This window comes from Haliotis rubra, unplaced genomic scaffold (genome assembly GCF_003918875.1).
Source record: "Haliotis rubra isolate DU_JTF1 unplaced genomic scaffold, ASM391887v1 Scf518, whole genome shotgun sequence".
Taxonomy (NCBI): domain Eukaryota; kingdom Metazoa; phylum Mollusca; class Gastropoda; order Lepetellida; family Haliotidae; genus Haliotis; species Haliotis rubra.
The window spans coordinates 173,792-234,739 of NW_025767211.1; the positions used below are offsets into that span (position 1 = coordinate 173,792).

At 40.5% G+C, this 60,948-nt stretch overlaps 1 protein-coding gene across 1 annotated transcript; it reads right to left on the minus strand.

Annotated features, from left to right (window-relative positions):
- Positions 1 to 10,507: 10,507 nt before the first annotated feature.
- LOC124292440 (nephrocystin-3-like) lies at positions 10,508 to 38,336 on the minus strand. Its single transcript, XM_046729519.1, is given in 32 exon segments — positions 10,508 to 10,579; positions 11,434 to 11,559; positions 12,602 to 12,727; positions 13,664 to 13,732; positions 14,697 to 14,868; positions 15,495 to 15,631; positions 16,173 to 16,248; positions 17,195 to 17,436; positions 18,041 to 18,138; positions 18,872 to 18,932; positions 18,934 to 18,973; positions 19,181 to 19,303; positions 20,367 to 20,470; positions 21,077 to 21,241; positions 22,883 to 23,024; positions 26,217 to 26,402; positions 27,086 to 27,183; positions 27,430 to 27,573; positions 28,552 to 28,666; positions 29,432 to 29,535; positions 30,815 to 30,976; positions 31,618 to 31,753; positions 32,108 to 32,197; positions 32,313 to 32,399; positions 32,610 to 32,617; positions 32,619 to 32,708; positions 33,093 to 33,226; positions 33,644 to 33,796; positions 34,541 to 34,682; positions 35,223 to 35,690; positions 36,216 to 36,330; positions 38,241 to 38,336. Coding segments are annotated over 30 exon segments (3,861 nt in total). The 5' UTR covers positions 35,682 to 35,690; positions 36,216 to 36,330; positions 38,241 to 38,336.
- Between the last annotated feature and the right edge of the window lie 22,612 nt (positions 38,337 to 60,948).

Below are 60,948 nucleotides of genomic sequence, written 5' to 3' on the forward strand. Positions count from 1 at the left end.
CTCTTTTATGGGGAAATATATCAAGCGGTGCTTATTCTTTTTCAGGCGTATAATGGAAAGTTGCAAAATAAACCGCTTACCTAAAGGTTAGGGCATGTTGTTATTTTAAATACCAAAAATACAACATTATTATGATGCAGATAACACACATGTAGATCACAAGTGTGGACACGTCGCTTGTCAGCATGATACTTGGGGATCTCCCACATTGTCACCTTCACGGGAGGTTCTAACACCTCGTACTTGTTAACGAAAATTATATGTGACGGAAGTACAGAGACAGCAAGACATGCATACCCTTCTTGTTAACACCTGGTGTCAATGCTCATTTCAGTAATACTTCATCAAAGTTTCAGCACTATTTTGACTTTTGCCCTGTATGGAAGCTCTTTCGTCAGATATTTCACACTGATAAGCCTCTGATGTTGACGTTAGGGATGTATCCATCATTCCAGATTAAAAGAACGCCCTAGTCATCTGACTGGTAACATTTAGACACATGCAATTCATGTTCTTACGAGAATTCTCACAAAGAACGAATGAACATTACGACCTTGTCACAGGGATGTGATATATATACATGACGATAGCTGTACAGCTACATGGTGTTTGAACGTGATTTACGCTGATATCTTTCTTTCCCCTTTACATCAATATGAATTTGTTTTTGAGTTAAAACTGGATGTTCTTTGTCACTGGCGATTTTCAGTTTAATATTAAAGGCCAAGAAACTCACGGGTTTCATCGGAAAGGAAGGTAAGCGGCGGAATGTCTGAGATAAGATCGATGAGAATACCAGCCATAGTCCAGCCCGCTACATATTATATACTTCTTAGTCGAATACTTCTCATTTTCTTATTCGTATATTACCACTTAACATGTTGTTTAAACATACATTCATAGCTCTAAAACATCAATGATAATATTGCTTAGAGTCAAGGACCACATTAAATCACTAACATCATTTGAGAATCAAGTAAAGGATAATAGTAATGTTTGCAGTACTTATTGTTCGAATCAGATTAAATATCATTTTATGCCCGACAGCTAAAGGCATATATATGACACATAAACGTTCAAGAAGTGTGTGAACTTTGAATGAAATGGAAATATTAGTTTCTAAATGTACAAAGAATTTGAAAGACAAACATGCGAGTTGATCATCATGAAGCATTTCTCACAGTAAAAGGTAATCTTCAAAATCTTTTCTCATCATTCTATTGTGTTGGACTATATATTGTACGTCAATTACTACTTATTGCAGCGTCATGTTTAAAATACTATTTCCTCAACAGCCATTACGAAATTTGTTCACATTAAAAATCCACCAGTATCTTGACATTGCGTGATGGCAGGTGTCACTTCGGTTTACAACCAATTTCAGTTGTAAACTCGTGTTATACATATCGCGCGTGACTCGGGGCCACCTCTGTTGAAGTCTATGTCCATATTGTTGCAACTCAGAATCTGGATCCGTCAAGTCACAGTGCAAAGCTATTACAACTCTCGCACCCCCAGTGTCAAAACGGAGCCCATAAATCATCATTGGGACATGGGGTCTTAGAAAGGGCGCGGGTGGGTCCCTGTAGAGGCGCCCCTACAATACTAATAGTCCTATTACTCCAGAAGCAATGTTCGGGTTCATCATATTCCAAGGTTCTATCAAAAACAAGCAGGCTGGGCAACAATGGAAGTTCGCTACCCACTGCGCTCTATTTGAACAGACTCTGGGCTCTGAACTCCGAGCAGGGCTGGAACTCAGTGTATCGCGTAGCCTCGAGTCACTAGCTTTGTGGTCAAGCTGCGGGGAGTCTACGCTTGTGCTCAGACAATAATGCCCAAAGAAAGTCAGAAATAGTCACCAGTGTTGGAAATTTGTCCTTCACGGTTAAGCATTGTCACCGTCAACAAAAAGCATGATTTAGTAGTTCCTCTCCTTGGCCGCCATCATTGTCGTCTGCTGAGGTGGGTGTCGTCTGCTTTCAAAATGTATCCGTACGTATTTTAGCGGGATATTTTCATTGCATATGTATACAAACATACATAAAATAAACTTTTTACTGAATTATACAAAATATCTATCTATTTTCATAATAATTATTGTTATTCCCCAACAACCTAATGAATTGGTTCAACTATAATAACACTCAGCCAACAAATCTTCGACCAAAAATATCAATTAAATCGCACAATGTAGAATTATGAATATGAATTTTCAAACATTACTCATTTTCAAAGGACGTCTGTCAATATCTGTTCGTGATTAATAAATTATTGTCATTATCATAATTTGTATTGATGCAAAAAATAATCAAAAGACAGTGGAAGCTAAAGTTAAATGTCTTTATAATATCGTCTGTATGTAAAACCAAAATACTCCTCTAAAATATCAGTCTCAATTATTTTAATCATGAACTTTGACGTTATTATATCACTGCCTCCTAATTATGAAGCGAGCATATTAAATAACACATATCGCATTTCACGTGATATGGTGTTGTCTGAAATACACGTGACCATATCAGAGATTATAGGAATTAGGAATCGGGTTTAATCTCGAAGACCTGGCTACAGTCTGCGAGCCAAATGTTCAAATTTTCCCTGCATCAATTACACTATTAACACTGCTTCGTCGCCCCAGGCAATAATGAAGATATTGTGTAATCGCGGGAAGGTTCATAATAGAAATTTACGGTACTGAAATTTTAACGTGATATGTTCAGCAGACCTTCATGAAACCATTCTTTGCGAACGTTATATCACCATCTTTAACACAATCATTACAGAAAAAATATATAATAATTAACCTTGTAAACATATCAATCTCGTAAACAAACAAAATATATTCATGCGATAATGTTTATATTTATACTTGAAACATTTCCTTGCAACTCGTCATGTTATATATTTGATTAAAATTAATTTCCAATCATGTTATGACATTTTATGTGTCTACATATTATTTATACTTTATAATATTAAAAATAAAAAATATTCTCGTGAAAAAATACTTACAATGCAAAACGAAAGGGTTAAAACTGTAAATATTCAATATTTAGTTAATACGACAAAACGTTTTACAAATGTTTAACTACCACAAAACATTATACCATTTTTACATGTAAACTCGTTTTCCATATCGCAAGTTATGTTAATAACCGACAAATCTGGTTTCTCAATCGTCTATCGCCTGACACCTCGTCATATTGGCAACATATAATGGTAATAGATGCCAGTCTTCATTAATCCCGGGTCAATCTGTTTAGCGGCGCAATCTGTTACAAGTAACAAGCAATCTAGATTGGAGACTGATTAGGTATCTATATTCTCTCCCTCCTAGCCCCAGGCATCAGTGTCCATACCTTCACACTTTCCGGAGATCGCAAACATACCGACAAGTGCGGCGATTTAGATCCGGGCAGATAGCCGTTGAAGATCGCACCGTACAAACACACCGCCAGTGTCCTACCAGGAAAGCGTAATTAGTCTTGACGAGTATAAAGAGCGTAATGATCAACCTGGGCCAAGCCATCGCCTCTTTAGGTTAATTTGGAGGAATTATGCCGCTCTAACAATCATCGTGAAAAACTCGGCGGGGGAGAAGATGGGTTGCGAGGAAGGGGCTACCCAAAAGAATCCACGACTGCACAAAAAGTTCCAACAATGGTAGGGACCAACTTCAGACAATTTCGAGCGGCGAGTCGGCCACCGCTGTGCTCTCAGAACTGCTTAAAAATGTGTGTTTGCCTTGTAAAATTGGCGAGAGGTTTCAACGATGCTTGTGCGCCCTCGACGATGCTTGACACAAATTAGAAGGCAAATGAAAACCTCAGTTGAATGTCTACGGTCTGTTAAACATACCAATCGGCTTTCTCAAGCATATATCTTTGAACTGTTCCGAAACAGCCAAAATTTCCGCATTTGTGGACGATAATTCGAAATGCTTAACTGCCTGGCTTGGCATTATGACAAAACAATGTGGGGCAGGAAGGAGAAGGGTCGGGGTTGTTTAAACTTCATTTACCATTTTGATTAATGACCTTTAAAGGTTCGATGTTCTGTCGGAAATTAGAACGGAGCATTGTTCGAAGTTGTAAGGATGAAATAATATGATAGTTAAGCTAATAAAGAAGCTTCTGTGATAATTAATCATTTTTTGTACTGTGATATTTTTTGTTTAGTGCAAAAAAGATGGGCATTTTTTGTAGAATTGTTTGATTTAGTTTGTTTATATTTGGCACTTTGTCAAATCCTGACGCATGATCAGCATGTAATAATGTCTTAGAGCATTTTGAAACCTGCGTTGATCTTTTTAGTTTTGTTTTTTTGTTTAAGGCCACACCCAGCAATATTCCAGCATGATAACCACAGATTATTAATAATCCTACATGGACCTGACAATCCAGTGATTAACATAAGGAGCTGGGGATTTATGACATGCATTCAACTAAGTCATCGAGCTCCACCACTCGAGTAAAAGGTGGCCTCTTCCGGCCTATGTTAGGTTGATACAGCAGGTCAACATTCACAGGAAGCTATGTAGTAAATATCGTCTCCTTGTCCCGTCATTCTTTCTATAGTCGTGAAAAGAATTTTAAAATATCCTATTTAAAAATAGGTCTGCAAACCTTACATGTGTTGACCTCTTGATCAAGGGATGTGTGTTCATAGGTTAATCAAAAAAATTATTTACACTTCCACTAATCACATGAAAGATTATCCACATTATATACTGATTGGATACCATGGCTAGTATGATAAACTTATATGTGTTGGTATCTTCAAACAAGGGATATATGTACCCAGTTTCATCAAAGAGAAATATTTACACTTCCACATATAACCTAAGAGAATATTCAAATTATATACTGCATTGATATCACGTCCTTTGTTGTAAAATTATCGCGATACGGGTATCATCGTACTGGATGCTGAAGTAGTATGATGCAGGACGTGGTATGCGCTAGTCTGTCTCACAGTCCCTGAACCACATTATTTGCCCTAAAGCGCTAAATAAAGCAAGTCTAGATTTCCTCAGGTTCTGAATCTCTGGTCTCCCTCTCCTTTTCAATTTAAATGGGCTTGTTTGTTACTATCAAAATTATATATATTCAGAGACTAAGCGTTAGTCTAGGTATGCGCGTGAAAACTTCAAACTCTTCGCTGAGACCATTTGTAAGATTTAGTGATTGTTTTATGCAATTTTGTAGTTTTCACGTGAAACGAACAGCATTTTAAAACGTTTTAAACTAAAACTGTACTAGCCCATTATACACTTGCAGCTTCGTTAGGAACTCCCGATTCTTTCATATTACTAATATGTTAATCTGTCCTGTATAAATACTACTGAAAAGAATTTAAGAACACCCTATTTCTTCGTATTGTTATAATTAACATCATGCTATCAGGTGTTCTTTACTTCCTTCGAGTAGTATACATCATAACATAAGATTTCTTGATAACGATGCTAGAATTTACATAGGGGCATCTCGATACTTGTAGTGAGTGAGTGAGTTTAATTTTACGGCACACTCAGCAATGGTCCAGCTATATGGCGGCGGTCTGTAAATAATCGAGTCTGGACCAGACAATGCAGTGATCAACAGCATGGGCATCGATCTGCGCAATTGGAGACCAATGACATGTGTCAACCAAGCCAGCGAACCTGACCACCCGATCCCGTTAGTCGCCTCATACGACAAGCATCGGTTACTGAAGGTTCATTCTAACCCGGACCTTCACGTGTCGATAATTGTAAGGAATGATATAATCATAAATTGTTTTTTTTTATATTTACATATTCAAATTCAAATTCAACACAAAAGTTATGAACACTGTTACCGTTATATAGTGGTTGACATGGCGGATGTCTTGAGGATTGGGTCACTCGATGTTGTCGACCCACCATGTAATTTTGACCAATGAGTCCAACAGACTCGTAAGTCTTGAATGTAATACAAAATAGCACACGGAGAACTTTTCTTGACTTACCACGATTCTAAGTAAGTTAATCCCATCAATATGGAACAAAGTACAAAACAGCAAACATATATTGACTCCTGTTTATTTTCTGTGGTGTCATATATTTTATGACAATGTATAATCATGATCACAATGAGTCCTTCAACATCTCAACAATCATAAACCCTTTCGTATGAAATGAATTGATAAACAAATATACATTGTATATAAAATTGGTGTAAAATTGGGACCAGCAGTTGCTCGGGGGTCATCTCAAAAGCTGTATATTTTTTCACAAATATTACCTAATCACAAATGAGATAGGGATGCATCATCTTATACAATATAATTATGTCCCAGACTCACAGCCAACGGACAATTAATGTGAACCTGTATGCAAACGATATTACTCCCAAACTAGTCTTTGTTAATACGGTGAATTAAACCACCATGCAACGGTACTGTAATAAAGCTGATTTCAGTGGAAAGACGTAGTCCTAATTAACAGACAGTTTGTATTTAACTCTTTCCACAAAACAAAACAACATAAATCTTTTCAGTTTAAAATGTTCTAATTTTAAACATACTGACTTTGGACATGACCCCTTGGTGGACGGACGTTATGGTAATATGTATATACTAGTAAATCTCAAATACAATATGGCCGGATATGTGATTTCATTTTTAGATCAACAAACCAATAACAACGCGATAGATCTACCTATCTCCTACCTGCAATGTTTGACAAAAATACCAACCGGATCATAAAAGCAAAATTATAACAATCATTACATACAAATATGAACTTTGACAACAATATGTGATATCATATATGACAAAAATATACATTTTGTGGTAAAATAGATGTCCTTTAGTAGACGTGATGCTTGTCGGTTTCATTTTAGTGGTAAATATCCGAACTGCATTACTTCGGGATTTCCTCCCACATCAAGCAGACACGACATGGTATAACCGGAATATTGTTCAAAGCGGCGTTAAAACCCAACTCACTCATTCACCCTAGGGACATCTGTACTTCTTGGGATTAATATTTGACTATGTTCCGCCATGTTTTAATGCAACACGAACTATATCACTGAGGTATATTGTGGACAGGAATCTTAGTATCTTACTCACAATCTTACAAATGAACAACAAAACTTGGTTCGTGCAGTTACGACTAGTCCCGTGGCAACTACCGACTATATTAACTACAATATCTTATCTATGAACTGCTCAGTATATACTGTCCGACATCTACTGGTCGCAAATGTGTATCGGTAGATGACTTTATTGTATTTTAAATATGTAGATACACACTATATACGTGACATATTAAACCCATTATTTCTTACTCTCTGAGTAAACTATAAGGACTTGCTTGTTTTCAACTTAGTAATTCCAAGGCATTCTGCATTTATTAACACATAGGTATCGATTATTTTCCGCATCCATTGTTTTCCATTGCAGAAGTAAACACATCTATAGTTACCGGACTTCGAGATGAAACATCCACGGTGTAAGGGAGATAACTCTGTATTGACTACAAGGAGGCTTGAGTGGCCAGTCAGTCAAATGGAACGTGGAGAATAATATATATACTTTCAGTTGATAGCGGATAAGGACTGTTGTCATCAAATAAATATATCTGGCAATGGAAATTGCAGCATAAATACTGGGCCCGTATTTTACATGTGAACCATAGAGGTCCAGGCATTATCCACCCAACCCACACAATCAATACTTTTGGAAAATATGACCTCCGAAACACGATATCTCTAACCCTTTCTAATTCTCGAACAGTAAAACATAAATGATAAGCTGAGAAATATCTCCAACTGTCATGGAAGTTTATCAAGTGAGCATGTCTTTTACAAATGTGGGGCAGGAAAAATATACATGTCCAACTATAAAAACTATTACACTTCTACAGGTTTTCCCTAGTATAATATTTTGGCACACACATACTAAAACAATTTGAATATGTACATTAACAGTCTTGCATTAACTATGTTGCTGTAACGTAATGTCTTTCCATGTCCCTGGTGTCATGGGAAATATGGTTGTTAGATCGTCAATAGATTTTGAGGAGTTGGATGAGGGCAGGATCACTGGCGATCATTTGGATATATACACAGCAGTTGAAACATGGGATAATTTGTAATTTCATTATAGTAATAATAATAGTCCACCATCATAGGTACTCCCTGGAAGTAACGCTCATATCCAGGCACTTTACCTGCTCACGACATTACTATCCCTGGTCATAGGACACCATCGTACTCCTGGGAGTAACATATAATATATGGCGCTCTCATACAGGCACTTTACCTGCTCACGACATTACTATCCCCGATCATAGGACACCATCGTACTCCCTGGGAAGTATACACAATATACCTGATGTATCACATATATATTTAATACAATAATGCTTGTATTCAGTACTAGAGATCACTAAGTGCAGATTTTCAAAACAGACATTACGGGACAGTTATTGATGCACTGCAAGTCAGATGCCCAATAGCAAATATCGCGTTAGACTATCAATAGTAATGATGGGCAATATTCTCCATTCCTTTTTCCATTAGTTTTCCTTCCAATACACCCTGATTTATGAAGCAGTGGAGCATCCATTCCAGGATGGACGTATTGGAAATTCAGCAATTCCATTCCTCCGCACCATCAAACCTTTCTAAGCCTGAGGAATTTTGGACTTTAATTCTTTGTTACCTTTTTGGAGTGATCAAGTACAAATCTGTACTCTGTACATGTATATTGTAAAGGTGCCGATTTCAACACTATAGCTAAATTACCCTGATAGTGTGATGAAGTACATAGTATTGCAGTGGGCAATACAGCCTCGCTTGTCACCCCACAGATGATCTAAACAAATCATCTCCTCAACTTGCATTTTGTCCCTCATTCATTTTATTCAGTAACTACACTATACTAGTCAAGTTACCCTTTTATTCCTTGAATCTTCGGAGACAGTAATTGTCCATGTACATTGTATACTCCCAGAATATATTAAATGAGGAGCCAAACTCAAGTATAGAATGATTGGTCAAGTCTAGATTGTATCAACTCTAGGCTAAAATTAAGAACTGTTCCTGTCTCCTTTTGGATAATATATATTCTTTGTTTGTAAATACATGAACCTTTTTGGGAATAAATGTCAGCCTATTACTGAAAAAGCCAACAATGCTTGTATCCTGAACAGTGTGACACAAATCCTTCAACATGTGCACACAGATGACATACTATGAAGTATTATTAATGTATTGTATCCATCTTACTACAAATATCAATACAGGAGGTTGTGATCGATCATGTGGATGATGATGATGATGATGGTCAAAGGTTTAGATTATAAATGCCAGTCAAAGGGGGGACAATTTGGGTTCACGCCATCCAAAGAGCAACATCATAACTTTGTCAAAATAAGACAACGCTATTCCAGTCAAAGGGAGACAACTATGTTTCACTCCATCAAAGGGAGGCAATGACCGGATCTTTAGTCAAAGGGGCATAAATATGTTTATATTGCTCCCAAATTAGCCATTGGGAGCTAAAATGGTTCTGGAACAAAAGGGAGACAATTATGTTACATTTTTGAATTGCTATTCATATATTTTGTATTTTGTATGGAACTTAGATCTAACTGGCACCGGCACCAGACTCAGTATGGTAAATTAAATAGACCTGAAAGAGACCATCATAATGTCAAGATTCAATGCTATGCTTGTGTGTTTGGTGTTTAACAATCTACACAGAAATAATGAAGGTCTGATTATGGCCTGTCAATAATAGAGTCAAACTAGACTATCAAGTGATCGATACCATGAGCAAGCCATGTGGATATGATGATGTGCAACTGACCTTGTCAAACACCCTGACCACCAGATCCATTTGGTCATGCCTTACGTTTGTTTGTTGTTAAATGCCTCATCCTTATGACCAGGGGGGTGAATGTGTATCCCCCCCCTTAAATTTTTGTACAAAGTAAGTGATACCCCCCACCCCCCTGCATGTCATGTACAAAATCAATATGACACCCACCCTAGTTCATGGGTACAAATTGATGACCCCCTACCTCCCAGAACAAAATGGGTGGGCACGACGCATGCATTCGCACCAAAAAAAAAATTGTTTTTAAAATCATCATCATCCCCCCAGGCATAAATTATGAACGGTCCCTAATTCAAACACAGAATCCTCACAGGGATGATTTTATGACAAGAGTGATGCATCTTTCCTCAGACTGCAAGAAAATATGGCATGTGCACAAGATGTGAGATGTAGTGGTAAATGCACCTCGTGACGATGTTTGAAGATGACAATGTTGGTTCTGCTGTAGTTGTGTATGGTGGCTCATGAAACTATAGCTGAAGAATGAACACTGCTATAGCTAGTTGTGTAGGATATTTTTGATGGAATGGAGTTTGTAGGATATTTTTGATGGTGGAGCCACCAGAACTCCTCCTCAGAACGAGATAGAACCTTGAACACCCTGTAGGATATTTTTGATGGTGGAGTTTTAGTCTCACTCTCCTTCATCTCTCTCCTTCATCTCAGTTGCCTTCTTGTACAGCTTTGCTGCTGTCTCAAAGTCTTTCTGTGAACCAGAACAATATCCATTTAGCAAAGTATATACAGTTTAACACCAATGTAGAATTTGAAGGGACATTAGTAATTTATTTGAGTTTTCTGAGGTTTGAAACAACAAAAACATAAATAAGGAAGGAATATGCTGGAAACAAGTTTTTACTTTGAGGCAGCTGTATGTTCGACACATCAAAGTTTAAAACTACAGAGGAAACATGAAACTACAGACATTCTCAGAGGGTTTAATTGTCACTGGTGAAGAGTACTTCTATTATTTTGCAGCCTGACAACACAACGTGGGGGTAAGCTTCACATGATTGGTTGGTTGGTTGTTGTTTAATGCCACACTCAGCAATATTCCAGCTATATGGCGGTCTGTAAATAATCGAGTCTGGACCAGACAATGCAGTGATCAACAAAGCTTCATATGATGCTGCATGTCATTGACATTCACAGATCTAGTGCAACCCCAGAAAACACCTCTTAGGAGGACCAAGGATCATATTCACAAGCAGATCCTGGCATAGTTGAGGGACATAACTCTGTACAACAAATTCACAGGGTATAAACTAACCCAAATATGGAAGTGAAATGAGTTGTTTAAGAAAGGATGAAAAACATATTTCTGTCAAATCACTACATATTTGTCCCAGTCTGGACCAGGCAAGCCTTTAGTTGATAGTGTTCAATGAAAGTCGTAAGGAAATGATGGATGGTTGTGGGCTGGTTTACCTATGTGGTCAGTTATTTCATCTACTAATTTAAGGTCTGGCCACCTGAAGTAAAATTAGAGGATCTGAGTCCCTGGGATACATTTTTAGAGTAACATGAAAGAGGTATCCCAAACAAGATATTATTGCTCACCATTTCATACTTCATGACAGCAAGATTGCGCAAGGTTTCTGCAACGGTAGGATGACTTGGTCCAAAGCTCTCCTCATAGATTTTCAGTGCTCTTTCATACAGAGGCTCAGCCTCACTGAACTTGTTCTGGACAAACAGAGAATGTTGAATTCTTGAACATATAACCATTTAGGAAAAATAGACAAATAATACCAAAATAATCTATGTTACCTGTTGAGAGGAGCCAGCTTCTAAATGCCACTTAAAGGAGAACTGTTGAGAGGACATGAAAGACTTTTTTAAATGAACTCACCTGTTAACTCACCTCTAAGTGTTGGGAGTAGAAGTAGGTCATCTTGGATAAATTCACCTGTTCACCTGTTGGGAGTACAGGTCATCTAGGATGACTCACCTGTTGGGAGCACACAGGTCATCTAGGATAACTCACCTGTTGGGAGTACAGGTCATCTAGGATGACTCACCTGTTGGGAGTACAGGTCATCTAGGATGACTCACCTGTTGGGAGTACAGGTCATCTAGGATAACTCACCTGTTGGGAGTACAGGTCATCTAGGATGACTCACCTGTTGGGAGTACAGGTCATCTAGGATAACTCACCTGTTGGGAGTACAGGTCATCTAGGATAACTCACCTGTTGGGAGTACAGGTCATCTAGGATAACTCACCTGGGTCATCTGGGATGACTCACCTGTTGGGAGTACAGGTCATCTAGGATAACTCACCTGTTGGGAGTACAGGTCATCTAGGATGACTCACCTGTTGGGAGTACAGGTCATCTAGGATAACTCAACTGTTGGGAGTACAGGTCATCTAGGATAACTCAACTGTTGGGAGTACAGGTCATCTAGGATAACTCACCTGTTGGGAGTACAGGTCATCTAGGATGACTCACCTGTTGGGAGTACAGGTCATCTAGGATGACTCACCTGTTGGGAGTACAGGTCATCTGGGATGACTCACCTGTTGGGAGTACAGGTCATCTAGGATGACTCACCTGTTGGGAGTACAGGTCATCTAGGATGACTCACCTGTTGGGAGTACAGGTCATCTGGGATGACTCACCTGTTGGGAGTACACAGGTCATCTGGGATGACTCACCTGTTGGGAGTACACAGGTCATCTGGGATGACTCACATGTTGGGAGTACAGGTCATCTGGGATGACTCACCTGTTGAGAGTACAGGACAGCAAGGTTAACCAGCGCAGTTGCCACAGATGGGTGATGTGGACCAAAAGACTTCTCCCTGATGTCCACAGCCTGCTTGTACAGTGGCTCTGCCTTCTCATACTTGCCCTGTAAATGGAGACCATCACATCTCTCACATGATCTCCGTCCAATATGAAACATATTTTTTATTTGAAAATGTTCTTTCATATTCATAAATTCTGACCTTGATCTAAAACCGTAATGTTAATCCCCTGACTAGGCATATGATACAAACATATATTAAGCTGCATCACCTGCACTGTTAGTGAACGTGTTCAGAGTAAAAAACAGACCATCCATTTATCAAAACAGCACTATGAACATTGAGTATGAAAGACCTTGATTGAAGTGACAACAACAATCAGTCAGACTTCTCTCAACACAATGAGGACGCCAATACTTCTCACAGGGAATTTAGACCGCCTCCGTGGTGTAGTGGTTAGAGCGTCCGCCGAGAGCGGAAGGTCGTGGGGTTTGATCCCCGACCGCATCATACCAAAAGACGTTAAAATATGGTACTTGTTGGTCCCTGCCTGACGCTCGGCATTAATGGGTACAACAAGGACTGGTCGGCTCGGAGTCAGTAGAATGTGTCTGAGTGGGGTATTCATGCTTCACTGCGGCATGGTATCTCAGTGGGCTAGCACTATAAAACCAGCTTAAGTCTGGGCTAGTACAAGCAGCCGCACATACACATACATGCACGTCGTCATATGAGCGAAATATTCTCAAGCACGACGTTAAACCCAATTTCACCTCACCTCACCTCATCACAGGGAATTTAACTGTTTGTTGGTTTATTGTTTAGTTCCAAAGTCAGTGATTGATATTACAAGCAATGATCCATCCCCTCTGTGGTCAATGACCTGCAACTGACCAACTCACCGAGTTAGGCTGCAGGTATCCATATCAACCTCATATAACCAGCTTGGTTGTCTGGGACCTATTCTGACCTGGAATCCTCAAAGGGCCGCATCTAAATTAGTCCTATACAAATGTACTATAATATGCCATGATACTTACCTGTTTCTTATACAGCATGGCAAGATTCTTGATGATACCAGCACAGGCTGGGCTGTCTCCACTCAGATACTGAAACACAAGGCGAGAACAAGAGCGTAAATGGACAGTTTATGATGATGATGATTTTTAGATTTAATGTGCGCTTTCCGACATATTGCTTATTTCTCACATAGTGTCATCTGTCGGAAACTTGTACAAATATTCAACCTCAGTTAAAACAGGTTCCTAAAATCATCCAATCCCTTGTCAAACATCATCCAATCCTCTGTCCAACTTATTCCCAGTCCAGATCTGTTAACACAGTATTCAGTCCATACACCACCCAGGCTTCTGCACATACATCATCAATTACTAGACTTTTCTAGCCCTCCTCTAGTGGCCTCCTAATACATCGCCAGAGCTCTATTCTAACCCAAATCCCGAAGTACACACCTTCAGTCTGATCTGCAGCGCCCTCTAATACATCAGCCAGAGGCTCGGCCTTATCAAACTGTTTCCTGTCATTGTACTCACCTTCAGTCTGATCTGCAGTGCCCTCTCATACAGAGGCTCGGGCCTTATCAAACCGTTTCCTGTCATTGTACTCACCTTCAGTCTGATCTGCAGCGCCCTCTCATACAGAGGCTCGGCCTTATCAAACTGTTTCCTGTCATTGTACTCACCTTCAGTCTGATCTGCAGTGCCCTCTCATACAGAGGCTCGGCCTTATCAAACTGTTTCCTGTCATTGTACTCACCTTCAGTCTGATCTGCAGTGCCCTCTCATACAGAGGCTCGGCCTTATCAAACTGTTTCCTGTCATTGTACTCACCTTCAGTCTGATCTGCAGTGCCCTCTCATACAGAGGCTCGGGCCTTATCAAACTGTTTCCTGTCATTGTACTCACCTTCAGTCTGATCTGCAGTGCCCTCTCATACAGAGGCTCGGCCTTATCAAACTGTTTCCTGTCATTGTACTCACCTTCAGTCTGATCTGCAGTGCCCTCTCATACAGAGGCTCGGCCTTATCAAACTGTTTCCTGTCATTGTACTCACCTTCAGTCTGATCTGCAGCGCCCTCTCATACAGAGGCTCGGCCTTATCAAACTGTTTCCTGTCATTGTAGAATGCTGCCAGGTTGTTGAGAGACTGGGCCAGGTCAGCGTGATCCGGACCCAGCGTCGCTTCTCTCATCTCCAACGACTTCTTGAAGAATGTTTCAGCAGTACTGAAAAGCAGGGATGTACATGGAAGTTTGATTGTTGCTTTCAACAGTATTTCATCATTATTACATCTTGCTAGCTGAAGAGTGGGAAGAAAGTCTGAAGCTATGCAGGTCTCAGGCATTCACAACTTCAGTAAAACCTGGGAAAAACCCAGAAACATAATCAAGGTAAAACTCAGATTTGAGCCCCAATCCTAAGTTGGGATGCTACAGAACTCTGGCGAGCACTATTTCCATGACTGCAGAATAACCCCCTCACTATTTCCATTATTTGCATAACTTCTTTCAGTGGCTTTCCAGGATTTCAATGATTTGCAACTTCTTTGAGAGGCTTTCCAAGATTTACATACTTTCTTTGAGTGGCACTTTAGAAGTTGGGCCAGGGAAGTACAATATTGACAAACTACATGGATAACAACTTTAACAAACGACATTTCATTACAGATTCTTCTACAATTGTCAAGCAGGAATCATCCATAAAGTTTGTCAATATCATGATCTGCATGGAGTTACCTTCTCTTACCAGGTAGAATTACACTTACTTTAGCCCTATGAAACATACATGATTAAAACTTCATTTCAATAACAAACAACAAGATGAGTAGAAATCAAAAGGTAAACACTCTCACTCGAAGTTGCTCTGCAGGTAGTACAAGACCCCGAGTTCGTTGAGTGTACGAGCCTGTTCAGGGGAGTCAGATCCCATGGCCAGCTCCTCCAGATGAAGAGTCCTTCTACGGAGCAGGTCGATGCCTCGTATCTGACCCTGGGAAAATGTGAAGGTTTAAACACTGATACACTGTAGAGTTCAGACACAGAAAATTGTATTGGCCAATACACCAGTAGTGTTGTCCTTAAATCTTAGTAGTAACAGTCAAGGAAGTTTCCCAACAAATCAGTATTTAGCTGATAAACACTTGATAGTAAGCATTTACCATTTTTCTTCTGATACACACGAACACAAGTGTATTTTAAGCCATTTCATAGCCATGTGTTTATTGGAGCACCAGTCGTTACTTCTTCACTGGATTATTTTTAAAAGGGACCATTCATACTGGACCAAGTCTGTATTTCAGAAATGTTGTGGACTGACTGAGTTTGGTTTTACGCCGCTTTTAGCAATATTCCAGCAACATCACAGCAGGGGACACCAGAAATGGGCTTCACACATTGTGCCCATGTGGGGATTCGAACCCGGGTCTTCGGCATGACGAGCCAACGCTTTAACCATTAGGCTACCCCACCGCCCCAGAAATGTTGTGGAGATCATAACACACATGTAAGACCATTAACAATCAGATACTCACTGAATTGACTCTTGGTGTTCTGGCTTTCTTCTTGATGGACATTGCTCGCTTCTTCAAAGGTTCTGCTTGCTCATGTCTGAAACGTGAAGATTTGGGTTAGAATTGGTCTTCAGTAACCCATGTTTGTCGTAAGAGGCAACTAACGAGATCGGGTGGTCAGACTCGCTGACTTGGTTGAGACATGTCAATTGCGTATCCCAATTGCGTAGATTGATCCTCATGATATGTTAATCACTGCATTGTCTGGCCCAGACACGATTATTTACAGACCGCCGCCATATAGCTGGAACATTGCAGAGTACAGCATTAAACAACAAACCAAGCAACCCCATTAACCCTCTGGAATCAGCCTGAATACAGTCCCCAGACATCTCTCCATGACCAGCATTGCTTCCATTCCATCTAATTTGTCTTCTATGCGCTGTACATAGGACCATGTACCACATAACGCTGCTTGTACCAATGCATTGCATGATCGCAATAGTAAATAACTTTTACCCAGGAACTGATGCATAGAGTGACCATAATGAGTGGATGACTGACGTATTTTCAACATAGACCTTCAACATTCTCAACACAATGAATGCTTTGTGGAAAAGGGCCCAGCAATTTAAACTTTAAATCATTCTTAAATCCAATCCTAAACCATGCACACAATCACACTCAAAACTTAAATACAACCAACATGGAAATTAATAGAAATCAGAGCTCTAGATAAGGGCCATATCGGCGTATGTACGGATAAAAAATAAGCACGATACGGTAGGAAATGATTTTAAGGTTTTTCCAGTACTCCTATATTGCAAAAATAAGGAGAACTTACTCCTGATGTTGAAAAATTATCTGGAGCCCTGGAAATAATACTTGGAACATTTTAATGATAATAAAAACAGGCACTGAAGTGGAAAATAAGACCCATGGCATCTCAATCGAAAATCAAAGATTAAATAGAACAGAATACAATTAATGACAGATGAAAGATTCAATGACTGGAACACAAACTACACAAAATCCCATCTTACTTTTCTTGTTTTTGATACAGTAGAGCTAAAGCATCCAGTTCCTTTGCCAGGAGGTAGTGATCTCTCCCGTAAGCATTCTCATAGATCTCCAGAGCCTGTTGGTAGTAGGCCTGGGCTGTGCTGAACTTGCCCCACTGAGCGTGGAGGCCTGCCAGCTGATGTAGTGACCTTGCCACCACTGGATGGTCAGGGTCAAGGGCAGTTTCTCGCACCTCCAGAGCTCGCTGCAGTGCGGGCAGAGCCTGGGAAGTCAAATATAGATATACTGTAAGTATGTTTATACACTCATGTATGTATACACTCATATAACAAATGAGGGATATAATGAACAGTTACTCTTGTCCTGGCCACTTGCTGTATATTTCAGTCGAAATGCATACAGATTCTAGTACATTTCTTCGGTTGAGTCCCATCCAGGATTCAAACCCACACCCTCAGAGTCAGGCACCTAATCGCCAGCACACAAAGTCAGCCGCCTAACCCGCTCAGCCACCACGGCTTCCACCGCTGATTATGGTTATAAGGAATTACAATTAGTAGTCCTATTGCATTAAATATTATATCATATATTATTACATACTTTACTGTATATTCATATCAAGTTTTGATTAATTAAATGTTTTCTTGGACTCTGTTTTGTCAGTTCATTCAAAAATGACACCATTGGTTAAAGATCATAATTCACTGTCACAGTCAAAATACATGTCACTGTAAACCAACAAGTTATGAGTTATGAGTAACAAAATGAGAGATATCTGGGATTTCCAACCACAAACAGCAGATCCTGACACTAACAACTGTCTGGAGCCCAGCCTTTGAAGGCTTACAGTCACTCTGAGACAGTACCTGCTTGAGCAGTCCCATATCCTTAAGGAATCTCCCCAGTGTCTCGTACATGTCTGCAATCCGTGCTGGGGTCAGGAGGCCGTCAAAGTGACCTGAAGCTGATCCAACATTATGGACTGAAGTTTCTCCTCAACACAATATACATGTCTACACTACCTGATCTTTGGAACAGGTGTGAAAAACAACACCATCTCAGACCAAATGCCTATGAATATATTGTAGACATATAACAGAATGATCAAGTCAACAAAGAAACTCCTTATTATCATGATTATTGTTGTTGTTTTTACACTACAGTTAGCAACAATAAAGCAATATCACAGCGGCCACACAATGAAATCTTTGTTGGACAAACCAGTGGCTGACATTATGAGAACCTCCCAACACCCTTGTCGTATCAGGCAACTAACAGGATCGGGTGGTCAGGCTCACTGACTTGGTTGACACATGTCATCGTATCCCAATTGTATAGAAAAATGCTCATGATGTTGATCACTGGATTGTTTGTTCCAGAATCGATTATTTACAGACTGCCACTGTAAATAATCCAGTTGAAGATTTTATGAGTGGTTATGAGGGTCCAGTGACACAAAATCAACCAAGTCAGAGAGCATGACCACCCTCTGGTCACCTCCTACAGCCAGGGGGGACCAATTCTACCACAGCATCAGCACATGTAAAATAGTTCATGAAGTTTCCGTGCTGTCATTGCCCTTTGAAAAGAACATATTACTCTATATTTTGATCACAATATACATATTGTAGAATGGCTCGATATTTTAACTCCTCACTCTATATATAGAGTAAACAATCAGTCATATTTTCACTTACTTTCTTCTAATTTTTTAGTGGCAGTGAAGTAGGCATCAGGCATCGAGTTCTTATCTCCCCCCTACAATTTGCCAGTAGCTGATGAGCTCCGAACAACGACCTCTGAAACAAACCAACACAGAGCTACCACAAGTACTTATACATGTGTCTTGCCTTATCAAGTGCCAACAAAAGTCTGTGAATTTATATGATGTGGCTCAGTGTTAAACGTTATTAATACCCTTCTTACGCAGCACAGTAAACCACATCAGTTATATGCTTATGTAATTCAAACAAAGATAGAGACTGAAGATTGACTTCACAACTCACTTTGCATAGAGTCTCTGGAACACAGACAGGTTGAGGATGCAGGACTTCAGCATCTCCTTGTCTCCTGTAAGCTTGATGAGCCAGGGCATCTCATCACAAACACGACAGGTCACCTTCCCCAGACTGAAACATGACCAGGTTAGCAGGAACGGCCAGGCATTGCCAGGAATAATCTACTACTGTATTCAACTTGACACATATAGTCAATACAGAGTGTTGCTTACTCAATCAGGAAAGTGACAGGCAAAACCTGATGAGGGTTAACACAGGGTATACTCAATGAACATACTTTATATGAAACCTTGCAGTGCAGCTGTGTAAACGTAACACAAATCAAATGAGCTCAAGTCTGTGCATAATTTTCTTTGTTCCTTTAGCCTAATATTTAATAATGTATAGGCAGCGTTAAAAATTCCGCCTGCCCGACCATCGGAACAGTCTATTTTCATCTCGGACGATCAAATTTCAAAAGCAGCCTGTCTGGTGCTCTGGTAGATATTTCTTTTATCTTGATTTTGAGGCAGAAAATGCAACAGATTTCTGGTTTGTAAACCAGGCCATGTACCTTAGCCTTAACGTTACAATACATGCAGTAAAGTATTCAGAAACTTGAATTTACTTTGGTTTTTTATTGTTGAAAACCAGGCAGGCAAGTTTGTATCCGCACTGGTAATCTTTAAAGTTACCAGTCCAGGTGTCTGGCTTAGAATTTTGGAAGTTTTAAACACTGGTATAGGGTAGGTAAGTGCAGGGTTGTGACACAGTGTTGCATGAGAAATGTTGTCATGTGTGAGATGTAATCTAAGAGCTCATGTTGTCTGACATGGGCACAGTGTGTTAAGCCTATTTCTGGTGTCCCCCGCCGTGATATTGCTGGAATATTGCTAAAAGCGGCGTTAAACTAAACTCAGTCAGTCAGTCATGTTGTCTGAGGACTTGAATACCAGGCCTAAGCATGATTTGTTGGTAGTGAAATAGTGAAACATGGAGAAACATACTGAATGCTAAACCATGAAGACTGGTCAAGGAACTGGTCATTCTGACATGACCCATGATGGGACGTCCTCCGATCTTTGCTCATAGTTAAGAACCAAGTTAGTCATAAACAATCTGATTGACTATTATGTTAACAGGAGTGCAAAGGTATACACAAACATTTAAAGTCAAATAGTGGGAAACAACTCACTGTAGAAAGTTAGAGAAATACTCCACCAATTCCTGCCGAGTGGCCTCAAAACTGACTTCAACATCATCCTTACCAAAGCAGTAGTCAAAAACTGCTTGCCTGACCTGAAAGTAGGATGAAACATGAGTAGAAACGATAAGACCTTGTACTACTACCTAATACTGCAGACTTATTGATACCCCAGCTTACTGTCTAACTGAAGCCCTCAATATACACCTCAGTGGTATCATGCCAGAGTGATGCAGGAACCGCTTGCACAAAGCTACGGCAATCATAACTCCTATACTTAAATGTAGGCTTATGATCGTCTTAGTGCTAAGATTGTCTTGTGCAACTGGATCCAGGTGGGGAATACCTTAGACAGAAACCATCTCTGTCTTCTCAGTCTTGTTTCAAGGAGAAAAGAGGAACAGCCTCATCACCTAGTCATCCAAGTCTACTTTCTGGGTTAGCTACACAATTATCTGTACATGGACCTCTTGGACTTTCTGAGAGTTAATGACTGTGGTGCTCTTTCCTGCTTTTATTACATACCCATTTAATGTTATGACAGCAATACAGCCATGAAATACTGTGAGCATAAGCAAATTCTGTGTTGCACTACTTTTTCCAATGTTTGGCAATACTATACAAGGTAATGGCAAAGAACGAAGATTATTTCCTTTCATACTTTCATTTTCATTGGTAAATTCTTCTACCAGACCAGTTACCTGTTCATGGGCAAATGTGAGGAGTCCTGAGTGGTACTTGATGATCAGGTGTGATGAGAAGGCCTCGTAGAACTGTGCCAGCAGATTCCATGTCAAACTGGGGATCAGCCGAAACAGCTCCTCCTCCCTCATGCCGCACCGACTGGCACACATGTAGCACAGGATCTGAAACACAGGTAGCACAGGATCTGAAACATGGGTAGCACAGGATCTGAAACACAGGTAGCACAGGATCTGAAACACAGGTAGCACAGGATCTGAAACACAGGTAGCACAGGATCTGAAACACAGGTAACACAGGATCTGAAACACAAGCAAAACAGGATCTGAAACACAGGTAGCTCAGGATCTGAAACACAGGTAGCACAGGATCTGAAACACAGGCAAAACAGGATCTGAAACAAAGGGAACACAGGATCTGAAACACTGGGAGCACAGGATCTGAAACACAGGTAGCATAGGATCTGAAACACAGGTAGCACAGGATCTGAAACACAGGTAACACAGGATCTGAAACACAGGTAACACAGGATCTGAAACACAGGGAACACAGGATCTGAAACACAGGTAGCACAGGATCTGAAACATGAGTAGCACAGGATCTGAAACACAGGTAACACAGGATCTGAAACATGGATAGCACAGGATCTGAAACACAGGTAACACAGGATCTGAAACACAGGTAACACAGGATCTGAAACACAAGCAAAACAGGTAAACAGGATCTGAAACACAGGGAACACAGGATCTGAAACACAAACACTGGGAGCACAGGATCTGAAACACAGGTAGCACAGGATCACAGGATCTGAAACACGGGTTGCACAGGATCTGAAACAAAGTTAGCACATGATCTGAAACAAAGGGAACACAGGATCTGAAACACAGGTAGCACAGGATCTGAAACACAGGAAGCACAGGATCTGAAACACAGGAAGCACAGGATCTGAAACACAGGTAGCACAGGATCTGAAACACAGGTAGCACAGGATCTGAAACACAGGTTGCACAGGATCTGAAACACAGGTAGCACAGGATCTGAAACACAGGAAGCACAGGATCTGAAGCACAGGATCTGAAACAAAGGTAGCACAGGATCTGAAACACAGGTAGCACAGGATCTGAAACACAGGTAGCACATGATCTGAAACACATGATCTGAAGCACATGATCTGAAACACAGGTAGCACAGGATCTGAAACAAAGGGAACACAGGATCTGAAACAAAGGGAACACAGGTAATCTGAAACGGTAAAGATCTGAAACAAAGTTAGCACATGATCTGAAACAAGGGACCAACACAGGATCTGAAACACAGGGAACACAGGATCGAAACACAGGTAGCACAGGATCTGAAACAAAGGTAACACAGTATCTGAAACACAGGCAACACAGGATCTGAAACAAAGGGAACACAGGATCTGAAACACAGGGTAGCACAGGATCTGAAACACAGGTAGCACAGGATATGAAACACAGGTAGCACAGGATCTGAAACACAGGTTGCACAGGATCTGAAACAAAGGAAACACAGGATCTGAAACAAAGGGAACACAGGATCTGAAACACTGGGAGCACAGGATCTGAAACAAAGGGAACACAGGATCTGAAACAGAGGGAACACAGGATCTAAAACATGGGTAGCACAGGATCTGAAACACAAGTACCACAGCATACAAAACATTTAGAGCAGGATCTGAAACACAAATAGCACTGGACTTGAAACACTTCACCTTGTCAAACAACAGATGTATTGTCATGGACCCAATCTTCACTTAGCAGATAATCAAATGTCAGTGAAGTCACCTGTCTGATGTAGCCCCTGGTGTCATCAGTTTCATACTCCCCCCTCAGGATGTCAATGATCACAAGGTACAGGTCCTCACAGTCCACTGTGGTCAGCAAGTTGTCCAGGCTGACCCGCAGCTTGTCTTCATGCTGGCAGAAACTGTAACAAACAACAAACCACCCATGTAACAAACAACAAACTACCCATGTAACAAACAACAAACCACCCATGTAACGAATAACAAACCACCCACGTAACAAACAAGCCACCCATGTAACGAACAACAAACCACCCATGTAACAAACAACAAACCACCCATGTAACGAACAACAAACCACCCATGTAACAAACAACAAACCACCCATGTAACAAACAACAAACCACCCATGTAACAAACAACAAACCACCCATGTAACGAACAACAAACCACCCATGTAACAAAAACAACAAGCCACCACCCATATAACGAACAACAAACCACCCACGTAACAAACAACAAGCCACCCATGTAACAAACAACAAGTCACCCATGTAACAAACAACAAACCACCCATGTAACAAACAACAAACCACCCATGTAACAAACAACATGTAACCAACAGAACCCACAACAAACCACCCATGTAACAAACAACAAGCCACCCATGTAACATGTAACAAACAACAAACCACCCATGTAATGTAACAAACCACCCATGTAACAAACAACAAACCACCCATGTAACAAACAACAAACCACCCATGTAACGAACAACAAACCACCCATGTAACAAACAACAAACCACCCATGTAACAAACAACAAACCACCCATGTAACAAACAACAAACCACCCATGTAACGAACAACAAACCACAAACCATGTAACGAACAACAAACCACCCATGCAACAAACAACAAACCACCCATGTAATAGCAACAAACAACAAACCACCCATGTAACAAACAACAAACCACCCATGTAACGAACAACAAACCACCCATGTAACAAACAACAAACCACCCATGTAACAAACAACAAACCACCCATGTAACGAACAACAAACCACCCATGTAACAAACAACAAACCACCCATGTAACGAACAACAAACCACCCATGTAACGAACAACAAACCACCCATGTAACAAACAACAAACCACCCATGTAACGAACATGTAACAAACAAAAACCACCCATGTAACAAACAAACCACCCATGTAACCACCCAAACCATGTAACGAACAACAAACCACCCATGTAACAAACAACAAACCACCCATGTAACGAACAACAAACCACCCATGTAACAAACAATGTAACAAACAAAACCACCCATGTAACAAACAACAAGCCACCCATGTAACAAACAACAAACCACCCAAGTAACAAACAACAAACCACCCATGTAACGAACAACAAACCACCCATGTAACAAACAACAAACCACCCATGTAACAAACAACAAACCACCCATGTAACAAACAACAAACCACCCATGTAACAAACAACAAACCACCCATGTAACAAACAACAAACCACCCATGTAACAAACAACAGAGCACCCATGTAACAAACAACAAACCACCCATGTAACAAACAAACAGCCACCCATGTGTAACGAACAATACAAACTACACATGTAACAACCACCCATGTAACAAACAACAAACCACCCATGTAACGAACAACCACCCACGTAACAAACAACAAGCCACCCATGTAACGAACAACAAACCACCCATGTAACAAACAACAAACCACCCATGTAACAAACAACAAACCACCCATGTAACAGACAACAAACCACCCATGTAACAAACAACAAACCACCCATGTAACAAACAACAAACCACCCATGTAACAAACAACAAACCACCCATGTAACGAACTTGGCTAAAAAGGAGTCAGAAACTGCAGCCATGTTAATGAAAGCAAGTCTGAAAACCTCTAAGTATATATATAGTATCTCCTTTAGTTTCCACCTTCATTGGTTTGAATGCTATAACCTGCCACTGTGTGTTTATTCAATCTGTAAAATGCACTCCTGAATTGTAAAACTGTATGGCTTATCTTGTTTAGGGACCGTTCATAATTTATGGCCAGGGTGGTGATGATGATTTTAATGGAGAAGCATGTACAATGTGAATGAACCCCCTAAAATTTATGTACAAAATAAGTGACCCCAGCCTTTCATGTCATGTGTACAAAATCACTTACCCCTCCCCCCTTCCCATGATTTCTAAGCATAAGTTTAAACATATTTTTATGTACAAAATTGCTGACCCCCTAGTACATGTGTACAAAATTGCTGACCCCCAGCTCCCCAGAACAAAATGGGTGACCCCTTAAAAAATCATCATCATATCTCTCACTCTCTCTCTCTCTCTCTGCCAATACGCGACGCGACGCATACGCGACGACGCCGCACGCACACACACACACACACACAGTGGCAATAAATTATGAACGGACCCTTAGGGGGATATTACAAGACAACTGTTTCCACAGAACTGCTATATGTGAACAGTTCCTCTGCACATGACACAATAACCTCAAGAGTTTCTGCAAGTATATAGTGCAACCACTTCAGTTCTACTAAAACACATTTTGGTGAGGCAGCCTCCGCTCATGTCAGTTCACATACAAGTACAAACTCAACTTGGTTGACACACAAACATTTCTGGTCTCTAGTTTACTTTCAATAACTTCTTCTCACTTTAAATAATTATGAGGTGAGGTGAGGTGAAATGGGGTTTAATGTCGTACTTGAGAATATTTTGCTCATATGGCGGCGTGCATCGTGCGTGTGTATGTGTATGTGTCGCGGCTGCTTGTACTAGCCCAGACTTAAAGCTGGTTTTATAGTGCTAGCCCACTAAGATACCATGCGTAATGCAGTGAAGCATGAATACCCACTCAGACACATTATACTGACTCCGAACCGACCAGTCCTTGTTGTACCCATTAATGCTGGCGCCAGGCAGGGGACCAGCCAGTACCATATTTTAATGTCTTTTGGTATGACGCGGCCAGGGATCGATTCCTCGACCTTCCGCTCTCTGGGCAGATGCTTCAACCACTACACCACGGAGGCGGTGACATAATTATGAGAGATCACCTTTGTATTGTAAACAGACATCATGCTGGTCATTTAGTCTCATATGCAATACAACTGATATGTTCAGTTATAAGATGTATTTTATGCTCCCCAAATTGTTTCCATTACTCAAAAAGAATGACTTGAAAATTGAATTCAACATCTTTAATGATGACCAAAAACAAACGGGCTAATTATACATAGACTGGAAATTAATTAAAATCCCAGTGCTGAATTAATGTGAATTCTTATGAGCGTAGCAAGTTGTAGCTCACCTGGCAATGTGTCTGGCCAGCACCATGACATACAGTGGACAGCAGGTGGACGGTGTCCGGCAATGTGTCAGTATCTTGGATTCAAACTCAGGGCTTACGAAGGCATCGAGAGTGGCCACCTCCGCTCGTATCAGTTCCTTCACATTCTTGTTGGTTAATGGTTCTACACAAAGTGTTGGCCACGATCTGAACAAATATAAACATTGTATAAACATTTCACCACTTTCCACTAAACAGACTATCTCCATAAAAAATATTTGCATTACCACGTGAAAAGGTTGTCTTTCCCCCTGTATCCACCATGAACCAACTTGTACAATTATTATTATGCTAACATTTGTATAGCGCCGATATCCAGTTCAGCTCCTCAAAGGCGCTTTGTTTTTCAATCGATCACTGGATGTCATTCTCAACGGCACATCGTATTATCAATCTCAACTCCCTTGGGATCATACAACTCTTGCAGCCACTAGGCGCACCAAGTTAGTGTGGCTTTCCCATCCTTATGAGGTTCACAGCTGGGTGGTGGGACATATTCACCATCCAAGTTTATGAGGTACCCACTGGGTTTTGCATGTATTCACACCAAGTTGACTCATGGGTTCTTTTACGCACAGGGTTGTGTACTGTACACTAGGGTTGTCACAAGTGTTGCTCAAGGTTTTTACGCCCGGTCACAAGTGGGCTCGATCCCGGCACCTCAAGCTCGCTGGATCACTAGCCTGGCGCTTTAGACAGCTCGCCCACCACGGCCCACAATTCTCCCTTTACCAGCACTAATAAAAACATGATAAAAAAATAACTCAATATCATGGAACATTTGTTATCATAAAATCTCACAAACAGTATCTCATGTGTCTGTAACATACCTCCAGGTCTGAAGACATGTGTCCTCATGACATGACACGATTACCCGGGCATCCACTGGCAGCGGGTCCAGCAGCCACTTCAAGTGAACATCTACTTGCTGAAAATCATCATCATCATCATCATCATCATCATCATCATCATCATCATCATCATCATCATCATCATCATCATCATCATCATCACCACCACCACCACCACCACCACCAGGTGTATGTCCGAGAGTGAAATACACATCATGTCAGAATATCACACATAAAAACTCTAAATCATCATCACTATCAGATTCAAATCATGGGTCAAGAGCAAGTTACTCGGAGCCAGTAGACCAGTGAGTGTAGCTTACCGGGAACCTGTCGACAGAGTCCAAGATGAGGATGGTGCCACCTGGGGACTTGGCAGATACTTTCTCCAGCCAGCGGGGGAACTCCTCCACCAGACGCACTGGGTCACCGGTCAGGGCTGGGGGTGTGGTCACATGCTGCATCAGCTGGCACAACAATACAGATATGAAGCGGCTCTACAGGATGTATATCACAAGAGGCGTCTAAAAGAATTGTGAGGTCAGGCTCGCTGACTTAGATTTGATGCAGATTTGAGACCTAAGACTAAGTTGGGATGCTACTCTGGCCAGCAGATACTGCAGAATTCATTATGACCAGCATGCCCTCTCACTATTTCCATGATTTGCATAACTTCTTTGAGAGGTTTTCCATGATTTGCATAACTTCTTTGAGTGGCTTTCCATGATTTGCATAACTTCTTTGAGAGGTTTTCCATGATTTGCATAACTTCTTTGAGTGGCTTTCCATGATTTGCATAACTTCTTTGAGAGGCTTTCCATGATTTGAGAGGTTTTCCATGATTTGCATAACTTCTTTGAGTGGCTTTCCATGATTTGTTTGAGTGGCTTTCCATGATTTGCATAACTTCTTTGAGAGGTTTTCCATGATTTGCATAACTTCTTTGAGTGGCTTTCCATGATTTGCATAACTTCTTTGAGAGGTTTTCCATGATTTGCGTAACTTCTTTGAGAGGCTTTCCATGATTTGCATAACTTCTTTGAGTGGCAATTTAGAAGTTGGGAAGTACAATATTGACAAATTGTATGGATAACAACTTTTTTTTCTTTCCATGGGTGCAACGTTTTGATACAGATTCTTGTACTGTTGTCTGGCAGGAATGATTCTTGACTCACAAAGTAAAAGAAGTTGTTATCCATAAAATTTGTTAGCACATAACTCATTAGAAGACTAAAATAATTAAATCCCCATGTTGGAGCCAAGCCTCAAGTGGTAAATGTCATATATATTCAACTTTTATGATAATCATGAACATGAGCAACATGCTGACTGAGAATGGATGATGTCTCGGACATCAGTACTTCATTCAATTCTACAATCATCTGATCCTGGGACATCAAAAGGACACTGCATGTGGCGCCATCTATGTCCTGTGTTTGTTGTACCTGTGAGGTGAGTCTCCGGATCATGATGATGGGGTCTGCGCTGATGGAGGATGGGGAGCCCACAAAGTGGAACAGCACCAGGGTGCCCGGACATTTCTCTTGCTGCAGCTGAATCCTGTAAGACAGTCATCATGTCAGATTGTGTTCTATGGAAGAAGGTGAGTTGAAATGGGGTTATTCAAGATTAATGTGCATTGATGCTTGTACTAGATCAGACTTTGGCCAGTTCTATAGTCCTCGCCTACGAAGATACGATGTGCAAAGTACAGGGATATGTACACAGACACAGCAGATTGACTCCGAGCCAACCAGTCCCTGTTTTGTTGCCTTTATGCAGAGTACCAGGCTGAGTAACAAGTACAATTTTGCATCTAATAATGTCTAATAGTTTATTCTCTGTTGCATAATTACATCTTGTGTCCCATCAATCAATGAGCCACTTGCTATGAAGTCATACAGACTTGTACATGAGTGCATTTAAATTAGCCTTTAAGAAGTGTAAATAACAGATGCTTACTTCACAGAAATCTAATTGTTTGTTTGTTTGTTGTGTAACGCTGCACTCCAGCTATATGGTGGCAGTCTATAAATAATACAAAATCTGGACCAGGCAATCCAGTGATGAACAGCATGAGCATCAATCTACGCAGTTGGGATACGATGACATGTGTCAACCAAGTCAGCGAAACCTGACTGCCCAATCCTGTGGTGAAGTGTCACCTCTTACGACAAGCATGTGCTGTTGAAGACCAATTCTAACCAGGATCTTCACGGGCTAGAAATCTAATTCCAATGGCTAGACAAGGCTATTGACAAGGCTATTGACAAGGCTATTGCAAGGCTATTGACAAGGCTATTGACAAGGCTATTGAATACTGACCACTTTGAGAGGAGGAGTGACCGTCCCGACCCTGAGCCCCCGGTCACCAGTAAGGGGGGTAGAGGTCCGGCTGCAGACACGTGGGCATTTAGCCTCTCGTAGTACTACAACATCACAAATCACAATCGCATAAACTTCATAGAAACAGAAGGTATGTTTGAGTTAATTTTATTATCATATCCATGCTTATAGGTGAGGTGAAATTGGGTTTAATGTCGTACTTGAGAATATCTCGCTCATATGACGACGTGCATGTGTGTGTATGTGTGGCTGCTTGTACCAGCCCAGGCTGGTTTTATAGTGCTAGCTCACTGAGATACCATGCCACAGTTAATGAATATCCCACTCAGACAGGAAAGGTCGAGCCGACCAGTCCTTGTTGTACCCATTACTGCCGAGCGCCAGGCAGGGACCAACAAGTACCATATTTTAACGTCTTTTGGGATCGAACCCGCGACCTTCCGCTCTCCTGGCGGACACTCAAACCACTACACCACGGAGGCAGTCCTCCATGGTTATAACATTATAACAATACTACACCTGTATGCATACACATCAACAATGAATAAAAATAGTTCACACTGCCAGCTCTGTTGCATGCAAATATATACAGCTGTTTGAATCATTTATCTTATCAAAGTGGATATTTGGTTTTGTGTTATGTAAATATTTCAGATACTTGACAGTTGCCTGTAAATAATCAAGTCCAGGAAAACCAGTGGTGGATATTATGAGCAATAACCCATGCTGTGAGGGTATGCTGACATTCAGTCAACCCTGTCACAAAGCCTGACCACCAAATAAACATTTGCTGTTGGGGGATACATGGAGATACAGCCGTTTATCAGGGTGTGAGTGAGTTCAAATTTTATGTCGCATCAGCAATATTTCAGCCATATCATGATACATATATATACTTTATAAAAAGCTGTCATTGAAGGACAGTATAACAACTAAATTATCACAGATCATATTCAAAAATAGTTTGAAATCATTTAAAAGTACTAAATCATTATTCAACAACACAACATAAAATGGGGCTATGGATTGCCATAAAACATTGCCAGCGACAAAAGTTAGGCCACCATACTGGGGGCTATGGGGTCTTACAATGCTTACCCAGCCAGATTTACACCATCCCTCTAGTTGCTGGCAATTGCATGAAAGTTTAACAACAATCAAAATTCACAAATATACTGCAATTAAAACTGTTGTCGGAATAACATTCATTGAAAGAATGGTTTGGCAGTACCCTCTCGGGGAACAGCTTTGTATATTTTTGGATGCCACGAATAGTATTCACAGGAGACAAGCAATCCATTGCAAGTACACAGTAATGTCTATTCAAGGAAGAGCAAAATAAAGTTTCATAATTAACCTTACCCTTTCAAAACCCAGTTCACAACTGGAGTAAACCGCATAGCTGAGAGCCTCCATCTGCTCATAGTCATAGTGGACGTCCCACACCACGCCCTCGAACAGCTCAGGGGCGTCGGTTGTCAGTTCCTCTGCTTCTGTCTTCTCACGCAGACTTACTCCTAGCTCCTTGAATTGACAAAATATATCTGTTATATCACTCAACACATGATGTTGTTTAACCTTACGATGGTTTATGAATTATTAGTGTCATTGTAACACATTGCACAATTATGTATGTGTGTGGGGTCTTATAGAAAAATACCCGTGAAAATCCGGGTTAGAATGTACTTTCAGTAACCCATGCTTGTCGTAAGAGGCGACTATTGGGATCGGGTGGTCAGACTCGCTGACTTGGTTGACACATGTCATCGGTTCCCATTTGTGTAGATCGATGCTCATGCTGTTGATCAGTGGATTGTCTGGTCCAGACTCGATTATTTACAGACCGCCGACACATAGCTGGAATATTGCTGAGTGCGGTGTAAAACTGAACTCACTCAATCATATAGAAAAATATGAAATCTTAACATTTGTTATTGTATTTCAATCTGAGGAACAAGATACCCAGGGATGACCTAGCCACTTGCGTACATGCATGGAGAAGCTCCGCAAGAAACCCTGAATCTTTGGTTCCACATTTTCCACGAAAATTACAAACATAGCAATTTTATGACACTTTACAACACTATCACAGAAGAACACACATTGAACTATTGTTCATTAATAAACTTATTACTTTTGCCTATTCAGTATGTCACATAGGTTACCATCTTGAAGATCTTGACAAGTTCCGTGTAAACCATTTCTGCTCCCTTATTTGGCGATGAGTACCCTGAGATGACCTTGACATTGCGACTTTCTTTGACCTTGGTCTTTATTTCTTTAGCTTCACCCTGACTAGTCCTGCATTGAAATATAATAAACACTAAGTTGCAAATATCACAAAGAATATGTCAGTCAAACTGCTGGGTGAACGGAGGTATACTTCAAATTATAGTTACTTGCCTAGGGATATACCACATGTAATGGGGTAACATGTGCATCAGCCAATTATTGTTCAATGTTGTTACCTTTACCTGATCTGCAACTTGTTCCCTGTGCACAGGACCATGTCACACAACGCAACCTCTTTGATAACATACAAGTATTGGTATGATGCTCACAAAAAAAGGATTGTACACTCATTAATTTGCCTCTTAAACAAATGACCAAAAGCTAACGGATGCAACGCTTGACTAATATAATCTAGTTTCTGACCTCTTGTTACCCGTTTCCCTAAAGCAGTAGACAGTCGGACGGATCTCGGTACTCTCCAGATGACCATGTTTCACCTCAAAACTTGTAAACCTGAAAGATGTAAATTCGAAGCTTGTAATTTAAACCTGAAACATGTAAATCTAAAATTTGCAAAAAGAATTTCCTGAAAAACATCACATTTTAGGATGAGTCATCACAGTGTTACCTATTTGTAGTGTCTCCTAGCAACACAAGAAATACAGAAGCAAGCTCAATCTGTTTCTTCCTCAGTTTTGATCTGTCTCTCGACCATCTGCAAGTCAAAAAAGAATAAACAATGCAGAATGTTATTCAATATAGAAAGCAGCTTATTATGCTAACGCTGATTCCGGAAAGATATTTTGATAAAACATATTTTGATGAAACAAACATTTATCCTTTTTTACAAACCACATCTGATAATGATACAATATATGCAATGTTGTCATCAAGATAAAACCCAATGGCTGATGATGACACTTACGAGTGGTGACAAGTTTTCACTGTCATCATATGGCAGATGGACGATGACGAGACCTCTCCCTTCACTCTCACACAGACTGTTCAAACTGGGGGCGTACTCCTGCAGATATAACTCAATACATTAATCGACCAGCTGATCATTCTCGTAATAGATCATGACAACATAGAGCCAAAACTTGCCAAAAATACTTCCAATCCATATTGATAATGATGGCCCACAATGTAAGGATCAAGAGCTTGTGAGAGCCCTTCTGTTCAGATGCATACAATAATTGATTGATTGATTGTTGTTTAATGCCGCAGTCAGCAATATTCCAGCGAAATGATGGCTGTCTGGAGTGAGTGAGTGAGTGAACACAGCAGTCACTGCGTGTCATTTATAATCACAGCCTGAAATTATTGGCTTTGTATATTTTTCCTGTGTGCTTCAATTAGGCCTAATACTTCTCAAACCCAGTAATACAGCAATGTAGTACTCATCTACCTTTGCCAGGAGCTCGACTTCAGCGTGCATGTTGCTGGGTGCGGAGATGTAGAGGCGGCACACGCTGCTGATGCTGTGGTCGGGGATGGTGGGGATCACCTGGGTCAGGTTGGCGAGGGCAGTGCTCCAGTCATCTGATCAATATCAGTCAGTTATACCATGTATACCATCAGTGTGAAATGATTCAGTTCTGCTATATGGTTTCTTGATATCTCATACCACTATTTCAATTAACTTAGTGACGGCAGCGCATGTGCAGGGCACGTGCATTGCTCATGCAAGGCGAGGCGTCGGCTGCCAGTCTCATCCCAGTTGCTTTCAACAGTAAATACCAAATATTGAAATTATATCTAAAGAATATCTTCGGTCGGTTTATAAGTTGGATAAAGCATTACCCTCGGGCATTACGAAGAAGTAAGGATGTTTTCACTCGAGGAATGCCCGAGGGTCATGCTTTATCCTATACTTATGACATGTTTCTATCAGAAAGATATATTCAAACATATCAAAAGGAAGAAACTAGGTAAAACAGTTTCAAAGCTACAACTGACCTTTATTAACGTTTGTGAAGGGTCCTTCCAGCTCCATGATGTTGTTTGCAAACTCCGGACCACGGAGGAAGGCTGGTTGATGAAGTTGCACCGTGCTACCCAGGGAGGGTTCACTCTCCAGAGCTGTCCACCAGTCTCCAGGGTTTGAGTTACCTTCACATAATCACAACACATAGATACGCTATCTGATTGTCTCCTGACTTGTTGGTTTAAACATAGTTTCTTTCAAAAACCTCCATTCAATTTTTTCTTTTCAATTTAAACCCCTTGGAGAATGTAAGTTACATTAACATCGATGGTAGAATGGGTAATGGGTAAAAAAGTATAAGTATGAATTAAATTTCTCTATTTTCATTTGACAGTTTTGTGAGTGAGTGAGTGAGTTTAGTTTTATTTTCACTCAGCAATATTCCACCTATATGGCGGCGGACTGTAAATATTCGAGTCTGGACAATACAATCCAGGGATCAACAGCATGAACATCAATCTAAGCAATTGGGATATGATGACATGTGTCAAACCAGTCAGCGGGCCTGACCACCTGATCCTGTTAGTCACCCCTTACGACAAGCATGGGTTACTGAAGATCAATTCTAACCCGGATCTTCACGGGTACGACATTTTTGTGAAATGTGGCATGAATGTTATGATTTGTATACATGCAGCTTATAAATTATCTTGTGACTTGGTAAGAGTGAAAAACTGGCTCCTTTAGTCAGACAGCCAGTAAATTAGTATGGTTTATGGCACTTCAACAGTATTCCAACAATATCACATACAGGATGAAAATATGGGCTTCCCACATTGTATTCATGTGGGAATCAAACCCAAATCTTAGTCAAGATGGGCAAACGCTTTACCCACAAGGCTACTCCACCACCCCACCACTCCACGCACCTATGGATGTTTCTTCGGATCTGGACGCTGTGTCAAGATCTTCCGGTGTAAAACCATGGGACAGCTTGGTTAATCGACCCTCCAGCTCTCGTTTAGCTCGAAGAAGATTTTGAATTTCATTTTCCTTTGTTTCTCGAAATATCTGAATATAAGAAAATTAGACACTGCATTCAGATAATCTACAATCATCAATGTCAAGTTGTTACATTTATTCAACAAACACTTTTTCTAGACTATGGTATGTTTTCAACACAATACTACTAAAATTGATCAAGAATATAAAAAAGCGTAATCATCATGATAAGTGAGTGAGTGAGTATGGTTTTACGCCGCTTTTAGCAATATTCCAGCAATATCATGGCGGGGACACCAGAAATGGGCTTCACATATTATACCCATGTGGGGAATCAAACCTCGGTCTTGGTGTGATGAGCGAACTCTTTAACCACAGGGCTACCCTGCCATATCATGACAAGCATCCACATGATAAAGATCTCAAAACATACACTACTCAAAAGGATTTGAGGGCTACTCCAATTGTGAATATTACCACGGTTAGTCTGTCATGACATGACAAGACATGGCAATTCAAAGATCATGATAATGTCAGTTTCTATCACTGTGCTCCTAGACTGTCACAGTTTAATGTTGGACATAACATCACACAACAAACACTCGTCACCTTAAACTGCCGCTGTACTTTGTCTCTATCACTTTCAAAAGCTGAAGCCCTTGCAAGCGCTTGCATCTCTGCATCCAGACAGCTCTCCTTCTCATTCCGGAGTTTGGTACACGTGTTCTGCAGCGCCAAAAGTTCCGCTCTCATTCGCTTGTTTTCCATTTCTAGTTTTTGTTCTTTCTTCTGCATGGCCATAATTTCATTATCTTTGTTGAGCTTGTACATATCAAAGTCCTTCTTGATTCTGTCAACTTCTGGGTTTTCCAGATCGATGGATAGAGCTGAACGTAGACTTCCTCCTTTAGATTTCTTCCCAAATGAAGTGACGCTTCGGAGCGGTCCGAGTTTACCGCGAGGCTTGATCTCGATGGGGATTCTCTTAATGACCCCATTACCATCAAGGTCAGTGCCAAGTATGTCGTCATCATCCTGACCTCGAAGGAATGAGCCCCCAACACCCATTCTACAGGTCTGAAAACATTGAAAACAAGGGAAAAAATCATATTGAATACTGATGCAGTATTCAAAGTGTTTCTTCAGCACAACTTCAACTACAAGTGTGATCAACTGATGTTTTTAAGATAGGTAATAATACATTATTATTACTAACAATATTATTATAAACAATATTCTAGCAGGTAATATAACATTATGAATGTCATCTTATCCCAAGTACATACATTGCTGCTCATGACGTCAATCACTTGATATTCCACAGGTCTCTACCTACGGAAGTCTATAAACTTTACAGGGGTGGATACAGCCTTTTGAGAAAGGGGTGCACAGTTCATTTTCACCTGTTTTCATGCAAGTTTCATTGGTCATTTAATAAACTTTCAGGACAAAAGTGGGGATGCGCACCCCTGCCCCCACTCTGGATCCGCCTATGCTTTACTACTGTTTACCATGTAACTTGTTTATCAGGTGTATGTGTCAGTGATACATACTGTCACACACTATCAAAGAAAGCTTAAAATTGAATCCAAAATGACAAACCTAAAGGAACACGCTGCAAGACTTTCTGCTGTGTGCATACAAGCAATACAGCTGATGGCAACTGCAGCCCCATATCAATGACGACTGTCGAAAATGTCACGTGTCCTTCACAATCCTGTAAAAAATAGAACCTTGTGAAAAAACATTTAATTCTAAAGCCTTTTGCTGCCTGTAATTAGTTTTTATTTGAGTTTAGAACTGAGGAATCATGATTGTATGGAACTGTACCCACAACAACTGATGATCATCATAATCATAGGCTGTACAACTGGGAATTTGCAACTTTGATTTGGTAATTTTCACTTTAAAGGGCAAGTTTACACGAAAATTAACCTTTTTGTATTGCTTTTTTTCATCATTAAAAGTGTTTGTCAAGCAGTTTTATGCAGATATCAGAAGTAGCTAATTTATATTTTGTGTTATATCGATTCATAGTTCCCACATTAGTCGAGAGTTCTATGTCCATAGTAAACACACCATGGTTTATGTCCCTTGGAAATAACATCATTGGTCCCCAACTCATAAATGAATCACGTTGTTAGACCTTATTAGACCCATTTAACGTGGTGCAGATATTGGTGTGGTTCTTGTGTCTCGATGAGCAGGCATCCATCTGTTGCCTAGCCGTCAGCTGGCTATGTAATCAGTTCTACACTGAGATGACATTGTGGTTTGATAAAACGTATACACTGTACCTTGAACTAGAATATCCTGTGTAACCTACGTAACTAGATTGTATAACATTCAACCCGAGCCGGTCGTCTTTCCAGCAGCATCTTCTTGCACCAAAACTAAAACGTATAGCCATCAGTGATTGTTTCAGACTACTTACATGGCACATTTATGTTTATACGTTGCTTGAAACAACGAAAAGTTTCCTTCCAAATATCCGGTGAACACGCCATTTTGAGATACTCGCTTCCCGATAGTGACGTCATACGCATGTCAACATTGTTATACATATTTGGTATTTCCATTGACGTGAGGTTATGAATGAAAATACACACGATCATTTCTATCTTACTGCTTACATTTTCAGTTCTAATGCTTCTTTCGTATTTTTGCATACTTTTTCACGGGATTGATGTCAGTATATATATCCTTTGCTTTGGGACTAGACAGGAGACCAGTCTAAATCAAGAGGCATCAATTACATCATAATCAAAGGGCGGTAACTCTGGCCTGTTTAGCTCGGCAAACAAAGGCATCATAATGGCTTCACATTTCAGCATTTATATTGAGGGTTATACTTTCATTGTAAGAAAAATGAGTGTACATTTTCAAACATTGATAATGAACTAGTTAAAAAATACCATTTTGTTTCTCATAAGAAACATGAATTTTTCATGTACACTTCCCCTTTAATTGAAGAAGTTGATCACTCACATGTAGTGATTTGGGTTTAACATGTATAATGTTGTCTTAAACATGTTGAACATGTGAGCTAGCTTTAAGAGGAAGTCAAACTGGGGAAGTCGGCAGTTAGTGGAAGTCAAACGTGGGATTTGTTCCCAACAACACAATGATCATACTATGACTTAGCCGATCTGTGATGTCTTGACTGTATAGGACTGCTCTCTGCTAAGTATGACTTGGAACCACAAGGACTAAGAGCATCCTTGATGACTGGGCTGGCATTGCATACAGTGAGTGACTTGGGCACAGGTCTCTTTTGACCAATATTCCAGTTATTTATTATCCATATGGGAATAGACATGCAGGTTTAAACTCAGGTTAGTACATTCTTATTCCAGCATATAATAAGACGACTTTGCACTATACCAAGGTGTGCTCGTTGGTGGCCTTGAGCTAGAATATCCTGTGTAACCTTCCTAGGGAGAGCGATAGACCCACCCGCGTGCGGATGTACTAACAGCATGCTGTGACGTTCAGTTTCATTCTATCATTGCTTTTGACAAACACAATCTGACAGTGACACGTTTTATCAAAACCATTGAAGTACTCTTTCAATATATCAATATTCTTTCATACGACAACTAATCTTTAACTAAACTCTAACCTCACCTTGCATGTTTCAGATCAGTTACGATGACATGGTCAAAAATACAGATTTCACTGGAGAGCTCTCAATCTGACATTGTTTACATCTTTTACCGGAAGTGCCATGGACGCTAAGGGGGAAGTAACTCTGAATTTCGTATCCCAGATTAGAGTGTAGGAAGCGTTCATACAATCTAACTATAGTCTGACTGAAAGGATACTGGGTAGACGATCGTACCCACGGAGATTTGTACCCAAGGAAAATGACTAACTCAAAATTCTCGTCAGACTCGTAACTGTTTTCGTGTCCTTTTTCCTTTTACCACAATTTGGCCGACATAAATGACTTGCAGGTATAAATGGTTTGTCAAATCACGAAAAACCTTAAACCACGTGTAACAAGTATATTAATATACCGTAATCTTTCTGTCACATCGCTTTTACGGTATATACATCATACTCCATCCTCTTGAATCGCCAAACAAGGACAATTAAGGAAATAAATAAACAACAGGCAGACGAAAAGCCACTAACGAAAAACATATGACACGTACTGAAAGAAGTCGTGATTAGTTCAATAAATTAAATAGAATCACTTCTTTGCAAAGTTTCATAGTCATCAAATTGTGAATTATGAGCTGTTTATCTACAGCTGGGAATGTTCATATGGAATCAAGTCACGCCAAACTGGAAGAATGAAAACAACCCAACTTTTAAAAGTCAATTTAAAAAAAAAAATTCTATTTCGTTAATTATATCTTTATGACTGTGAAACATCCTGGACTATTTACATAAACATCAGCAACCACGTTGACATGAACACTCCTTGGCAAACATATTGTGACGTCATGATATGTTGTAAGAAATAGAAAAAATGACAATATGATGAAGTGCAAACATCAATCAATCTGTCACCGAACTATTAATGTAAAAACTGCCAGTCACAACAGTGATCTCACCCAAACAACTTGACAGGAACTCGGTTGACATGACAACTCAGACCAGTTTTGTCTCTGTACCCTGTGAGTGATACCGATGTAAGCAGACATAAGTTTACTGTTAGCTGTGACTAAACGTCTACAACGACGTCCATTCCACTTCATCCTTGTCGGTGGCGTCTTCTTTGTTGTTTCCATTAACCTCAAGGTCGGCAGTTAGTTGATATTTTAATATTGTCAGTCGACCGACATATTTGGGAACACCCCAACCAGGTAAAATAGCTGTAAAACCCGCTGAGAGTATTAAAAATTGTATTTAAAGAAATAAATTCTAGAAATATTAAAAGAAGAACGTTATATTCACACAATTGCATTATGATACAGTGAGCGAGTACGGTTTTACGCCACGTTTAATAATATTCCAGCAATATCACGGCGAGGGACACCAGCAATGGGCTTCACATTGTACGAACGTAGGGAATCGAACACCATGTGCAGCGAACGTTTTAACCACTAGGCTACCCCGCCGCCCGGTATGTAGGATATAACTGAATGGTACTCGACCAGTGTTGCCGAAACGTTACTACAGCAAAACGCCCAGTGGTGTTTCCACGCGAAGTTGCTATTTATTTACATGGTGTTAAATGCTAAGTTGCGATTTAAATAGTGGCGTTTTGATGCAAGTTTGCGATTTACATGATGGTGTTTTGATGAGTGAGTGAGTATGGTTTCACGCCGTTTTCAGCAATATTCCAGCAATATCACGGCGGGGGGACACCAGAAATGGGCTTCACACATTGTATCCATGTGGGGAATCGAACCCGGTTCGTCAGCGTGACGAGCGGGCGCTTTGCCCACTAGGCTACCCCACCGCCCTGTTTTGATGAGAAAATGCGATTTAATGATATAATACAGAGATTCGTTTAAAATAGTGGTGTTTTGATGCAAAGATTCGATTTGAATAGTTGTGTTTCGATGCAAAGATTCGATTTAAATAGCGGTGGCTCGATGCAAAGATGACATTTTATATGGTGGTGTTAAGATGCTAAGATGAGATTAACATAGAGGTTTGTTTTAAGAGAAGATGGGATTTAAATAGCTGCTTAACGTCAATTTGCAGTTGTCCGTGTATACCGACGATGGTTTTTCAAGCAAGTTTTCCACCAATTCAATCCATAATGTAGTCCACAACATCGCACGGCCTGTTTGGTAGGCACGTTGAATATAGTGTCCTCTCCTTTCGTAGATGATACAATGGTTGGTGATACACATTTAACTCTGTCGTATCATCTGCAGGTTAACAAGATAACAAGATATGTACCAATTGTTCCCTTTAACCTCGTATAACCTAAGACACCCTTATTCCGACTCCTGACAAACGTTTCCCATGGCCCCCACGTTTGACATGCCCCAGTACCCCATATCCCACCACACAGCAAGGGACGGGGAGGGGAGAGAGGGTGGGGAGGCGGAGATGGACTCACATCCACGGCAGCCGTGAAACTTCAAGGTCCAGTGCTTTGCAGCACTCTCCGTCATACACATGACCAACGTCACTTGTGTAGGAAGGCGATGTACAGGTCACTCACGAGTGTCGTTGACCCGAGATCTACGGGACAGTAATGAATTAACTCGGTTTTCTGGAGGACAAAATCTGATATACCATCAACTCATGAAATATACAGTGGATTAGCAAGGGCGTATGACGTCTAATTATACCTCATATAGACGGACATAGGTTTCTATACGTCCACAGAGAACTTATCTGTAAAATCATTAATACGCAAGGGGCAAACATCTTAACCTTGTAGTACTCCAGAGTGAGAGAGGCCGCTTTAAAGAGCATGGGTTTTGAACATGGGTATTGAACACACCGATACGTTTATAGTTGGTAAATCGCTCTTTTAGTGAAGAACAAAATCAGCTATTCCAGGTCAGAATTTTGGATGCTTTCAAATGTTATTGGGTAAGGGACACCATTCCATCTCGTTTGACGAGGGAATGTATTTGGGACGGTGCCAACAGAGGTTCCCTCCCCACCCGTCAATATTTGGAATAGAGCGTCTGCCCAGAGACTGCAGAGAGCAGAAGGTGGATGGTTCGATCCCAGTCGCGTCGTTAGAAGACAGCCCCCGGAAGGGTATAAAGCTAGTCGACTCGGAGTTGGTGTGTATGAGTGAGTGAGTTGGGTTTTTAACGCCGCTAATGACAGTATTCTAGTTACATCACAGCATGATGTGTTAGAAAAGCCTGAAGTGATGCAGGTTTATTATGAATTATTAAGGTTATAAGTGTGATGAAAGTACAAGCACAAGTATGAAAGTAACAATGCTAGAAACATAGCCGGGACGAACCGAGGTCAGAACCAATATCACCGGTTTCTGGAGTGCAAAAGGGACGCAACTCTGCATGTCACATTTCGACGCCTTAGACCCGCACACACCCATTTTCCCACGCTACCCTTTCAGGACATGGGCAAACATGCAGAGAAAAATGAAACTACCTAAATATATAATTTGTAATCATTACAAAACGCTCTAATCTTAATAACTGGATACAAACAGCAGCTGATATCAAAGGCACACACAACTAATGTAAGACATTACGTTGTTATCCAATACATTTACCGTCTCTAGAGAGTGTTGTTAGAAGCATTTATAATTTACTTATATAAACTGAAATGAAAATTCAACGTTTTTATGTAACTTGGGGTCAATGTTCGGTATATGAGGTTCTGAACATGGAAATTACTTTGTACAATGGAATAAATCCACATTCGTATTATGTCAGTTCCGCCCGACATGCGTCATGAGTGACACGAAGCAACCCACGAGTGATGTATATTACTATAGGTGAGCTGTGCGTGGTAGGTCTATGTGATACGTACACTGATGATAAGCCTGCTCGGTACCTGCCACATGCTCGCCATTCTTCAGTATTCCCGTCACGCTGGTCTCACTGTCTTTATTCACGTTATTTATTCATATTTCTTATGTATTTGTACTGATGTTGGAGTCAGTGGACAACTTTCTTAACTGGTAAAGAAAAAGTTGCTTTTGGTTTATTATTCGTGATATATCTGTCTGTATGAATGTATGCATGTTTATGTGTGTGTGTGTGTGTGTGTGTGTGTATGTGTGTGTGTGTGTGTGTGTTTTTTATGTGTGTGTGTGTGTGTGTGTGTGTGTGTTTGTGTGTGTGTGTGTGTGTGTGTGTGTGGACGGATGAATGTTTGCATGGATGGATGCATGGTTGGATGACAGATGGATGAGGGACGGGCGGACGGACTGACGGGTGGATGGATGGATGGATGAATGGATGAAATGCCCCGAGAGTAGATAAATAAATAAAATAAATATAATGCTGAAGTCCGTATCATGTTGATATGAAAGTACAAGTGTATAATACGTGAAAGTTCACATAATGTTGGCGAGTAACTCCGTACAATGTTGATATGAAAGTCCGTGCAATGTTGATATGAAAGTCCGTGCAATGTTGATATGAAAGTCCGTACAATGTTATGAAAGTCCGTACAATGATATGAAAGTCCGTACAATGTTGATATGAAGTCCGTACAATATGAAAGTCCGTACAAGTCCGTGCAATTTTGATATGAAAGTCCGTACAATGTTGATATGAAAGTCCGTACAATGTTGATATGAAAGTCCGTGCAATGTTGATATGAAAGTCCGTACAATGTTATGAAAGTCCGTACAATGTTGATATGAAAGTCCGTACAATGTGATATGAAAGTCCGTACAATGTTGATATGAAAGTCCGTGCAATGTTGATTTGAAAGTCCGTACAATGTTATGAAAGTCCGTACAATGTTGATATGAAAGCCCGTGCAATGTTGATATGAAAGTCTGTACAATGTTATGAAGGCCTGAACAATGTTGATATGAAAGACCGTACAATGTTATGAAAGTCCGTACAATGTTATGAAAGTCCGTACATGGTTGATATGAAAGTCCGTACAATGTTATGAAAGTCCGTACAATGTTGATATGAAAGTCCGTGCAATGTTATGAAAGTCCGTACAATGTTATGAAAGTCTGTACAATGTTGATATGAAAGTCCGTACAATGTTATGAAAGTCCGTACAGTGTTGATATGAAAGTCCGTACAATGTTGATATGAAAGTCCGTACAATGTTATCAAAGTCCGTACACTGTTATGAAAGTCCGTACAGTGTTGATATGAAAGTCCGTGCAATGTTATCAAAGTCCGTACAATGTTATGAACGTCCGTACAGTGTTGATATGAAAGTCCGTACAATGTTGATATGTTATGAAAGTCCGTACAGTGTTGATATGAAAGTCCGTACAGTGTTGATATGAAAGTCCGTACAGTGTTGATATGAAAGTCCGTACAATGTTGATATGAAAGTCCGAACAATGCTGATATGAAAGTCCGTACAATGATGATATGAAAGTCCGTACAATGTTGATATTACAGTCCGTACAATTGTGATATTACAGTCCGTACAATTGTGATATTCCCGTCCGTACAATGTTGATATGAAAGTCCGCACAATGTTTTGAAAGTCCGTACAATGTTATGACAGTCTGTACAATGTTGATATGAAAGTCTGTACAATGTTATCAAAGTCCGTGCAATGTTATGAAAGCCCGTACAGTGTTGATATGAAAGTCCGTGCAATGTTATGAAAGTCCGTACAATGTTATGAAAGTCCGTACAGTGTTGATATGAAAGTCCGTACAATGTTGATATGAAAGTACGTACAGTGTTGATATGAAAGTCCGTACAGTGTTGATATGAAAGTCCGTACAATGTTATGAAAGTCCGTACAATGTTGATATGAAAGTCCGAACAATGCTGATATGAAAGTCCGTACAATGATGATATGAAAGTCCGTACAATGTTGATATTAAAGTCCATACAATTGTGATATTAAAGTCCGTACAATTGTGATATTCCCGTCCGTACAATGTTGATATGAAAGTCCGTACAATGTTTTGAAAGTCCGTACAATGTTATGAAAGTCCGTACAATGTTGATATAAAAGTCCGTACAATGTTATGAAAGTCCGTACAATGTTGATTTGAAAGTCCGTACAATGTTATGAAAGTCCGTACAATGTTGATATAAAAGTCCGTACAATGTTATGAAAGTCCGTACAATGTTGATTTGAAAGTCCGTACAATGCTGACCAGTAACTCCGTTCAATGTTGTTATGAAAGTCGGTACAGTGTTGACATGAAAGTCGTTACAATGTTGAGATAAAAGTCCGTACAATGTTGAGATGAAAGTCCGTACAATGTTATGAAAGTCCGTACAATCATGATATGAAAGTCCGAACAATGCTGATATGACAGTCCGTACAATGATGATATGAAAGTCCGTACAAAGTTGATATTAAAGTCCGTACAATGATTATATGAAAGTCCGTACAATTTTGATATTCCCGTCCGTACAATTTTGATATGAAAGTCCGTATAATGCTGACCAGTAACTCCGTTCAATGATGATATGAAAGTCCGTACAAAGTTGATATTAAAGTCCGTACAATGATTATATTCCGGTCCGTACAATGTTGATATTCCCGTCCGTACAATGTTGATATGAAAGTTCGTTCAATGTTGATATGAAAGTCTGTTGACAGTAACTCCGTACAATGTTGATATAAAAGACATATAGTGAGGATAAGGTTCGGCTTGACGGGGTATAGGTATTTTCTTTTAGGTACATCTGCACCAGTTTCAAAGGCGCTACGAATGTATGCGCAACGCTTAAAGCGGTCGTTGTAAGTAGGGGGAAATAACTCATGCATATTTACGTGTCCTTCGTTTAATAAACACGACACACGCTCAGACACAACGTCACCTGTTCTGTTCTCTTGTAAATAAATAACCCAGGACCATAAAATATTACTTAAAAAAGAAACAAAAACAAACTAAAAACACGACAATCTGTCTTGTCCTGTAAGAATACATTTCCCGAGTACCGGCCCATTTCCGGTGTGGCAGACACTCTGAATGTCAAGGTCGCGGTTGAAGTACTGCATCATTTACCCCAGTTAAGGAATGCCATTCATGACCACAACACACACACAAAAACATACAGATTTATTTCACGCCCCTGACATGTAAAATATTATGCAACTGGCATGCAGGTTAAATGCAGCATGTGATTTACATGAAAGAAAAACTACACTGATTCTGACAAACTAACGTATACAAATTAAGGCATATAACATATGCTATATTTGGGTTTACACTTTCTTAGTAAAGTACAGATTCTTGTACTTTTGTTTGGTTGAGTCCCATAGTTTAAAAATGTTTTCTATACGAGCTCTGGATCATGGGGATGAGCTGGGACAGGAGTTTTTCGTAAAAAATAACTTCTCTAAATGCGATCGTACATGGGTATGTGTGTGTTAAGTTCAATGTACTTATAACTGACCTGAGGAATTAAATACCTGCCGTGGATAAGAACCGCTAATTATGTGCTTTATCATGGCACTAGAACAGATCGTGGTGAGATGGGAAGTGTGGTCTCCTGTAGGTCTGAAGTTCGATTCCAAATATGGCTAAACGAACTGAATCAGGCACCGTGATGTAATAGCTGAACCAATAGAACACAGCCACAAATTAAAGCTTTTCTGAGTCTCTGAATGTATACAGTTTCTACATGAAAGGATCAGCAACACAAACCCAAGATTCCCCTACGACCTCCCCCTATCATCCTCTCTTGTGGACCGCCTCCGTGGTGTAGTGGTTAGAGCGTCAGCCCGGAGAGCGGAAGGTCGCGGGTTCGATCCCCGGCCGAGTCATATCAAAAGACGTTAAAATATGGTACTTGTTGGTCCCTGCCTCGCGCTCGGCATTAATGGGTACAACAAGGACTGGTCGGCTCGGAGTCAGTATAATGTGTCTGAGTGGGGTATTCATGCTTCACTGCGGCATGGTATCTCAGTGGGCTAGCACTATAAAACCAGCTTCAGTCTGGGCTAGTACAAGCAGCCGCACATACACATACACACGCATGCACGTCGTCATATGAGCGAAATATTCTCAAGCACGACGTTAAACTTATGGTGTCCCCGCCCAATCCCACCACCATCACCACCTCTCTTGTGAATACACATATTAACACCACACTTTCTCTTTCTCTCCTTCGCTCGATATCGTTCGTTTCTCACTCACGTAGGCTATAATTTAACGTTATATTTTCTGTAAAAGAGTGTAGGGGATAGAAGAAGCGCAGTTTTCCGGGCGTAAATGTCTGTATATGTCGATGTAGAAGTCCGCTTAAAGCAGGTGTAGAAGCGCCACAGTTATTTCCTTTAAACACCATTTCGGAAAGATAAGTACCACTCCCCTTTCTCGCTGTCTCATTACCTTCCAGGCATAGTTTTAATGTTCACGTGCAGATTTCAGGCATCGGCCTCTTCCGTGTAAATCATTCGGCACATCTCGGTATGGCACAAGTTGTCGCGTTGAACGTTATGAAGTAGTCTCGAACAGTTTCGCGACACCCGTGTACATTGTTTCCTGTTTAGGTGAAAGAGGCACCTGTGAGTAATTTATCACAACGCGATCCGGAAATAGCTTACAGAGAATGCATTTTAGACGTGTCATATATGATGTCACAATTCTTTCCATCAACGGATAGGGGAGGTGGGGTAGCCCAGTGGTTAAAGCGTTGGCTCGTCGCGCCGAAGACCCGGGTTCGAATCCCCACATGGGTACAATGCGTGAAGCCCATTTCTAGTGTCCCCCGCCGTGATGTTGCTGGAATATTGCTAAAAGCGGCGTAAAACAAAACTCAGTCAGTCAGTCAGTCAGTCAGTCCATCAACGGATCAGCAACTTATATGTTCGTTTCTTTCAATATTCATTCAGCGACTACTGCGCTGTCATTCCATCCATTTCTTCATTCGTAATTGTTTATTCGTTGAAAAATCGTCCATTCAGTCAATCAGTTGCGAAGATACAATAGTTTTGAATTCTTATATATAGTCCCTTTATCTGTGCACAGAGGGGCGGTGGTGTAGCCTACTGGTTAAAGCGTTCGCTCGTCACGCCGAAGACCCGGGTTCGATTCCCCTCACTCACAGTGGATAGGATCCCGACATGTAAACATGCGTATGACAAGGTCTATCCTGTCTATCGAGTCACTCTACCATCATTCTATGTTTGTGTCGAGTATTGTAAAGACGCTCAACTGAAATGTTCATTGAAGTACAATTAATTAATTTATATGTAGAGTCATACATTGTTGTGTCGAGGGTGACAGGACCTTGTTCAATACTTCGAGTTGTCCACGGTTCGACTCAAACAAAAATGATGACTAGAGGAGAACGCAGGGACCAAGCTATTTATTCGAGACAACCACAGGTTTCACACACCAATTTCGACACAGCGGTGTTAGACTGCATCAGGTTCCACCCATAGGCTGGAACTGAACCAATAGCCATACAAAAGAGATAAACACATGAGAGAGGGACATTTTGAGATAAGCTTGTGATAAAGAGATGAAAATCTTCGCTTTAGAAGCGATTCTTTGGTGTGGAGTGAATATGTAACGCAATGAGTGGGTGCGTGAGTTTGGTTTTTAGCAATATTCCAGCAATATCACAGCAGGGAACACCAGAAATGGGCTTTACACCCTGTACCCATGTGGGGAATAAAACCCGGGTCTTCGGCGTGACGAGCGAACACTTTAACCACAAGGCTCCCCGACCGCCCGGATCAGCCACTGAGTCTTGTGTCATCCCGCACATAATCATCCATGATTGTATCCGCTGTAGGTCCAGTGCCAGACACCGTCATTTCTAACTCTTACTCTAAGGATTGTTTTTTATTCGTGATCATCTTCTTAGGGTGAGGGACGGTGGGGTAGCCTAGTGGTTAAAGCGTTGGCTCGTCACGCCGAAGACCCGGGTTCGATTCCCCACATGGGTACAATGTGTGAAACCCATTTCTGGTGTACCCCGCCGTGATATTGCTGAAATATTGCTAAAATCGGCGTAAAACTAAACTCACTCACTCACTCTTAGGGTGAAACACGTTGCTGTTAAATTTGGTTCTCCAGGAGACAAGGGTTCGGGCGGGAAATGTGACCTGTTAATCAGCATTTTGATGAATGTTTGGGGATTTTCTGTAAGGAAATGTCCGAACCGTTCCCATTTCATTGTAATTGTTGTTAGGAGGCTTGTCCTTCAGTAAAACATAACAAACAAGCGAGAAACCAGCAAAGGTAACGCGTACTCGTCATCTGTCATGTATAATAACGAACTCTGACGTCACCTTTCCCCTGGTCACGTGGTCAAAGTGAAAAAGGAGTGTTGTTTCATATTTCATCCGAGTCCACATAGTGTCTTAGCGCTACCAATGTCTTAAGTCAAAGCTAAAGTACAGGCGCGCGATAGTCTTAGTGCTAAGTTGGATTTTTTTAATACGGTTCGGTGTATCCTCTATTGTTTTTTTACGGTTTATTAGAAAAGCGCCTAATGATGATACACCCTGGCCCAAGATTTAATACATGTTTACCATACCAATCTTCCTCCCCATCACCCATCCAGTCCCAAACACCTTGTCACGCGTGTGCACGCACACATATTTCCTTCTTCATTATAATGGATATGGTATGTACTTGCATACCAGGTCAGTGACCTCGAGCGTCATACACACATATTCTTATTCTTCCATGGTCTAAGCATTCATAAATAAACCCAACGTTGTAAAGATCGTATATAGATGGTGTGTGAAGTAGATTGTGTTAAAAGCTGGGAAACATATTCAATTTCTGTTATTAGAGTATATTAATAGACTGATAAAATATGCAGTATATCTACAGGCGTTGAGAGTGGAGGTGTTTAACGTCAGACGGACGTTGGTTGTTGGTGATGCTGAATTCAAGATCTATAGACGTGGAACACTGAAGATGCTGACCTTCAGACAGAAAGGGGGTGATGCTGATCTTCAGACAGACGTGCAACACAGGTGATGCTGATCTTCAGACAGACGTGGAACACAGGTGATGCTGATCTTTAGACAGACGTGGGACACATGTGATGCTGATCTTCAGACAGACGTAAGACACAGGTGATGCTGATCTTCAGACAGACGTGGGACAAATGTGATGATGATCTTCAGACAGACGTAAGACACAGGTGGTACTGATCTTTAGACAGACGTTGGACACAGGTGATGCTGATCTTTAGACAGATGTGGGAAACAGGTGATGCTGATCTTCAGACAGATATGGGGCACAAGTGATGCTGAGCTTCAGACAGACATGGGGAACAAGTGGTGCTGCTCTTCAGACAGACATGGGGCACAAATGATGCTGAGCTTCAGACAGACATGGGGAACAAGTGGTGCTGATCTTTAGACAGACGTTGGACACAGGTGATGCTGATCTTTAGACAGATGTGGGACACAGGTGATGCTGATCTTCAGACATACATGGGGCACAAATGGTGCTGACTTTTGGACAGAAGTGGGACACCGGTGATGCTGTTCTTCGGACCGACGTGGGACACAGGTTGTGCTGAGCTTCAGACATACGTTAGACATAGGTGATGCTGATCTTCAGACAGAAGTGGAACACAACTGATGCTGATCTTCAGACAGACATGGGGCACACGAGGTGCTGATCTTTAGATAGACGTAGGGCACAGGTGGTGCTTATCTTTAGACAGACGTGAGACACGGGTGATGCTGATCTTCAGACAGACGTTGGACACAGGTGATGCTGATCTTCAGACAGACAAGGTGCACAAGTGGTGCTGATCTTCAGACAGACGTATGACACAGGTGGAGCTGATCTTCAGACAGACGTTGGACACAGATGGAGCTGATCTTCAGACAGACGTTGGACACAGGTGATGTTGATCTTTAGACAGATGTGGGAGACAGGTGATGCTGATCTTCAGACAGACCTGGGGCTCAAGTGTTGCTGATCTTCGGACAGACGTGGGGCACAGGGGATGCTGACATGGGGCACAAGTGGTGCTGATCTTTAGACATAAGTGGGCCACAGGTGATGCTTATTTTTAGACAGACGGGGGACACGGATGATGCTGATCTTCAGACTGATATGGAGCACAAGTGGTGCTGATCTTCAGACATAAGTGGGACAAAGGCGATGCTGATCTTCAGACAGACGTGGGACATAGGTGGTGCTGACCTTCAGACAGACATGGAGCACAAGTGGTACTGATCTTCAGACAGACGTAGGACACTGGTGATGCTGATCTTCAGACAGACGTAGGACACAGGTGATGCTGATCTTAAGACAGACATGGGGCACAAATTGTGCTGACTTCTGGACAGAAGTGGGACACTGGTGATGCTGATCTTCAGACAGACGTGGGACACAGGTTGTGCTGAGCTTCAGACATACGTTAGACATAGGTGATGCTGATCTTCAGACAGAAGTGGGACACAAGTGATGCTGATCTTCAGACAGACATGGGGCACACGAGGTGCTGATCTTTAGATAGACGTAGGGCACAGGTGGTGCTTATCTTTAGACAGACGTGGGACACGGGTGATGCTGATCTTCAGACAGACGTGGGACACAAGTGATGCTGCGCTTCAGACAGACATGGTGCACAAGTGGTGCTTATCTTCAGACAGACGTATGACACAGGTGGAGCTGATCTTCAGACAGACGTTGGACACAGGTGGAGCTGATCTTCAGACAGACGTTGGACACAGGTGGAGCTGATCTTCAGACAGACGTGGGACACAGGTGATGCTGATCTTCAGATAGGCATGGGGCTCAAGTGGTGCTGCGCTTCAGACAGACGTTAGACACAGGTGATGCTGATCTTCAGACAGACGTGGGACACAGGTGATGCTGATCTTCAGATAGGCATGGGGCTCAAGTGGTGCTGCGCTTCAGACAGACGTTAGACACAGGTGAACTCTTGTTGACACAAGTTGATTCAAAACTGGTTTATCTGATCCAGGTCTGTTTGTGGGTGGCCGTCACATTATCTACGATACCTACGATGTCACAAGTGAAATATGCAACATACAAATAAAACTAAACTCACAACCAATTGTGGCCAACATATTCCCATATTACTCCCCGGGGACAATAACACCTCTTAATCACCACTAGTTTGAAAATATATTTCATAATTTTCTTCAACCTTTAATCTGATTAAATATTCTACAAAACATTACATTGTTTCGCGGGGTATCACGTGACTGGAGTATCAAGCCAACATTACAATAAGGCAATAAATCATAACAGAAAGAAACAGCACGTCACAGTTATAGCCCGGGGTTGCGATACTCCGGATGTGGCATTTACTGTAGTGTCTCTGGGTGCACTTCGTCCCCCGGGTCACCTTGGCGTGTGGAGACACTGTCTGATTGTATGGGGACAGAAGGGAGGTGCTTATATCAACCTGAATATATGAATATATAAAATATTTATAAAGGTAGCATAAGTTTTATAATGTATATAATGTATAAGCACAGAGTACGAAATTATTGTATTTTGGAGAAATGATATGTGTGAAAGCTGGAGTGCTATAAATGGCCGGGTGAGTGAGTTTGGGCTAAAGCAGTTTTCAACATATTTAATATAATTTCATTTAAACGATTATCTATAGATGAGGCTAGACCGGGATTCTTCCCTAAGAGCAGCTGACTAATCTCAGCTCATCTAAATATCTGAGCAATGAAAGCAATAGTATAAACTGTGGACTAGGTTCTCACAAATAAAATATCTGACACTCACTGATCATTCATGTGAGTGTGTATGGTTTTACGCAGCTCTTAGCAATATTCCAGCAATAATACCTAAATGGGCGATCATTGATGCAACATAGCTTGTAATGCTCACATCAAACACATTGCCATCGAATAACCATTGTTTCATATCATCCACCATCAACACATGAGTGTATACTATGTTTTGCACGTCAAACTGTTAGAAATAAAATTGCCGTAAAGGCAATTAGAGACTGACTGACTGACTGAATTTGGTTTTACGCCGCTTTAAGCAATATTCCAGCAACATCACAGCGGGGGACACCAGAAATGGGCTTCACAATTGTACCCATGTGGGGATTCGAACCCGGGTCTTCGGCGTGACGAGCCAACGCTTTAACCACTAGGCTACCCCACCGCCCCAAATGAGAGACAGATAGTGTATGTTAATTACAGAAGAAGAAGAAGAAGAAGAAGAAGAAGACATACAAGTACATACAATATTAAAACATGATACAATTAAGTGTGTAGGCCCAGCCGTTAAATGGCTTATGAGACACCTGTATACATGTTAAAATGGTTATAAAAATGCAGTAGATAAAGTAATAAACATTATGATACATATTAAAATGAAACATACCATAAAATTATGCATATAAAAGCAATGCGGTTAAGATTTTGTTCTTTTATACATCTAGACACAGACATGTTCAACTCAACTCAGGTGAGACAACCCGTCTCCGAGGACCTCGAGATATCTATCATGAATGTCAGACGTCTTTTGGAATACATGGAACACGACACATTTGGTCTAGAAGAGCTTCTGTATTCTGTCGTTGACAGTAAGGCCCTTGGTGCCCTACAGAGTTATATCAAAGTGCTTATGTTTTGAATTTCAATGTACATCGGCACAAGGGTCGACATGAAAGATTGACTTCTTTACCGCCTGTCATTTCATGTTGTCAGAACACTCAATCCACGTTTTCTATGGAATGCTAGACGGGACATTGTGTAGTCGCACTGTCGCTTTGTCGCCTTCGCAATAAGAAATGAAGCTCGTGAGAAAAAGCCCAACAAGATTTGACCAATTGTCCGTTTTTGGTCCCGTATATTATTACCTTCCTTTGGTATAATAATAACAATAATAATCAGAACATATTATTCAAATTGAGACAATGCGACGATGTCCTTTCTAGGATTTCATATTTTGATTTGAGTCTTAACCATACACGTCTTGAAATACATGTACTTGCAAGCTATTAGTGAGTGAGTTTAGTTTTACGCTGCACTAAGCAATATACCAGCTACATGGCGCCGGTCTGTAAATAATCGAGTCTGGACCAGACAATCTAGTGATCAACAGCATGAGCATCTATCTACGCAATTGGGAACCGATGACATGTGTCAACCAAGTCAGCGAGCCTGACCACCCGATCCCGTTAGTCGTCGTTTGCGACAAACATGGGTTGCTGTAGATCAATTCTAACCCGGATCTTGACGGCTAGCAAGTTGTTAGTCTTTTCTAGCGTTGTCTCAGGGCGCAGTCAGCAGTATTTCTGCTCAATGATGACTGTCACTAAACAATCGACTTCAGGCTTCCACATTGTAACATAGTCACCGACAAGCGTCGTTGCTGCATGATCATACACAATTGATGTGGTCATTGAGCCTCCCAGTCCGGTCCACTCACATCTTAAATCTGTATAAGTTGTTCGATCTTCAGATACCAACAGAGTGAGCCTGCATACAAGACAAGGTCTGACAGGTTTGATGATAACGCCGCTTGAAAGTTAAAAGTGAAACGCTCTCAGTCCGCCAGAGGCAGGGCATTTTACCGCATTGATGATAAGGGCCCTTTTCGCACAGCTATCGACACGCTACGGCTGTCGTACCTCCTATACTGTAACATACACTTACGACAGTCGTAGCGCTACCATTGCTTTCTGAAACGGGTCCAAGATGTCTCAGTGACGGTGTATATCAAACACTAGTGAACAGTAAATGTTCTGGAAATAATCCCCATCCAATTTTGTCATCTAAACTGGGGAAAAAAATTAAAACCCACCAATCAAAGAAAAGGACACGTTACTGGATGACGAATGAGGACAATTTTTATGGATATACAACTTCTTTATTCTGTAAAGGCGACGCTTCGACATAGATTTTAATGTCGTTGTCACGGACACTTGCTTGGCAACGACATCAGAATCTATGTCGAAACGTCGCCTATACAGAATAAAGAAGTTGTATATCCATAAATAATTGTCCTCATTCTTCATCTCCTCAACTGACCTGTGAAGGTCCGGGTTAGAATATTGATTTTCAGTAACCTATGCTTGTCGTAAGAGGCGATTAACGGGATCGGGTGCTCAGGCTCGCTGACATGGTTGACACATGTCATGGTTCCCAATTGCGCAGATCGATGCTCATGCTGTTGATCACTGGATTGTGTGGTCCAGACTCGATTATTTACAGACCGCCGCCATATAGCTGGAATATTGCTGAGTGCGGCGTAAAGCTAAGCTCACTGACTCACTCACTCACTCACTCATCTCCTCAACTTCTAGAATGCCAACCAAAGAGGACGTTGCTGGATGGCCTGGTACCTGTCAAATGTCAGTATCATCGCTGAACGACTGAACGTCTTAGTTATTCTTTGGAAACAGCTACATCCCTGTCATCATCATCAACCCTCCTCCTCCCCCCTCTTTCCCCAACGTGTTAAGGATTCGGGTCAAAACACACAAAACAACAGAGTATTCACTATCTAACATATGTTCATTTATATGCAAAACATGCAGATAACCAAGAACCGCCCTTGTTAGAAGACACTGTTTCAATGCATGACAGTTATCAGTACCTTTCGAGTCATCAACCTGTGGAGAATGCCACACTCAGTGTGCCAGCACCTGACTGCTTGGGGACAATATCAGATTGTTTCCCAACATTCGCCTTTTAAACGTTTATTGTCCTGTATACCACTGCGTGTTACATTTGGTGCCTCCCCCTGGGGCTGAGTTTATCTTTTGAGAGACGGCAGCTATCGTGTAGGTTTATGTACGGGATGGTAATAAATGATAAAATATTAAAGAGGTAATTTTAGTAGGGAATTTAAATAGCCTTTTTTCGCAATCTAAAATAAATTTATTGTTCATAAAAATGTGAATGGATTGGTATTGTGTCTCAATATCACGATTCCAGTCACACTACGGCGGGACAAAAAGAATGAGCTCTCGCAGCAAACCTATGGAACGAACCGGATCCAGGGATGGACGAACTACCTTTGAGACTAACTTACCAATATCTGTACTTACCAATATCTGTAATGGTAATCTTGTACTTAATACATCAGTAAAATTTATGCGCATATCTGAACTATCATACTTGGTAATTCATGCCCCTACCTGCACTACCAACTCGGTAATACATGCACATGTACCACTGATTTGGTAATTTATACACATGCATGTACAGTTATTTGGTAATTAATACACATGCATGTACAGATATTTGGTAATTAATACACATGCATGTACAGTTATTTGGTAATTAATACACATGCATGTACAGTTATTTGGTAATTAATGGTAATTAATACACATGCATGATATTTGGTAATTAATACATGTTATTTGGTAATTAATACACATGCATGTACAGATATTTGGTAATTAATACACATGCATGTACAGATATTTGGTAATTAATACACATGCATGTACAGATATTTGGTAATTAATACACATGCATGTACAGTTATTTGGTAATTAATACACATGCATGTACAGTTATTTGGTAATTAATACACTAACATGTACAGTATTGGGTAATTAATACATGCATGCACAGATATGTTGGTAATTAAATGTACAGATATTTGGTAACATACACATGCATGAATCAGTAAGTTGGTAAATAATGTAGACACCTGTACAAGCTTACAGTTCAGTGATCATTGCACACAACAATACTGACTTCACAAGTAATGCACTTGCCTGTATTACTTAGCAATTGCACTCAGCTGTACTCCTAACTTAGCAATCAATGTACACAATGTACCTACCAGTATTACAAACTTGGTAATTAATGCACTTACCCTACCACCTACACTGTAATGCAAGCACATGCCTGTACTAATAACTTTGCAATTAAAACACCTATCTATACTACTTAATTGATAACTTAAAAAGAAGTAACAGATTATTACAGCGAATATGTTGTCATTTTACAAACAATAATAAAGATTCGCCAAATAAAATCGCAAACCTTCATTCTATAACAAAGAGAGACAACTGCTGTAGGTACGGACATGGTCACTTGAAATGTGAAGCACCATTTATGCTATTGCGTTGTAAAACTTGAACACTACCAACGTAAGTAAGTGTATGTCCATAAATCCATTTCATCATCCTACACTGACATTGCACGTTTTATCGTCTACTCACGGAGCCCTGTGAAAATGACCCTGTTCATGGGTCACGACGACTGGGAGAGGGGAGATCTAGGATCACGTGACAGGGGCCACCTTTGGCTTTGGTCAACAGGGACGAGCTCGCAAATGAACCTTAAGTGAGTGAGTATGGGTTTACGCCGCTCTTAGCAATATTCCAGCAATATCATGGCGGGGACACCAGAAATTGGGTTCACAAATAGTAAACATGTGAGGAATCGAACCCGGGTTTTCGGCGTGACGAGCGACATATTGGAATACAGGTGTTAAACCGAACTCGCTCAATCCTGTACTCACATAATTCCAATGAGTCATCGAAGCTGGTTATAGCCAGGATTTTCCCAAAAGTTTCATCTTAACTCAATTTTAAATTTTCAAATCCTAATAAATTATGTATGATGAATATTGCGGGAAAAGATGAAAGTTTATTTGATGGAATATATCATTAGATTTACTTACATGTATAATGTATGAGCTTGGTTGGCTATGGATCACCTATAAAAACCATATCAAAATCAACACAAACATGTTTGATTTCAATATCAATGTCAAAGTTGCTATCTTATCAATCTGTGGCAGGTTACTCAATCATCTCTTGCGTGTACTTGTATCTGGTTTGACTGAATCAGAAAACCAATGTCAGTATCCTCCACATGAATTGCAATTTAGCAGAAGTGGTTTCCGGTACAAATATTCGAGAGTGTTTTCTCTGTACATCAGAATCTAACTTGCTCTGTTTTGTTCGGTAGTTTATTTGTATAACTAGGTTTCCCCACGAATGTAAAATATATGACTTGAACAGTCCAGTTACTATGTGCACGAAAACGTTTGGAGATCCGAAGTGTACCTTGAGACTACCCTTCAGTTTAACGAACGATATCGTCATATGTGGCGGTGAAGTAAGTCAAATTCGACAGAATATAATACAGAATTAACAACGTGGAAACCTACAGTATATCTATAGTATACCACGTTTTTATTACACAAATTGTGTCCAAACACTATCAATCATTCAAGTATATTACACCAATATATCTCTGGAGATATTTAACATGAATATTGACAGGAGTTTGGAAGAGTGAAGGCAATGGTGTCACCACGACAGAAGCTATGGCACCGGACCAACTCCGTATCACGACGGAACTTCTTGTAGAAGCAAAACCATATTGATCTGAAAGACGACCAGATGTTCCCCCGAATATATTCATCCATCGACACGATTTTAAAGAAGTGCTACGTCGACAATAGATCGACGCTAAATGTAATGTACAGGTAGCTCTTATAGTGAATCACCAGTTGATAACTTAGTATTATCATTTAAGTTTCATGAGGTATAAAATTCACTCCTGATGCATGCATGCACAAGCACTGCCTTGACACAGTAATCTACACATTAAACCCCTCAAAGTTGTAAACATTATCCACAAAGGGGACCGAAATTTGCCATGATATTGAGTAGGCAATAAACCGCTGAAGAACACTCCATGTGTGGTGTCTATATATCAGTCACTACTTATCGCATGTAGATGTATAGTGAAATGTACAACTCTCGGCTGTAGCTGTAATGAAATATGCAGCTATCGCATGTGAATGAAATTAAATACACTGACAACTATGTTGATGTTGTGAAAGGTACAATTACCACAGATAGATGTAGAGAAATGAACATCTGTCGCATGGAAATGACTATTGCCACATGTTGGGAAATGTACAAATATTACATGTAAGTGTAGTGAATGTGCACCTTATGTGGATGTAATGAAATGTACAACTTGTAGGTGTATTGAAATGTACTACGTCGCTTGGGTATATTGAAATGTACAACTATCGTAGTTGTGTTTAATGAAGAATCCAACTATCGCTGGTAGATATTATGAAAATAAAACCATCATATACAGTGGTAGCGAAATGCACAACTATCGCATGTATGTTTGAAATGTACACTCAACTATTGCTTGTAGATAGTATGAAAATATAACCATCATATATAGTGGTAGCGAAATGCACAACTATCGCATGTATACGTTTCAAATGTACAACTATTGCTGATAGATTTTGTGACATGTACAACTATTGCTTGTAGAGGTAACGACATGTACAACTATTGCTTGTAGAGGTAGTGACATGTACAGATATTGCTTGTAGAGGTAGTGACATGTACAACTATTGCTTGTAGAGGTAATGGCATGTACAACTATCGCTGGTAGATTTAGTGACATGTACAACTATTGCTTGTAGAGGTAGTGACATGTACAACTATTGCTTGTAGAGATAGTGACATGTACAACTATCGCTGGTAGATTTAGTGACATGTACAACCGTTGCTTCTAGAGGTAATGACATGTACAGCTATTGCTTGTAGGTTTAGTGACATGTACATATATTGCTTGTAGATTTAGTGACATGTACAGATATTGCTTGTAGAGGTAGTGACATGTACAACTATTGCTTGTAGAGGTAGTGACATGTACAACTATTGCTTGTAGATTTAGTGACATGTACAACTATTGCTTGTAAAGGTAGTGACATGTACAACTATTGCTTGAAGAGGTAGTGACATGTACATCTATTGCTGGTAGATTTAGTGACATGTACAACTATTGCTTGTAGAGGTAGTGACATGTACAACTATTGCTTGTAGATTTAGTGACATGTACAGATATTGCTTGTAAAGGTTGTGACATGTACAACTATTGCTTGTAGAGTTAGTGACATGTACATATATTGCATGTAGATTTAGTGACATGTACAACTATTGCTTGTAGATTTAGTGACATGTACAACTATTGCTTGTAAAGGTAGTGACATGTACAACTATTGCTTGTAGAGGTAGTGACATGTACAACTATTGCTGGTAGATTTAGTGACATGTACAACTATTGCTTGTAGATTTAGTGACATGTACAACTATTGCTTGTAAAGGTAGTGACATGTACAACTATTGCTTGAAGAGGTAGTGACATGTACATCTATTGCTGGTAGATTTAGTGACATGTACAACTATTGCTTGCAGATTTAGTGACATGTACAACTATTGCTTGTAGATTTAGTGACATGTACAGATATTGCTTGTAAAGTTAGTGACATGCACAACTATTGCTGGTAGATTTAGTGACATGTACAACTATTGCTTGTAGATTTAGTGACATGTACAACTATTGCTTGTAGATTTAGTGACATGTACAACTATTGCTTGTAGAGGTAGTGACATGTACAACTATTGCTGGTAGATTTAGTGACATGTACAACTATGAATGAATGAATGAATGTCTTTATTTCCTCCAAAAGTATATTCGAAGATTACATAAACAAACATCAGTTAGGTACATGTATCCACATATGATATGTACAAAGCACGGATATTTACAACAATGATAGTTCAGAAAGTATACATCAAGGAATTCTTTAAAGAATAGATGTAGTTCGAAAAATGTAGTATGATCGTTTGCCATGCTGTTTCATGAAGGCCAGGGATGTGAAGTTTTGCACCACAAAACAGTACAAGGGCATCTTCATCATCAAGCATTTCAATTAAGACATATAATTCTACGTCCAGTAGGTCAAGTAGCGTCATATAAAAGTTATTTCTTTGGTTCATTACAGATTCACAATGCAAAATGATGTGGGCATCGTGGTCATAGCAATACTTATTACAAAGCATACATTCTTTTGAGAATTTGGCTTTAGAACCGACTAGTACAGCAAGTTGTATATGGTCTTTATATTCTGGGTACAGATACATTAGAGTGTAAAGTCTATGTAGATTCAGTGTTTGATGGATTACAGCATATCTGGACATATCCTCTCTAATGGAGAGTCTCAATTTCCATTGAGCCTCTTCATAAGAGAAGACAGAGCTTATAACTATTTTGCGCCAAACTGTCTTTGACGGAAAAATACCAGTTTGCACGTAATTTGATACATAGTCCAGTAGGTTATACTTCCGTGCTGTACATAACAGAGTGTTGCAAATACTGCGTGAGCTAATATTTAAGTGAACAGTGAGTGCTAAAAATGCACAGAAGAGTGTTTTCGTTGATGAATTACAGGCGTTATTACATAATCTTCCAAGGAATAATAATCTACACTTGTCAATGTACCCAACCATTGTCCAGAGACCTAGGTTGGCACATACAGAATCTGATGGCATACGTCTGTTGAACCCTTGAATACACTTAGCGAAATATCTTTGGGTATTTTCCACCAAATCAATGTTTTTGCCATATAGCGTAGGCATGGTTTCACAACCATAGAAGCTTGTAGGTAAAACCATTCTTTCCATATATTAACACATGTAACTGGATGTAAGTCAGTACTGTTAAGACCCAATGAGCGCAAGGAATTTATGGTTTGCCTGGCCTTTTGACAGTTAGCGAAAACTCTATCTTTACAAGACAGATCTGATGAGAGTAGGATACCACCATATTTTACTGATGGACTTATATTAATAGAGGTGTCGCAAAAGGAGAATGTGAGCTCAGGACAAGATTGTTTCCCTTTCCGAAAAACTACAACAGTGCTTTTCGATGCATTATATGTTAAGCGCCATCTGGAAGCATATTCTGAAACAATATGAAGTGAATTCTGCAGCCCAGACGGAGTGGTACTTAACAATGTCGTATCATCGGCTAACAGGACTGATGG